A 71617-nucleotide genomic window follows, 5' to 3' on the forward strand; every position below is an offset into this window, starting at 1 on the left:
ATACTTTCTGTAATCCCAAACTGCCGAATTGGTTCTTTCCAGAAAATCTGATTGAATTAAAGATTACTGTAGACATTTCCTGTCCTACTGACAGTTGCACCGTTTCCAGAGATTTCAGTATTGAAAATGAACTGCAGAAGCTAAGATTATTCTGCGTACTGGTAACTAAGTTCTTTAAAAACCATATTGTGGTGGTTCTGTGCTTTTGTACAATGGATGTCTTAAGCTGAGGGCAGTTTAAGGGATCCTTTCTAATGCCAGGAAGGCGTTGCTTTCCTCAACACTGTGATCTGACCTGTGATAAACCTGTACTATAGACAAGTGGCTACCAAGTCAACTGCAAACCAACTGAATGTAAAAATCTTAGTGCTGGTGCTGAAATCTCTTCAGATAGTCATAATGATTTCCAGTTCATTGTTTTAAAAAGTTATCGAGCATCAAGTGTCAATCAAAGACTGAAGATGATCACTAATGAATGTTGACTTTTCGTGCATTTAGGTTTACCTTCTTTTTAGTTTCTCAGTTCATTCTCTGCTATTTTTATCATATTGTGTCATTTTAAATTTCTTACATGCTAACGTTTTGTTTGAGCGAATGAAATAAAATTGCAATATATAAACGTTGCCACCATTTATTTCTGGAACTTCGTAGAAGACTCTCTGAGGTTTACTACTTGAATTCCCAAAATTTTTAATGGCTGCGATCATTCCTTACTCCTTGATTCCACCCTCCTTTCTGTTTCTCCATCATAAGATTCGGTAGAGAAAAGTGAAGAATTACCTTACAAAGAATATAATTGCAGGGGCTGTGTAACATTCATCAACGGTAACTGCTGTACATAAATTAAAATCCATTTTAAATGTATGATTTGATTTACATTCTCACACGGCATACACTTTGGTCTCTGTATCCACGGAGAACTTGGAAGGGAGGGAGAGGGAAAGACTGGGGGAAAAATAATTGCAGTTAGTCCAACTTTTTATTTTGCTGCTTTTATGTTCATGACTTTTTTTCAATACTGGTAATAAAGAAAGCCTACCATGAAAGATTAATATAGCTTTCTGTGCACTAAGGACAGTTTTGCTCAATTTGTCTTACAGCGGAATATTGAGAGTAGCTGTTTAAATGTCTTTGACTTAGCATCCTGAAAGCTGTACTTCTCTGCTGTTGTTTTTTGTTCAGAGAGGTAACAGAACAATCCTGCTTTGGGAAACCGTTGGACCCAGTGCCACTTTTGGCACCAACCTTAATGAGTTATAAAGACATTTTTTTAAATACAATTATCACTAGATTCTAAAATGGTCTGCTATTATTGGGGCAGTCTTTAGGCAACAAGTATAAAAACTTCTGATTTAAATTTCTGAACAGCGTTACATCTGTCTGTCGGTGTCAAGAGATGTATGGCATCTAGTTTTTAAAGTTGTGTATTACAAAAGTAGGAAGGTGGTCTGCGGTTGATCAAACTGGTGGTTATCAGCACTTTACATAGGCTCTTCTGAAAATGTTTAATTGGGCTCAGTTCCAGTGCTAGATATGACTTGCCAGTGTGTCTCTTATGACTAATCGTACAAAGCGTGCAGAATCAAGAGAAGATTCCCTCTGCTTTCAGTAGGTGAACAAGACTGGGCTGATGGGGAGCAAGGAAACAGTTTTCCAAACTGGCTTTGTACCCAAGACTAACAATTCTTTGGGGGACTGCAAATTTTCCTGACTGTGTAGGCTATCACTGGGGGCTGGGTGATAGAGAGCAGGTGAAAAGGGAAGGAGTCAGTGATTTCAGTGGAACTGGGGCCAGTGCAAAGTACGTGAAGAACAGGCTAAAGTTCACTTAAATAATTTGGTTTAGGGGGTGATTTCTGCGTATGAAAGTGCTGAGGATTATTTAATGCTCAGTTACATGCTGTCTAGGAGAGTCTTGATGGAAAGAGAGAAGTCTGTTAAATCAACTGTCACAATACATATTTACACATCCAAAAGGGTATATCATTAAGTCAGCCCATATGAAGGCCTGACAGGAGTTAAATATTTATTTTAATTCCTTGGAGACGGTCACCTAAGACTGTTGAAATTGATATGTCACGTCAGGAAATTGTTCAAGTTGATTTAGGTTTGTATCTTAATAAAAAAATAGAACTTGGTGTAATTGTCCAAGATAGGGAAAAGGAGGCGTAGGTCTAGATGTTGGGAAAGCACAGCAAAACCTTGAAGTCACAGCACTGGTGTCTGCATCTTACCTGGTAATCGGCACCTTCGTTCCTTGCACGGGTGGTGCTTCAGGTAGTTGGTTGTCACAGCGATGCTGAAAGTCAAGGAGCTTTGAAAAAGTACCTCCATTTTATAAATGGATCCCAGTTGAACTCTCAGTCAATAAATGCATTTTTCTAACGTTTAGTTTATGGAGCTTGGTGTCCCGAATCTTACTCAATGAGTATTCTTCACGCAGTGTCCTACTTTGATAGACTGCTAAATGGCAAAGACGTTGAGCAACTACTGCAGATGAACTGTATTGCTGCTCTGGCTGTGCTGCGCTCGGCTGCAGGCTGACAGTTTTCTGTGTTGAGATGCTTAATTTTGCCATCGTTGTTGTTCAGTTATGTGGACCGCCTGCTCCTCCCTACCCAGCCTGTTTTAGAGCGGTTCCGGGTGTGACATTCTCACTTCTCTTTGCGACTGCAGGTCTCTTCTGCAACTGCTTGAGCACGGTAGAGTTGGAAGCGATCTTGCATCATGATCCTATGTTTACTGTCTTAAACCTTAAGTGTATTTTTTTATCACCAGCCAGCTGGAGCCACTTAAGTCCCTACCTACCCTCTGAACAACTTTCAACTCGGCAATAAAGCTATCTATGCTAACTGCGCTGTGAGTGTGCTGAACTGTATCTGGTTTTCTTTGCAGAGCCTCTAGGAGTTGGTCCGCAAGCTGCTGACACAGGCAGAGAAAAACGTAAAGAAGTGGGTGTAAGAAGAGAAAGCATAAGGGAGTTCTGGAAGTGTTCGGTGTGGGCTGATACCTGCGGGGAAGGAAGCAGCTAGAAACGAGGGGGGCTGCAAGAGGCCTGGAAACTCGCAAACAGGTTTTGAACCCAGTCTGGGTGTTGCTGGAACCCACAAATTCAGATAGTCAGCAGAGGTGGCTTTCTGGGCAACCTTAAGGCTGCTTGCCCATTGTTGTAGGCCTAGTACATTTAAAAAAGAAAAAAAAAAAAAAAAGAAAAAAAGGAGAAAGATTACTTCTGTGTTGAAGGTAAATTATCTGCTGCTTCGCGTTTTTTCTCAGTACTGTGTTGTGAAACCAGTTTGACCCTACATAGCTCAGTAAATCCTGTGATGCTGCGGAACCAGCCCAGCAGCTGAAATGTAGCCCTGAGGAAAGGGGGAGTGCAGATGTGCTCATAAATGCCTCCCGAACGTGGATCTAGGGGAGACTGTCGCTGCCACGAAGCCTTGGGGCTGCAGCAGATGAGAAACAGTTTTATTTGGCTCTTAGGCTGAGACCTTTATCTCTGCCACTGAACGATGCTCGTATTTGAAGCAAAATTGGCCAAAAACGTGCCTTATCTCTGCCCAGTAATCTTTGCTCTGCTAATGAGGAAAGCTCTCCGTGGCTCTCAGTCCCACAGGCTGGCAAGCTACAGTGTAAGAAGCGGAGAGGGGCCCGAGAGGAGTGCAGCCCCGATGGAGTTGGTCCATCAAGGGGCTTCACAGGGTAAGTGAAAAATCCTTTCCCTTGTTCAGAGTGAGCAATTACAGAAATGCAGCCCTGCGGAGGGCTAGGTGATACTGCCGGGTGCCCGCGATGCTAGAAAGACATCGGCATTCATGAAGGACTGTTGTCACGTATGCTGGTTTTGTCAGCAGATCTTCTTCAAGAATAACTGGAACAATCTGCATTAACACAATGCTCCTCGTAGCCTGACCTGAAGGGCAAAGCTTTGTATTCTGCATATAACGTGGCCTTAAATGTTATTTTCTTTAACTCAGCTTTTTTCCAGAGCGTTTGGATTGTCAGAGGTAAGAATCTTTTTATATCCTACTGTCATGCTATGTGTTATGAGTTGTATGGGAGTGGATCTCTCAGTTACAGAGCCAGTGTACATGTTTGACCTCCCAAAAGTGACTTTTGAAGTAGGAGTTAGTCACTTAGAAAACTGAAATTAGCACTGTTACGTGTCTTAATGGAGCGTATGTAAAGAGGAGATGACCACTGCACCCAGAAGCGGTGGGGAAGCTGAGGAGCTCCATCCTGTCAGTCACTGGAAATTCAGGTGCATCGGAGGTGAAGGGCCTAATAAATACTGCGTACCCAGAGGCAGAGCGTGGTTAGCTGGGGATGCGCAGGTTCAGGCTTTGTCTGATGATCAGGAAGCCTTAAAAGGTGGAAAGTAAAAGGAAATCAAATGCTTGTTGCCTTTTCTCTCTCCCCCCTCCTGAAGTCTTTGCTATTGAAGAGAATAAGGGAAGTTGGAGATCAGAGTATCTCTCTAACATGGCAGGTCAACGTGCGGTCAGGTCATCTTGGGAGGCAGCATTGCTGCATGAGCCCCCTAAGTCTGCTTTAGTTGTTCTGTTTCTAGTTCATGGGGGGAAAAAAAAAAACTGTCGGAGATTTAAATACTCTTCTCAGATACTCTGGAGTCAAGCAAACATATGTGAAGTTGTGGTGACAAATTCATACCAAGTCTTCACAAGGTCACGTTCCCGCCCAGATCTCAAACCCCACAAAAGGGGAACACACAAGCTGCATGCTAGTGACAGCTTTCAAGTACTCTTGAAATAAATTATTTAAAATAAAAAAAGAAAAGCATTCTTCAAAGAAGACTTACAAAATGATATCTTGCAAGCTGAAAATATGCAGGTTCTGCAACTTATTGGTTGTAACTGAAAACATGAGTTTTCAGTTCTTGACTCAATCTGTTAGTTTGTATTACTTTTCAAATGTGTTTTCGTCTCTTGTTTCACTTGGGTAATACTTGGCGAGCTGCTGCTTGCTATAATAATTTATCACAGGCTCAGCGAGATGCTCTGTGCCCTCATTTGGCAATGAACAGTTTTGTTTGAGTTCTGCTGAACGGCTGGGCTCGGTTACCACCTGCGGTTAGCGGCACAGGGTGACTGGAAAGAAGAAGCCTCGTGTGAGCTATTTGACATGGTGTCATGGAAGCGCATCTGAAAGTCTCCTGGAGGCAGAGATCTCCAGAGCTGAGCTTAGGGATGGGAATGGGGTACCGCACCTTTAGGGAAAGTAGGTAAAGAAATCACAAGTCCACAGCAGTGGTAGGCACCTGAGAGGACTCCAGAAGAGAGGGTTTCCGACACCTGAAAATGAAGATTCCTTCCTTGAAAATGGAGGAAGAGAGTTGCAAAAGGCTTTGAAGATGGTGGCACGTTTAGCATGGTCAAAATAATAAACGTTGGTTGGAGCATCTGGGTTTCATGTGTTCCTAAGCATTGTGTGTGAGAAAATCCAGATATTATATTAATAATATTTAATAATCAAGGGGAGGGGAGTGAGCACTTCATAAAATACTGCATTTTCTTGTCATATTACTTCTTACTTACAAGTTTTTATTTTTCATTTACGGCATAGAAACGTAAGGTGAAATATATAACTGAAGTCATGTCTTTTACGTATTTGACTAACACAAAGGCAGAGGCGTTTGGGTCTGAAACACGGCTCCCGAAGTGCAGAGCCTCGCAGCGCTCCAGCGTGAGGTCTGAACGCTGCGCAGACAGACCCGGCACAGCCCGGCTGTGAGCCTTGAGCACAACCGGGGCCTGCGCCAGCCGTGATGTCTTGGCTTTTTTATTGCGTAATAAATTGTTAATTACATTTTACGCATCTGCTGAAGGACAGCTTCATTGCCATGAAGTCATTGGTCTCCTGGGGAAAAAAAAAACCAATGCCTTTAAGTGTCAGTTGGTCAGCCTGCAACCTTTAGAGCAAATGATTCATTATGTATTTACCCTCTATGTTATTCTAAAGGCAATAGGTTCTGTGCTTTAACTGGACATAAATCGCGAATGTTTCTCTATATGCTCTCAGCTATCATGAATAAAAACATTGCACATCTTCAAGCCCTGAGTATTCTCAGCTTCTCTGAAGTCAATACGCATTGTATTATAGTTTGGTCTTTTTAGTCTGAAATGTTTCCGGCCATCAGATGTAATTGTCTTGTATTTATACAACCTAGTATATACTAGTGTATACTGCCCAGCATTTTTTATGCGTCTATGAAAAATATGTAAGCATTCAAATATAACTTGAATTACAGGAAATGATTTAAATGATTTTTTTTTTTTTTTTTTTTTTTTACTGGAGGTTGGGAATCCGCTTCTAATACCATTGGGGTGCAACAGAAGGGCTCAACCTATTTTTAGTTGTTTACTTCCAACCTATATGCTCTGGAACGGCATGTCTTTTACGTATGGTGTTGCATGTTATCAATGTCCTAGTAACTTCACATACTATAATACAACTACACTATAGCAACTATAAGATGCTGCGAGTAAAGAATAAAAGGCATTTGGCAGTATTTCTAAACTAAAATTGATTTCCTAAATAACTGAGATACAGATACTGAATAAATAAATAGCAATTACTGACAAGTAATGTCTCCTTTTTGAGTAAGGAGCTGGATAGCATCGTCAGCTGGTGCAGTTTGGAGCCAGCATCGCATGCAGCCATTACAAGTAGGGATTTTTTACAAGGGGATGTTTTTAACTCAGTACTACTGAAACTCAGTAGCAAAATTTGCTAGAGGTAAGGAAAACAGCTTCTTATGGAGAAGATAAATAATTCGGAAATGGCTTGATGTCAGCTTTCAAAGGAATAAAAATGAAAATTCTCCAATTACAGAGTCTCTTTTTTTTATGTCATTGCCAAAACTAATGCTCCCAGAGGAAAACTTCAGTGCAGTGCTGCAAAGATGCATCACAGCTGGGTTGAGATTCTGTATTGCAAACAGTGACTTAAAAATGGTCCTTTTATATTTTACAAACTGCATATAGACTTCACGTTCCCATTAATTTCAGTTTTTCCTCTTGAAAATATGTTGGTTTGGAAGGAGGGAAAAGGAAAAAAAGGTTGTATTACAAGTTTCTTGGTGATAACGAATTAACTTTTCTTTTCCTCCTTGTATCTATGCTTTCCTGGTTAGAAGAGGCGCTATTTTGATACAGCGCAATATCAGTTTTCTTTTTGAGATAAATACTGGTTATTTGGCATGAATATAAGATATGTAGGTTTTTTTCTAGCAATGGATTACTGATTTTTCTGGTGTTGTAGAAAGGTAATTGAAGTGCTTGAGAGAGGCCAGAAACCAGAAGAGCCTGCTCTGTGATGGCTTGCTTTTAACACGAGGGTTTAGAGGCTTAACATGTGGAACAATGAGGAAAATCAAAATAAATTTGTTTCATAGTCATCATAGTTCTGTTTAATATCTTTATCGACGATCTGGACAAGGGGATTGAGTGCACCCTCAGTAAGTTTGCAGATGACACCAAGTTGGGTGGAAGTGTCGATCTGCTGAGGGTAGGAAGGCCCTACAGAGGGACCTGGACAGGCTGGATCGTTGGGCTGGGGCCAAGTGCATGAGGTTCAACAAGGGTCAGTGCCGGGTCCTGCACTTGGGTCACAACAACCCCATGCAACCCTACAGGCTGGGGGAGGAGTGGCTGGAGAGCTGCCTGACTGAAAAGGACCTGGGGATGCTGGTCAACAGCCGGCTGAACATGAGCCAGCAGTGTGCCCAGGTGGCCAAGAAGGCCAATAGCATCCTGGCTTGTATCAGGAATAGTGTGGCCAGCAGGACCAGGGAGGTGATAGTGCCCCTGTACTCGGCACTGGTGAGGCCGCACCTCGAGTGCTGTGTTCAGTGTTGGGCCCCTCACTACAAGAAGGACATCGAGGTGCTGGAGCGTGTCCAGAGAAGGGCAATGAAGTTGGTGAAGGGTCTGGAGCACAAGGCTTATGAGGAGCGGCTGAGGGAGCTGGGGTTGTTTAGTCTGGAGAAGAGGAGGCTGAGGGGAGACCTTATTGCTCTCTACAACTGCCTGAAGGAAGGCTGTAGCGAGGTGGGGGTCGGTCTCTTCTCCCAAATAACAAGCAATAGGACAAGAGGAAATGGCCTCAAGCTGCGCCAGGGGAGGTTTAGGTTGGATATTAGGAAAAACTTCTTCACCGAAAGGGCAGTCAGGCACTGGCACAGGCTGCCCGGGGAACTGGTTGAGTCCCCATCCCTGGAGGTATTTAAAAGCCATGTAGATGTGGTGCTTAGGAACATGGTTTAGTGGTGGACTTGGCAGTGCTAGGGTAACAGTTGGACTTGATGATCTTAAGGGTCTTTTCCAACCTAAACAATCCTATGATTCTATAGTTTCAGCCTAAGGGTTATCTTACAGTGCAGTTGAAGAATTGCTGAACTGTTAATCAAACTGTTCCCTTCAAAATCTGAGAACAACTTCCTTCAGGTGTTTTTAGTCTTAAAATAGCTTCAGAAAAGGCAGGAGAAGACTTCAGCCATGGTCTTTTTAGACTTAAATTAATCTTCAAAGGTAGACACATGGATATGGATTCATGTTCTTCCTCCAGGCTTCCCAAAATCTTCTCCCTCAGCAGCCTCTCACTTGCGTGTTGACCAAGGTTGTCCTCTCCTACCGCACACATGGCAGAGCCTAAGCTGGATTTTGAGGCAGGAACGAGGCATTTCAGTTTCTCTAGCCTTTTTTTTTTTTTTTTTTTTTTACCTACTCTGTTTTTGCTAGCTGGTCTGGCAGTTGATCAGCCCTGACTGATAGGAGGTTGGGAATAACCTCTAACCTCTTTGTGATAAGGCCTGGGTTTATACAAATAACCATCCTGTGAAACAAACCTTAACCTTCCTACCAAAACCTCAGGCCTCCAGATGCCCGATTAAATGTTAAATGTGAAAAATGCTTTCCTTCCTTTGTGAACTTTCATGTCCTTTCTCATGTATTTTCATCACATAGAGCTTATTTCAAGAAAATACAACTTATTTGCCCCATACTACTGAGGGAACAACTCCAATTTAACCAAAACAAGAACCTAAAAGCTGAAATACTGCTGCTGAAACTTAATTTCTGCATAGGTTGCAGTAGGAAATAATTGTAATGGTCATTCCAGTGCTGCGATACTGAGCTCATCGGCTCTTTCTCTTGAGCCTGCTGTCGTCCAGCAGTTAGAAACAGCATAGCCAAGTTTAACAAAACCCTGTTTATGTCAGCTGCAGAGAGTAATCCTGTAAGCCTGAAGGCGTTTTTATTTAAGCTGAAAAGGCTTTTTTTTATGGTTAAAAGGCATTTTTTTAGTTAACTTACAAAGTACATGTGAATTCAAAGTTAGCTGTGGCTTTATAAACTTAAATTCTGTGCTGCGGCGGCAGGAGGGGAGGACAGAAGTTGCCTGACCTCGCCTAGAAAACAGTATGGGGTCAAGGGTGTACAATACGGATTCTGGATTGTGCTCCTGGCTTTGGTGGCACAGCATCCTTCCCCTAAGCTACAGCGAGCTGGTTTTTCTTAGTACTTCTGTTGCCTTGATTTTTGTAATTGAACAAAAGCAGATGCATACCTTTCCGCTACAGCATTTAATAGTTTCGCTAGCGATCGTGAGCAGTATTATTAGACTGCTGGTGGGACTCTCCATTTTCACAGTTACTCTAATCGCGTCAGATAACAGAAGATAGGAATTGGATGTGGCTGGTTTATGTGCCAGCTCTTCCTCCAAACGGCTTGTGTGTCACTCACGATCTCGGTGTTTGGTTGCAAAGAAAACTCCTAAAGTGTGAGAAGAGAGCTTGCAGGGAGAGCAGAGCATCGAGCATGATGCTAAGGACGGACTGCCCCTTTCATGTCAGCATTTTGCCCTTGTCGCCTGCTTGATGGTGAGGGTTGCAGGAATCTCATTCGATGCCAAAAGACATGACTTCAAGAGCAGTATTTTTTCAAGTGTAGGAGCCGAAATCTTTGCAGCCATTAGTTATATATTTGAAATGTTTCTGGAGATGCGAACATCAAATCTTCATCTCGTCTGGTTAAGCATGTTGTAAAGATTGTCGATCTTCACTTTTAATAAATGTACAATACGTGGGAATGTACAGGTCTAAATATGCTCAGAGGGGGACTGGGTTACTTCACTCAGTGTTCGTATGGGTTCAAAGAGACTTTTAAATGTACTGTTTCCCATTGCTCAGTTTTCACAGTTGCAGTTTTGTGGTGTCCTTTACTAATTTTATCTAGGTCTTAATCTTCCCAAATAGAATCAATCTTCAGTATGACAAAAGATATGAAGATTTTTGGAGGACAGGGTGAAAGCAAATGTGAAGTGGGTCAAGTAAAATTATTTTCTTGCAAGTCATGCTTAAAATTGATCAATTTTGTCACATGTAAAACATGCAAAGCTTATAGTAGGGAACAGTACGGAATCAGACACTCCCAGGTGCTGTAAAGATAAAGATGATTGTTGTTTGATAAAGTGCAAAAGCTCTACATAGCTAATGTATTTTCAGCATTTTTTCTTCCCAAAGCAAACGGAGCTTGCTGGCACAAGGCAGGTCTTGCGTTGGAGAGTGGGTGGTGTTCGTTTTAGATCTTTGAGCCATCTTGATTTCTTTCCCTTGCAGTGTTAAGGCCTCGTGGATAACATATTATGTAATTTTCAAGTTGGATCACTGTGCAAAACAGTAGAATATTCTCTAGAAATTGCCATGAATTATGTGGCTCCATTGCTCAACTATCAAAATATTCCCAAAAGACTTTTTGTAACTTCTGGTGAACTCAGGATTCGACTGGTTTTGTTGGCCTTTTGAGATACAGAAGAAATACAAAGAAATACAATACCACAACAATTTGCAGAAATGTACTTAATTTAATGAAGTCCAGGCTACTGAACTAAACACTTACTACAGTTTCAATTTTATTGGATCTAGAACCACCCTCTGACCTAGAACGTGACTGGGAACCCAGTCTAGAACACTAAAGTGACCTAGAACCTCATCTAGAACTGCCTTCCCCTGTACTCGGCCTGCCAGTTCATCCAAATGCCAGCTGATGAACAGCCCTCACCTCCAAACCCATCCTGCGGGCTACAGAGAATGCAGTGCTTTTCCCTGTACATCAACCAGGAATTCCCTCTTTACTAATCAGAGGGGTTTTTTTCTTTATTAATATTTTGACTGTGCTGTGTACCACAGCCTTTTAGAAAAGCACAATGTAAACAAGGGAGGGCCCTAAGGCTGCCTTTGAGAACGACACTTGACTGAAGCCACGTTGAAGCTATCTTACGTATAGGTTATTCACGTTCTCAGACCGTTGGACCAGGGTGAGTCTTCTTTAAGGAGTCAGTTCTGTATTCTGGCTTTTCTGCGTTGACTTTGACTATTTGATTTCTTAACTTCTCTCTCGCTTTCTCTCAGTTATGGTACTCTAATACTATTAAGTACCTAAATACTGATTACGGAGTTGCATTCTTTTCTGCTGACAACTCAGTTACCCTTCTTCCATAGCATGGTATTTCCTTTGTGTGCTGTATATTTAAACTGTAGGTTTTGGGGGATAAAGGGATTCATACAGGTTTGTACAAAGAAAAGGTCTTTGAATTAGAGTTTAGAGACACTTCTACACTACTGATTGTATATATGAGCTTCAGAGTCTTTTTTTTTTTTTTTTTTTTTTCCTCTTTCATGTACTCTGGTCCAGAGTTTAGTGTTCCAGAGTTACCGAGCTTTCAGGGCTGCAGCAGATGAGATGTTCTGCTCACTTCAGGGCAGAGGTGAGGATTTTCTGGCAAGCCTCATCAGCCAAAGAGTGGTTCTGAGCCTCTAGATATGGAGCTACTTTGCAAATCTTTGCTAAGGTGATTTGGGTTATAGTAATTAAAAATTAATTAGGTTTAGGTTCCAGAAGACCTGCACTTCTTCACCATAGTTCACTGGGGCTTTATTAGCCATCATATACTAGTATTGGTTGGTTCTCTACAGCCAGGGTCCCACCATATCAGGATCTTCCTCAGTTATATCCAAAAATAGCAATACTGTAATGAAAGGAAAAATAGTTTGTCTGCAGTTATGGAGGAGGGGGGAGGAGGCTGGTGATGTGGACTATGCTGCTTGGCATAATGCTCTTTGCCATTAAGCACGTAGAAAAAATACCTGATAAGCCTCAGGACACAGTAGTACAAATGCCCAAGCATTTACTCCAGTATCAAGAATGCAATTTAAAAATAAAAGGCTATGAAATACCCCCCAAGAATGCTCAAACTGGACTGTTACTCCACATGACTGTATATTACCCAGCAAATAATCATTTAGTGTGAAATCACCCAGCAATGGCAGCAGTTGGAGTAAACCACAGGGCGGTTCCACTCCAGACACAATGCCGAATATTGTGCTGTGTCATGGGAAATGTGTAAAATAGCCGGGGCCAATGAAGAGGAAAAATAAGGTCTGTGGGAACAGAGGTCTTAATTGTAACGGGGGGCGTGTGTGTGTTTACACTCTGCCAGCTTCAGCAAAAATACAATGGGGCAATTAGGAGAACATGTTCCTGCATATGATCCCTATTCCTAAACACACAAGATTCTGTTTAAAATGAAAAAAATGAACAAAGATGTTTCCAAGATCTCAGGCTATGATGGGATTGATGAAATGGCAGCCTGTGGGGGATGTAGAGAGACAAAAGTATCACTGACAAAGCTGGACGAAGATGGGGACAAGGAAAAAAGTCATCAATGGCAGAGACGATCACCTCATGAAACAGTAACTGGGAAGCAATGATGGCAATGTTTGAGAGTTGAAGAAAGGGTTGTACCTGTCTGGGGAGAAGTCAGAGGCAATGAAGGGTGGTTCTGTCCTCCCAGCTGATGGGCAGCTGCTGGGACAGCAAGCACAGCTCCTCTCTGCCAAGCAGCAGGCGTTGTTGGTCAGCACCGTTCTTCATTTTCCGAAGCAGCCCCGGAGTAAGGGCTGGGTATTTTAGTACCTCTTTAATTCCTCTATTTAAAATGGCTAACTTCATACCAGCGGTTCCTTTTGACTGCTTGCGTCTATGTTCATAATTTTAGTTTCTTTCCCTGACTGTAAGAAAAGGTAGAATATTGCACTTCAGTTCAAATGCCTTTATGCTTTCGGGAGGACTTTTTTTAGTGCCTGTTATCCCGCAGAGCCAACGATGTAATGTTGAACCACGCTCTGGTGTCCGCATTGCCCCCAGAATTGTGAAGTGGGATATTTCCAGCTGTGAGATTGCTATTGCTAATAAAGGTTAATTGCTGTTGATAGTGGTGGGGTTCCCAGAAAAGAAACAGCTGACTTCCAGAGGCAGGATTAAAGTTTAGGACTGACAATTGGAAGAGTCATCTCTTAGTTTGTGAAATGAACAAGTCGTAGAAAGATTGACATGAAAAGCTTGATGCTTTACAGTGTTCTTATAAATCTCTTTTGCAGAACAACTGCACTGTAAGCAGCAGTAAAACTGTATGGAAAAAGAGGCTTTTCTAAGGCATGGCAGCATGCTTACAAGAAAAGATTAACATCGTTGTACCTTCACAGCCTCTTTGTCTTACGATGTGCGTTTGATAGGTTCCAGAAATATGTGGTTTGATGTTTGAACATAAATGATTGCTTAAAGCTCTGTCTGTACCAGCTGATTTTTGGTAACACAGTCTACATACTACCAATGAGAAGAGGGTTGAAAAAGGAGGACTGGAGGAACGGCGGACACATCAGTATAGCTTTGATCCTCAAAAGATGCTGAAATTGTTAAAACGTGTGATTGTAAGCATTCAAAAAGTAATTTTGTTTAAAAAGAAAAAACCAAAAGCTACTGTGGATTTGAAGAGAACAAACCTATCCAAACCATTTCCTTGAATGAGGTCGTCTGCTTAGTTGATAAGGAGGAAGACCTCAAGATTGTATCTTAACTTTAATGATGCTCCGAGAGTGTCCCACAAGACCACATAAGGGAGTTGAAAGTGTAGTTTAGAGCTCACTGCTATTACAGTAATGGCTTAGGCTGGTTTGGAGGAAGAAAGGAAGAAGATACTTGCAAGGAGTATTTATTTCCCTGCCCCAATGGAGAGGGAAGATGATGTGCTGTCAAGTGGAATCCAGGGGAACATCTGTCCTAGGCTCACTTCTTTTAGTCATTTTAAATAAATGACTGAGGGTTCAGAATAAGTCTGATAAATTGAAGAGATGGCCTAAAATCTAAATATGACAGTCAGTGCAGATGAACTGCAGAATACTTGAGTGCAAGAGAGACACACAGACGTGGTTGTGTTACGTTCACCTGGTGCTGGGGGGTTGAGTTGCATGGGATGCTGTGGGGAAAACAGGGGGAGTAAGCTGGGTGTCACACCTGAGGAGAGCTCATGATGTAGTATTTGTTGAAAGACAGAACAAAGACCCCTATGAAATAGTTGAGAGGTATTTAAAAGCATAATATATGGGTGGCATGTGTAGTATTCACTCCATCCCACCTGGAACTGGGGAGGAGGGGAATAGATTAATTGAACTTAATCAAGGGATAAGAGAGGTGGGAGAGCTAGAATGACCTTCACGGAAAATCAGAAAGAACTGGATATGCTGATTGTAGAAAAGAGTTGACTAAGAAGGCACACTGGTCTTCCAATATGAAAAGTTTCTTTATAAAGACGTGAAGATCCATGTTGTCCATGGGTGCTTTTCAGTAAGATAATAATTTTCATCAGATACAATGAAGACCTAGGTTATTAAGAAATATCTTAATTTTAAATAATTTTAATAAATAATTTTAATTTTAAAATTACTTATTTAAGCTTTAAAAATATTTCATGGGGTGAAATCCTGAACTGGGTTACAAAAGTCTTGTATTCTTCTTCACTGGAGGATTTTATTGTAAAATCTCAGTGATGTTGACCGAGGTTTCCCTGACCCCGTCTCATTGCAGGAGTTTCACTGGATGATGCCTGGAGTTCCCATCCATACCCACATTTCTGTTACATTTGTCTATAGACATTCTATGCAAGAACACAAAGTAGCCTGTGGCAATAAAGAGATTTTTATTAGAAGGCCTAATCATTTAGTTCGTGTTCAAAACTGAAGTCTTGTTTGCGTGAGGACTGCAAGATTAGACTTTTTAAAAGGAGTTTTTCATACGCATGTTAAATATTCCTAGCAAACTACATAGGGGATATCACGAGAAACTTGTGGTTGTTCCTCTCTTACATCAGCATCTGCTATTTTGTTAGTCTAGCAGAGCAATTTAATTCTTGATGAGCTTTTCATCCATAAATCTTAACTCTTGCTTAACTTAAGCCCACAATTACAATGGCTTCCGCTTTTTTCAAGAGCGGAAAAGATGCAGAAGAGTGGACTTCATGTTTCTGGGCAGCAAGATGTACTCTGTGTGTTTAGTCTGCTTTGCCTGTGGCCCAAAAATTATATTGAGCATGCACAAATGCTAGGATGTGTTACAAAAGGAGCAGTTCCAATGTCAAGTGATGATGGCAGAGTACCATCAAATACCAAAAGCTGGTGGAGGGAAAGGAGAAGAGATCTGCATCTGCTGCTTCAGTTCTGTCAAATGTGCAGTTGGTGCAAATTAGTGATATTTCTACTCAAATGCATTCATTCTTCTAAAAGATTTTATTAGAGGATTCCTCTATTTCTTTCATTTTACTCCAGTGACTGAATAGCTCCTGATCTCAGCCTGTGGTGTTATGTTCAGGTAGAATTTTCTGAAAGGCAAAAGTGATCATCCTTCAAATAATCAACCAGTAAAAAAAAACGCATTTTACCTTCTAACAAAAATCTGACAGTGACACCATTGTATTTCTAAGAGCTGACCCAAAAACCCGCTGCTAAAATTGCAAGAAAAAAAGAGAGAAGGAAATCTTGGTTCTGCGGTTTGAGTTATGTTATTTCCTGACATGAGGCAACATGTTCATGTGCTGTAAACATACAGTTAATCTAAGTTCACAGAAAAGTGCCTTGTGGGGAGCTGCTAACTCCGCCAATGTGTTCAGAATCGAGACGTACAAGTGGTACCATCCCACGGCCAGTGGGAGTTTGAGGCTGGTAAGGCAGAAAGGCTTTGCGGAGTTAGTAAAGCCAGAGTTGTCGCTGATAGGAGCCTGGGAATATTATTTGTTTAGCTGAACGTTGGTGCTAATACACAGTGGTGTGTGTTGGGGAGCTACTGCATCCTCAGTACCTTGCTGCAGAACAGATGCCATCTGCAATAGCCCTAAAGAAAACCTACAGCTTCAGGAGTGATTGGCACCATCTTCATTTTCACACCTGGGTTAGATCTTCAGCTCTAAACTATTCAGCCTAGATAATGGTCAATGGAGAGAAACCGGCATCTCCAGAGGACGAAGGCTTCATCTCCTTTAGGCTGCTCTTTTTCTCCCAAGGAATTTGTTCCAGTTCGCTGACTGCTGTGCAGCGGGTGGTTTGGGTGCTATCGTAAGTAGGTTTCTACCATCCAGCTTGAGATCAGTGAGATTACAAAAGAAGAGAGACTCATTAAACAAGGGGTGGACTCCTGTGGATACACCTCCTTCCCCAAGGGCATTGTGAGTGGAGAAATTCCCTTCTGAGAAACCCAAGAGCCCAGGGGAGACTTCTCTGTCTCCTGCTAGGGGAGTGCTTTTCTCCTGTGTCCTTCTCCATCTCTTTCAGAAGCTCTGGGACTCCCTTAGTTCATAGGATGTCCAGGGACTGTGTGGACACCGTGTTTTTTGTTTAAGTGTCTGGCTTTGTTCCTATCGCCCCTTCTAAGTAAAGCCATTATAAATGTGTTTTCCTGTCTTCCTGTGCCCACCACAACTGCCCTCAGAAGCGGTGATACATTAATTATTGTTCTGTGATTTGAAGGTCCCACTCCACGTCATTCAATCTTTCTTATAGTACGTGACCCATGGTACACGATCCCCCTCCCACCTCCTTTACGGCGCTGTTGTTTCATTTTAAAAAATTAAGTCAAGATCCTCGGGCAGCTGCGGGAGGTGGGGGCGTGGTGTTGCCTGCTTGCTGCTGTGGCAAGCTGCTCCATGGATAAGTCATAGGCCACCGCTGTCAAGCCCCAGCACGGCATTTTGAGCCTTATCAGGCTTCTCAGGCTGCCTAGCTGGCAGCAGGCAGGACTGTTTGTGCAGGTGGGCTTCTCCTATCATGGAGTAACTGCCTCTAGCTAATGTAGGCCGAGAAAAGCAGATGGGTTCTTCCACCGCTTCCCCACAGCCTCTGCAAGGACAGGCATGTATCATCTGGCTAGCTTACTAGCAATAGCGCTGCTCTTTCCTTCTCTGAAAAGTGTAAGGATGTTCAGAGGCTGAGAGCCAGACAGAGACCTGATCAAGAAAATATTCCAGCTGAGGCGGAGCCTGGTCTTCCCTAGACGTGGCTGCTGGTGCCTGCTGATTGCTGGCTTTTGATGCCTGTGCCCAGCCAGGTTCCTTGTATCAAGAAGCAACAGTTTATGGTGAAACTTCAAAAACAGAACAACAAAAACCCAAAACCCAAGCCCTTTTCTAGTCCCTTCCTTATGGAAGGAGCTGAGATGCTCCAGGCATCTGGTCCCTGAGGATTCAGGCAGGATGCTCCAAGTGTGGCGGTTTCTTGAGGCTTCGGTCGTGCCCCTTGTTGTCCGCCTCAGCGTCTGCCAGGGTGGGTTAAATGCAGTGACCAGTATCTGCCATGTCCAGCCTTTCTGCTTGTATCAAGCAATACCTTCATGCTTTGTAACGCTATGGTTTTGTTTCTGCGCTAAACCCAAGAAAACCGAGTCCCCTGGGAGGGATGGTGGTGGGGCAGGATCTGGGGGGTTTTATTCCAATGACCTGCTTCTGGTTTAAGTAATTCTGTGAAGGTGCTGGGTAGGTACCAAGACGTACCACAAAAGACCTTTGTTCCTACAAAAGGTCTTTATCTTGAGCCGTCTATGTATTTTAAAACAACTTTACTGTACTGGCATCTGCTGGTAAGGTTTACAACTGCAGCGTTTTCAGTGATTAAATAGATGGGCTAGCTGGCTATTAGTGCAGGCACTAAAGAATGTTTTATTGGCCTATTTAAAATGCCATACAAGGACATTTAAAGCTCTGAGTGAGCAGGCTTGACCTTACAGCTGACCCTGGTTTGAGCCAGAGGTTGGACGAGGCACTCCTCACATTTGTTCCAGCTGGAATTTCCCTGTAATCCACTTTACAAGTTTAATTCTTTGCTTTAAATATCATGGAATAAACACACAAATTTTGATTTACTTATTTATTTTAAGGATTTTCTTTCCCTGAATCAATGTCAGTCCTAGAACATCTCAGCCCTGCTGAAGCTTTGAGGTCTGGCACAGACGAAAAACGGCTGAACCACGTAAATGCGTTTCCCTCGTCAGGCCGGGTAATTTCAGTCTTTTTCACTGGGACACTGTCCAAGCAAGCAATATGTCCTCAGAAAGCCGTAATGCAAGCAAAAGGAGGTACCTGAAGAATACCGAGCACGTCTCCAGCCGTGTGTGTCAGCGCTTCCCTGGCGCTCGTCCATACGTGGGCAGCCTCTCGGAGGTTAATTTAAGTCATTGATGCGGATGCATAGAAGAGGGAGCGGATGTAATGCAAATCACTCTTGAATTAACATTGCTGTGAAAACCCGTCAAATACCGTGCAAGTTTGGGGAATTGTATTTCACCACTTGAGACTCAGCTTATTTTAAATGCTGAAAGAAGTTACTTTTTAGACAAACATTCAGTGATTTAAACTAAACAAGCAAAACTCTCCTTTATTCTCCCCCAAGGCTCCCAACCAGAAAAGATACAGGGTCATCTGAATTTCACACATCACGCGAAAGAATGCAACATCTGCTTTTTAAACACAGAAGGGATTCATTCTTCTGGAGGTAATGTAAAAAGATGCATTCAGTTAACACATCTCTTTATGTACAATGTCAGTGGTAAATGAGAAGCAGTCGTATTAGGAGCTTAAAAGTCCTTGTAGCTAGTTTTATCATATAATTCAGAGCAGCACTGTCTGGTACTGATGTCTTTTGAAGACCCAAATTGTATGGTTGCTTTCAAGCTGCATATTTTATCTAAAATGGCATTAAATGTGTTGTGTATAATTAAGCATTTGCAAAAAAAAAAAAAAGTGAATAATCTGAAAGATATCTTTTTCCACTGGGAAATTTTAACTTAGCATAGTAGACCTGCACAGATGCTCTTTGAGTTCATTGTTTCAGATTAGTATAGAAAATATATACAAATATTTTATAATTATAGTAGTGAAAGACTAAATTAGATAGATGGGCATACTGCTGTACTGCATAATAATTTAGCAAGTAAACATATTGTTGGAGAATAAATCAAAGGCATCACAAAAATACGGTTTACCTTTTACCTGCGGAGTTGCAAGAGCCATTCGTACATGTAACTTCTTCTCTACAGCAGGAAACAATAGAGAAGTTATACAGCAAAGAGCTGATGAAGCTTTGTGAAACCTATTGCTCGTGGTCTTAGTGCTATATAAATGAAAGTGTTTTCTGTGTTATGTTTCAGAGCTGCAACAGCATAAACCCAGCACAACTCAGGCTGTTTTAATAGAGTGGAATTTGATCCTAAGTAGTCTGAGGTTTTTATTGAGGCAACTCAATCGGGCTGATGCTCTGATACAGTATATTACGCTTTGGGAATATTACAATGGGATCTGTTTTGGAACCGAATAACAAAAGGCATAAAGGAGCTTAACGTTGACCTAAATGATCCAATATATTATTTTAAAATAACCCTTGCCGTACCTTCTGGGCATTCGATTCCTGACGGCTTACTGAAACTTCATCTGTTTTTAACAAAAATCCTCGTTGCATGGCGAGCGCCTCAGCACAACGCGGAGCAACGAAGGGGCTGTGGCAGCGCACAGGAAACGATCTGAAGCAGAGAAACCACGCTGCCGGGACAGCTAGTTGTGTGCGCTGCGAAAAGCTTTCATCTGCCATAGCACCAAAAAAAAACCCTCAAAACAACCCGAACAAAACCCCCGGCTGTTTCCTCCCCACCTTTCAGATGCCACCAGCTTGTCCTGATGGCCAGCGAGAGCTGAATGAAGTTGGAAACGCTGCTGCAAACCTTCGCACCACGTCCCGAGCGTGGGTGTCCGCTTGGCGCAGCCTCACGAACCCGGCAAATTCATTTCCTTCCGAAAAGGGCTTGACTCCGCATCGTGTCTGGCTCCACCTGGAAACTTAAACCGTTGTTGTACGTGAACTCTCACTGAACCTGAGTCGCTGTTTTCATATTCATCATCTCTGCCGCTTTGAGTAGTAAAGTCCTCCTTGTTGAGCTGGGTCCTTTGGAAGAAGGTCTGACTTCATGCAGCCCAGCAGCCAAGGTGCAGAAACGGGTGCAGGAGTCCTGGATGTACCATCGGTGCCCATATGCAGGTTAGCTGTGCCTCCGTTACGTGTCCACTCTCCTGCAATCCACCTACAGCTTCCAGATGTGCTGATAGGGGATGATCTGAATTTTATCTGACTTACTGAACTTCAATCAGAGATTTTTTAAAATTTTATTTTATTTTATTTTATTTTATTTTATTTTATTTTATTTTATTTTATTTTATTTATTAAATTGCTCAATACTTAGGAGGGAAAAAACCCCCATTGCTGGGAAGGTCCTGCCCTGGTTGTTGGAATTGTAGGAATTCAAATACATGACATTGAAGTGCGTGCTGCTTATTTTGGGGGAGCGGAGGGGAGGGAAGAAAGCAGTAAATGTCCACATATCTACAGAGGACTACGGGCATACCTGCACCCAGAAAGTCTACGGGGACACCGCTGTTTTCTGTTCCTTTTTTCTAGGGCAGGTACCGCAAGAGCTGATGCTGGTTTGCTGCATGTTTGTCTAGAAGCAGCCACTGTAAATGGGGTACAATAAAAACTGACGGGCTTCAGGATTTACCAGAAAATGCTGTATCTTACTGCAAAATCAAAACCTGCACAACTTGCTACCAAGTGCAGCTGATGAAGCCACAGGTGTAATGTTAAAGGGATGCTACTGGTTTTTCATATATAAATTCCAATATGTTAAAACTTTTCATTTTCCAAAGACTATCAATAGCTCTTATAAAGTATGCTTTTCAGTGTGCCATAATTCAGACAAGTTCAGTGACTCATGACAACTGGGGGAAAAGAAAGTATCAAGATTTAAATTATCATTCTGCCCCTTGGGTCTAAGGTTCAATCAGAACGATTCCCACATCTTTTACTTAGCAACACAAAAATGCTCTAAAGAAAAATTCGCTTTTGAATGCTTTTGGAATGCTATTTCACGTTTTAAAATACATCTACTGAAGCTGAGGTCTGGAGTGATCTAGCTGACGTGGTGATGAGTAGGGGGGTGTCTGTTGGTAGTCTGAATTAGACCTATCCCTGAATGTATAGATTATAACCGAGGTTGAGCTTGAATCAACAGAAATGCCAGTTTGATTCCCTCCTACCTGAGTTGATCTTTCTACTCCTTGAAGCATATTTCAATAACCCACTTGTTATTTTCCTCTGAGTTACCGTATGCTATTATTGTTCTCATCTATACGTTCACTTGATTATGGGACTGCCTTCTGAGCCCGTCATCGCTGTCGCCGCTTCATAATGCGCGTAATTATTTCTCTGTGGGCTGCCAGACCTGCTAATGATGCTGCGACGGTGTTCGCTTCTGCGGAGCCTAATTGAAGCTGGAGCGCGGCTGGTAAGAGCAATCTAGGTCAGAGCAGTCTCAGGACTGCTTCGTGGGGGCGTTCACGGTGGTTGGGGTTTTTGCATCGAGTTCACAACAACTTACTCCATTAGGGCCCTTGGAGTCTCCCGGGCTTTCGGAAAAAGCGTGTTCTCGTGCGTTTATGCTGTAGCTTTTGATTTGTGCGTCACCTGCAGCTTCTGATGAGATCCGCTCCCTCGGGGTCCCCGAGGTTGGTGGTTTTATGAACTCTCTCCAGATTAAAATTCAGCTGCTTGTTCAAAGTGTGATGCTCAGAACTGGATGCTGTTTCCCGATGAAAGAGTGTATCCAATTAGTTCCTCCAATTTACTGGCCAAAGCAGCCTTCCAGCTTCTGCATTAGCTGGAAGCTGATGGAGAATCCAGTAAGCACAAAAATCAATCATCTCTTCTGTGCTGCTCAGCATCTTTGTATGTGAATTAATCTATGCGCAAATATTAAATCTCATGATGCTGAAATCACAGATAAAAATTGAGACCTTGTATTACCACAGCTTGAAATTACTCTTGTTACACGGTAGAGAAATATTTTTGCATTTCAGTTTATTAAATTCATGTTGCAGAAGTGTAATAAAGTTAATAACACACCAGCAAATGCAGTCTTTGCTCTTGGAGACCTCTATGTAGCATCAGGTACAGGTCACAAAACGGGCGAGGAAGAGACCACGGAAGAAGCAGCAGATCAAGATTTTACGCTGTAAGTTATTTCCTATGAACAAGGGTGAGGAGGGAGAAAGAGCAGGAATGAGAAGTGCCTTACCCTAAAGATTTCTTCTGCACAGCCCATTTAAGGCCAACATCTAGGAAATCACACCTGGATTTACTCGGTAAGCAGGGCACGAGCCCGAGAACTGCATCTAAATAGGCCAGGACAAGGTCACAGCTGCATGTGGGGAATATTGCACAGCCCCTGGCCCCCAAACACGCACACACACACGGACTCTCACACTCTCTCCCTCTGTACTCATCTCACTGTCTCACAACCCTGTTTTCTTTCATGAGACTGCCCAGGAAAGCTGCTTAGCAAAGGTACCCTCACCCAAAGGTATATGGGGTGCCCCGGGTCACCAGGGACCATGTGGGTAGAGCTTTCCTGGGCCTTCACGTGGGCTCTCCACCACGGCGCGGTGGCTGTCACCCCCGGCTGGCATCGAGAGGGGGGTCCTTGCAGACTCCTGGCTTTGGAAGGGAGCTGAGGGGTGCGCCAGGAGCCCGGCGTGGGGAGGGTGTCCTGGGCTATGTCTCGGCGGCCGCCAGGCCAGGCTACTCTGTAAGGCAGTGCTGCCGTTCTCAGCTGATGAACCTTTGGTGAGCTGTCAATGACTTCCAGGAAAACGCAGAGGAGAATGAAGAAACGTAAGCCTTTTGTTCAGAGCCCTGCGTCTGCGGAGCAGTGGCTTGCACTTCCTTTGAAAAACCTGTTAGAAATCTGCAAACAGGAAAAGAAAACCTGAATACGGTGGAATACAGGCAAAGTCTAGTAAGCTGATGGAAAGTACATTTATTTTTTTTCCCCCTAGGAAAAGACAGGGGTGGCCATTTTTCTCACGGATAATTAGCATGCTAATTGCAATGTGTTTAATACACAGCTAGTGAGAGGTCAGAGCCTACGCTGATTGCTTTGCTCTAACTGCAGCACCTCGAAACCAGAAACCACATCTTCCCAGTGCATGCTCCGACGTGCACGAGAGGTACCAGTAAATGGTCCCTTGCATTATCCTCTCCCATTTTGTATGTGAGGTTGCTGTGGAGGCATGCTGCTTAGGATTTTTTCTGAGAAAAGCATGATTTACCTTGAACTCTCTCAGTGCTGTGCGGTAGTCTGTCAGAGAGGGCTGCTAATGGCGCAAAACCCTTTCCACAGCCCTGACGTTTACAGGTTGGCTGTGTGCATACACGTGTAAAATGTTGTTTCAGCTGGTTTTTCTTTCTGAGGGGAGCGAGCCGAAGAAGGAAGGGAGCTCACTCGCACACCCCTCTGCCAGCCTCCTGCTTCGTGTCACCTGCAGGCTATTGCGGAGCATTGGGGTTGGACACAAAAACACTTGGAGCCCGTCCCTCGTCCCCAGATACGTATTTTAAAAGAACAAACAGTGTGGCTGCTTTATCACAGAGAAATGCCCTTTAATTAATAATATAATAGTAATGCTGGCACAGGGCAGCCTTCTCAACTCAAGCCAGTGCTGTAGTCATCAGCTTGTTAGATGTGCATAACATATAAATCCTAATTTTCAGGTAGCATGTGAAAAAATAGGTTTACCAAGTATCATCCCCTGTCTGTGTGTGTGTCTGTCTCAAGTTGCACTTGAAATGGCTTTCAGATGGCTTCCTCAAAGAAGAGAAAAAAGAAATACATGTATTGAGAGGGCGGTAGATGCAGGGTTCAAAAAGCATGCCACGCAGTCATCTAATTCTGGTTCAGATAAATGCTAACTTCTGCAGTCACGGAATTGTGTATTTTATCCACTTCCCTGCAAACATTAGTAATGAAAGCTCTTTGGATGAAGAGCTGGAATGGCCACTGAAGCTGTAACGGGTTGAATTTGCTGCTACAATTTCAACAGACAAAATGTAGAGGAAACTTTGTGTAAGCACTAGATAAAAATAATTCATCAAGCTAGTGAATCAAAGCCTTTTTTTTGTCAGAACAATTCCTGGTGTTGTCAAGCTCCTGGGACAAGTAAACTGTGGCGTAAGAATTGTTCTTCTTTCTTCTGCCTCCCTGAAAGATTTTTAAAGGGGCTTCAGAAAGCACAGCAGCAGAAGAGCTGGCTGCGGCGGCGGGCAGATGCCGCCCAGCTGGATCCTGACATCCTCCCCTGTGCCCAGTGAGTCCCCAGTTCAGAGCCAACAGTCTGGGCTTGCAAACCTCTCCCCGTGGTCTAGCGAAAGCCCCGTAACAATGTGATCGTGCGGAGTCCTCGGGTTTGGTTGGGCTGAAAACTGTGGCGGGGACTCGGTGGTTGTTGCTCGCTACCTGATGTCCTTTTGGGAAGGAGCACAGTGACAAACTCATGCGGACGGGGGAGCTGCACGTGCAAGTGCTCTGCATCATCCACCATCTTCCAGAGGGCTTCAGCAGAGAAGGATGGGACACCTGAGAGGAGTGACGCTGAATGACGGAAAGGGAAGAATCCCTTTTTCTTTTACGCTGTGAACACTCGGTGGGCTGTCCACCCTTACAATAAGCCCCCAGCCTGTAGTAGCTGATGTCCACGGGGAGCCAGTCACCAAGGCAGGGCTTGAGTGTAAGCAGATATAGTAGACAGGCAAGGGGGCTGTTGGTGTCCAGCTCAGTAACACTCATGCATAAACTCCAGCAGTTGAAATATGTACTCCAAAGGAACACAAAATTTTAGTAATACCAGCGAGGTGTGGAGTAGTTCACAGCCTTGGTGTCCTATCGGATACGGTTAATGCTCCCGTGTTTCTTGTCAGCATGATAGGCAGGACTCCAGCTTCCATCAGTTTCGGGGAAGCTCTTGTTCTAGTTCCCACAAAAAGATTGTTCCTTCATGTTCTGTGTATTTGTTAATTTTACCCCTAATATTTTAAAGCTGTATCATATATACCAAAGAGCAAATACATAGACTGTAAGAGTACTACAGCTGTGAATAAACTAGCTGTATTTTGTGCAAAAGATGTATAATTCACTGTAGAATTTCTCCTCTCTACCTTGTCCCATTTTTCCCCCCGTCTGTGTGATCCTGCAGTAAACCAACACCTGAGACAAGAGGCAGCTCGCCATCACCTTGGTGTCAGTGGTTTCTGTGAGAACATCTCTAAAAGCGGTATTTCTGCTGAGAGGTAACGGCTCACATTAAAAAAAAAATCTCTTTTAACTTGTGGAGTTTCCAGGCCCCACATGGATGGTCCCAAACCAAAGCCCCCTAATACTTTAGGTGTAGGAAACAAGCCTGTATGTTTGCGGTATCGCTGCAGTAATGCTGCTCTGGGAACGGCACGGCGCTGCTTCTTCCCTCCTGATGTCCCCTGCGGCGTCGTGCAGCCAAGCACTTACACCCTGGGGATGAAATTTAGTTAGCAGCAATGGCTGAGGGTTTGTTTTCCTCCCCACGTGAAGCTACGCTGATCCAGAGCACAACATCAAAGCTCGGCTCTGCTCCTCTGCCACTAGTGGAGATGTTAGGCAAGTTTGGCTGCTTTGTAATGTGGTAAAGAGAGGTGGGAAGAAATGTGTGAAGTAACATAATAAAGAAAACTACTTAACAATAAAAAGCTTGAAGTGCTTTACTTTTTTTTTCTTTTTTCCTTCTTTTTCTTTTTTTTCTTTCTTTTTCCTCTCTTTTTTTTTTTTTCCTTTCTTCTTGTGTTTTGCTTTACACTTGCACCGTGGCACATTCTCAAATTGGGTAAATCGCAGCAGCTTCGGAGAAATTCCTGTAACAAGCAGGATTCCTGAAGACCGTATCTCAGAATCGCCCTCGCTAGGGCAGCTGCCGAGGATGCCCGGGGAACAATACTCCTCCTGTCTGAGGAGCGAAACAAGAAGGCCCAGGCGTGCTGCTTCTCAAAATGCTTGTTTATAGGCAAAATTTTAACACGTTGAATGTGCTGAAGCACATTCTAGATTTTAACTGCGTTGTGTAGATTTCAAGTGAAAAGTACTTTCCAGAATTGCAGAGAAAGCTCATAGCTGGCTTGACCAAGTAAAATGTTTATTATGAAATTTCTGAAGTGTTTATATTACATAGATATAATAAATGGGGGTTTATATTACAAATACCATAGTTAGAAATTATATAATTATGCATAATTGTATAGTTATTAATCCTGTATTAATTATATATTGTGGGTTATTTGCAATATATAGACTATATAATTATATAAATTTGCACTTACAAATTTCTTACATATTTATAAACACGGTTTCTTACCTGTTGATAAGCCTGTAATCTCTGAGTTGCTCAGCATCATTTATTAACTCTCGAGTTAAAGACGCCTTCTCTCAAGCGTTTGACTCAGTTCCTCCCTGGCCCCTGGGGAGCCGTGGTACCTCGTCTGTTTGCAGGCACACGAAAAGCAGCATTGCGACGCTGAAACAGGACAGCGCGGTGCATGTGCCAGCTCTACCGTGCTAATAAAAATAAAGTAAAAGAAATAGGATGAGTAGGCGTTAAGTCTCTAAAGACTAGCAGGGCTCTCCTTTTGCAAAGGCAAGTCAGTGGCAATCACCGGTGCTGATTTATTCTGAGCTGGGGAGCGAGGAGGGAAGCAAACCAGAAGCTGGGCTCCCTTTTGCAGTTAAGTGCTAATGTTAACTCCTCTGGGGAGGAAAAGGAAGGTTTAGACACGTACAGTTAATGAACAAAGCAACTGAATAAATACAAAGGGACCAAACAAGTCAGCATTTTGCATTTTTTTTGGTCTTCTGAGAGGTTGTACACAGTAACCGGGGGATAGAGCGGGGTGCGGGGAGGGTCTCAGTGCTTTGAAAAGCGGAAATTCCCCTCTCCCAGAGAAGGAAACGTGCCGCGCTTGAGAATGCTCACGAAGCGGTTGGCAGCCCTGTGCAGGAAGAGAAAATCATCTCGTCTTGAACTTGAAAGCAAAACTCGATTTCAAGTGAACGCTAGAGCAGCAGCGTGATTGGCGAAGCTTATGGTTTGGGTGACCGATACAGTTTCTTTACTGACATGTAAATACATAGGTAAAAAAGCATTTAGCGAAAGGCCTTTCCCTGAGGATTTCTTTTGAAGCAATACAAGAAGCCTCCCACATTTTGTGTATTTATGAATTTGGCATTTTCAAAGTGAGGGCTGCAGGGGGAAGGTGGGATTGCGAGCGAGACTGGTTCAACAGCTGTCTGCAAACCACCTTTAGTGGCCTGAACATTGCAAGGTGTTTCCAAATACCTTGAACAGGAATGTTTTTGCCACCCAAGCCTATGTGAGCCACCGGGGCTATTTGAAAAATATATTTTCATGTCAGCTGATGCTGGTTTATCCTCTTCTGTTTGCACAGAAAAAAATAATCTCTCCTTCGTACTTCAAAACGCTTTAAAACCCCAGCTTTGAAGCAAGGCTTGAGGATGCAGTGATGATCTCCTGATTTCTGTTTAGCCTTGCCTAGAGCCTATCTGCTTCGGCCAGCAAAAGCAGCCCCGGCTTTTTTGGCCATCAGTAGCTGCTCTGCGACTCCATCTGGGTTTTATTTTTTTTCTCCCTCTCTCAGGGGAAGGCTCACGCGGTGTCTCAGTGCCGAAGTGGCAGGCGAACACGGGGTGGACGCTGAACCTTGGCGGAGCCCGAACTCAGCTGGCCCAGGAAACCACTTTGCAGCCGGCTGCCCTGCGCCACCACAGCTTCACCAAAAGGCTGGTGCGATGTCGGCAAAGGTCGTAACTGGGGGAAATGTGCTCCGGGTCATATTTTTATATATAGCAGACAGAAAAGGAACAGAGAAGTAAGAGAGCGAATCGGGTGTTTTTTTAGATGGCAGTGTGTTTTTCAGACTCGGTTCCCCAATCGCCTTTGCACCGTGAGGTCCTCCTGCCGTGTGCCGTTTGCTTTCATCAGGAGAGTGTGTGTGTAAGACGAGTAACGCCAAGGCTTTACAGGAATAACCTCTGAGCTACACAACAGCAGCTTCACCTTGGAGAACAAGAGTAAAAAGAAAAATGAGTCCAGCGCAGCCCGGTTTTGCCCACTGCTAAGATCTGTGGGTCTTCCAGCACGCGGGCTTGTGCACCACCGCGGCTCTGACCGCCGTAGTGGGAGGGATCCACCCAGGCCAGGTCAGCCGGAGTCATTTTGAAGGGAAAGAACACTTTAAAAGTAAACAGAGTGAGTCATGGTGCCTGTTGGCATAAACGCACAGCACGTAGGAGCAGGAAGCGTCTTTGTTTTTGTGCACGGGAGGGTGCTTTCAGGTCAGGTTATCACTGAGGTGCATTTCTGGCCAAGCGAAATAACGGCTTGCTCCGGCAGTGAGACCATCCCACCCGGCGGGGGAAGCAGTTTCATGCAGTTCAATAGCAGGTACCTACATCTTTGGTTTTTTGTATTTAACAACGATGAATCTTTAACCAGAATCCTTCTACCTGCTGCCCATGAAAATGCCAGCCACGTTGTGCGCACAGCGGTCTAATCCTGGCCTTAAAAACCTCGTCAAAGCTCTCTGGGACTGGTCAGCCCTGTACAGGCTGGGAAAAATATTTGTGAGCCACCCGAATTGCCCTACCGGGACTCTGAGCCAAGGTACCGATGTCTGTGGCAACGCTAGCTTTGTCTGAGAACAAAATGTAGTTTCCTTTTGTGTGTGCGTGGTTAAGCAGCGCTGAACAAATAAACATTGTGTGGGAATTGGTCATAACAGAAATACTACTACTTTTTTTTTTTTTTTTTTTTTTTTTAAAATATCTGAGTCATTCGTTGCAGAACACGGACCCGTTTATTGCTTGGGAATGCCTGCAACTGCTAGCTGCAACTTGAAAATGACAGATGTAGCCATGGCGGGAACAGATGACTATTGCATTAACAGCCAGGGATGATTCTGCATGTAAAATTTAGCATAAGAAAGAAGGGTCTGAAAACTGGCAGTCTGCCTAGTGCCAGAATTACGAATTTGGTTTTTAGTATAGTTTAGGCTAGAAACCACCCTAATTAGCCTTTCTCCTTTAATTAAATGAGAAGTCTGACAGTATCCTCTGCTTCCCATAACTCATGTTTTGGGCTCAGCTCGTCCTGCCTTGCAAATGGGAGAACTGGAGAGAAATGGGGGAGAGAGACAAAGAGAAGACTCCAAAGTGTGCAACTATTGTTGCCGCTCGTCTCTCTCCAGGTAGGGCTCCCTGAAACGTTTCACATCGATATTGTCTTCCAGCTCTTCTGTTCCGGCTGCTCGCTGCTCACCGCTTAACCAAGAATGTGGAGATCCAGTAGTTGTTGGGTTATAAATGGGCCACGTGCAAAGTGATGGCCAGAGTACAGATATATAGACTTTAAGATGTAAGAAAGATTTATGGAAATGAGGGAGGCGTAGGCTTGTACAGGCAAATGCTGCCCTGAAGGGTTCCAACTAATTTACTGGAAATTGCTTCTAATGAAAGTAACTTCATGCGGATAGGTTTTGTAACAACAATTTTAGAAGTTGAGTGATGAAAAATGCTTAGGAAGGATCACATGTACGCATTGAGGCTCTGTTTATTATTATTATTATCATATTAATAATATATTATTATTAATCTTATTACTAATATTTATTAAAATTCATAACTTGATACATGTATGCCAGTTTGGATTTTAGAAATCTTGTCTTTTGTCCAGGTCTACTGAGCAGTTTCAGTGGCAGATACTAAAAAAATAATGTGAACCCAGTCCGAACGTCACGTGCGGGATATACAGTTTTGGTGGCCACATTTGAATGAACCTGCCATTTTCTGTTTGCTTCTTGCCAGCATCTGTTTAAAGCCTCCATCTTGAGAAAACACAGTGGAAAAATTAAGTACCTGTATATATTTTAGCATGTTAGTAGAAATAGCTGTTGAAGTTCAAAGAGTTAATTAACATTTAAATTACTGTATTTAAAAAAAATAAACAAACTGGACTAGTTGAACAGGTTTAATCAGAGAAGAAATCAATTTAATTGAGAGTAGATATGCAGCAATACCAGCTCCTAAAGCCAAGGTATGTGAGCTCATCTTTTGTGAGATGCATCAAGCTGATTTCTTCATTTATCGCTGCTGGTTTGGGCCTGCATCTTTCAGTAATTTGAGGGTTTTTTCCTAGAATAAGATGGTGAGAGGTGTGAGGATAGCAGCAGCACCGCATACAAGAGGCTGAATACAAGCGCCATGTTAAATAAAATCATTTCTTTGGTGTCTGTACTCTGGTAAGAAATTTATCATCTTTTCTACATATCCCATTGCTAGACATATTTGTTACAAGTATTTGCCCAATTTTACCCAAATTGTTTTCCTCTAATATTTCCTCCCAGATGTACAGTGCTTTCCTTTTTTTTAATTCAATTAAAATCATTACAGTGAAATCTCAATACCATTTTGAAAACTGGCCTTGGGTGCAATATTCGACCTTGATGCAGCCTCGCTGGCCTGGCCCAGCCTGCAGCCTCGCTGCTGAGCCCTGCCTGGCTGAGCACCAGCAGCGCCGCCGCTTTTTCACGCTGGACCAAGAGCGCGTTGCTCTCTTCAGCTTGCATTACAAAGCCCCTGAAATACCCGTGCCAGCTCCCGCAGGGAGTTGTACACACTGCCAGCCACAGGCACAACACTCATGAATCGGCTCAAAAAGTAAGGCTGGAGAGCTAACATTTTTGTTCACGCTTTATGCATATATACGTATGTATAATATATGTACATACACACGCGTGTGTACTTGTTTGGGTTGTCACTTCAAAGCCTTTGGGCTCTGTCTGTTTTGCATTTGCCAAGGTTTGTGTCTGTTTGGTTTTTTTCTCCCCAGGCACCAGGGTGCCTCTGTGGTTTAGGGATGTAACGCTGCCAATGCGCTATAAAAGGGGATCGAGGCCAAGCTTCTCCCCTCCTCCAGGGCAGGTTGTCGCACGGGAACCAGGAGAAGGTTTGCTCTGTCCCTCCCGTCCTGCGGAGATCCCAGATGGCTGCAGCGTCAGCTGAAGTCACGCTCTGCTCTGTAACCTCTTTCTGAAGACTCGAGGATACTGGTTCAAAAGCCAGAAGCCTTGTGTGAAGCTGCTTGTGAGTCAGGGGGTGCCTGGGAGGCGAGAGCGGCTTTTCTTTGTATTTTAAAGTAATAAAAGTTTTCTACCTTCCTCTAGAATTAAAACCACTTTCTGTTTAAACATTTACAGTTCTTTAATGCACATACCTCTGACACATCTTACAAATACGTGGAAATACTGCAGCCTGTGTTTTCCGTAAGCCTTCAGAAGATTGTTTCAAGGGCTTGCTGCTGGAGTAATTTAACAGTCGTGCTGCAAAAATGGGAAGGTAAGCAGCCCAGCAGAAGATACAGTAGCCAAAACTCTTATCTCAAGACCCACGGCATGGAGAATTGCATCAACTTCCCTTAGTCAATAATGAGTCTTATTTATAAATTCACATACAATGCAGAGAGGAAGCTCGCTGCACTATTGTGGAGATCAAAGTTTCAATGTGTTTGTTTTCTCCTTCTCCTGTTTAGAGAACTGCAGTCAGTTTGCATGTCTCTGTATCCCTCTCCTCATTGCTGAGCCCAGCACAGTTGATAGCCTTGGGCATTTTTTTAAAGCTGTTTCTAAAGATAAACATTTTGCAAAAATTCCCAGAATGCAAGCGCTCAACTTAATTTACCCAGAGCCGTACTGTTTGTTAGCAGGCTGTTCCTTTGTAGGGGGTTTGAAGTTCCAATTCGATGTATCATAAATAAATATATAACAAGAAACTACTTCTGTGGTCAAGGGGGGAAGCCCTGCCTTACTGAGGTCCGTACAAAGAAAACCTCTATTGATTGAGTTCAATAAAATTCAGAGGTTAATCCCAAATCTCCTGCTCCTTTTTTAAGAACCATTCTGTCACTGAAAAAATACGAATAAAGTTACGTATACTAATCCAAACAATCCCCAAAGTGCCTGAGCACACTCAGATTCTTTCATCTTCACAACAGCTTTATAAAAGTGGATTGTCCTTAGCTTTCCAACGGCAGTTGGAGAAGCCGAGAGGCGATGTTTTCTGTCAATGCGCAGAATGCCATCTGTCCTTTCTCCCAGGTGATGCTCTGTGATCTAAAACAGGCAACGCGGGTGTTCGTCACCGTCCGCTTGGCCACGGCAGGTAACTGCTCGGCGGCGTGCGTGGCGAAGGCAGCTGCCAGCCGGGAGATTCCCTCTTCTCCTGCAAAGAGCAGAGGCATTTTCACTAGACAGGCTAGGATGCTTTGCTCATGTGTAATACCCGAGAGAAGGAGAAAGCATATAGTATGTGTATACCTGTACTATAGTCTATATAGTATATGTATATAGTACACATATATGTAAATACATGGGTTTTTTTAACAGACTGCAAAACCCCACCTTACTCTGAGTCCTGTGGGTGTGTTCTTCCACAGAAGCAAAGGGCTAATTGGGAGGGGAAGCAGAAGCCGATTACCCCCCCACCTCCGAAGCCATTTCTCCTAAAGTTTCTCAGCCTTCTTGGGTTGGCAGCTTTATAGGAGGACTCGGTTTTGCAACCTTTTTACAGCACCTACAAAGAATTAATGGTAAAATAACCCCAAAGTAACCGTACTACTTGGCTTAAGCACAGAGATGGCTAGGTATGGTATGGGTACAGGGGAGTTCCCCGGACAGCTAGGCTGTTCGATCTAGCTGCGGGACTGAAAAAGATCAATTTTGACCAGAAATGTTGTAAGTATTTCAGAGCTAAACAAATTTAGGAGAGTTCATGGTCAGCTCTTATTGCCGCAGTGTGTTAAGGTTCTATCTATCTCCGGAAAGATTTGTATACTTTTCCCTTCATGCTGCATAAGCGGTTTGGTGAATTTAAAGTGGGTTTACTTCTGTGAAAGATAGCTACTGGTATCAGAATTGTCTTTTTTTAATACTTATATTTAAAAAAATAAAAATTTGCATCTTATTACATTAAAAGAGATAAGTAGATGGACAGAAACAGTGTAAAAATGAATGTAAGAGCTTTATTGGCCTGGTCAATGAAAGCTTAGCTACTCTTTTGGTCTTTAAACTCTATTGGAATGAGAACACTTCTGAGATGGGATTTATTTTCCTTGTCAGCCACAAACATTTTCACGTAAAATGAAAAATAGGAAGGGAAAAAAATGCAAGACAGACACTGCATATGCAAACTTTATTATGTAACAATGAAAAACATAGGTGAAAGGATTTACAGTAAAATTTAATGTTTCAGGAAGTGTTTACAGATCATTAATTAAAAGACAACAGGCTGGATATAACCTGCATTTAGTTCCACAGACTTGACTCATCTGAGGGCTCTGAGTTTTCATACGGCATTGAGAAAGCATACGGTAATGAGTCTCCAGATGTATTAGCTTAAATATCAGCACACACAGTCATACCAGTAATTCATAACATCACAGGCAGCAATAACCTGGCTACTAACAATTCAGGGGACTTGAATGGTCACCAATGCGGAACTGTGAGTCTTTTAAGTATTTTTTAAAATACCTTTTATTAAATTAAGGATAACTTAATATCTTGGGATACTAAATTCGGTGCCTCCAGTCTTAGAGGGGTTCATGGTTTGGAGAGAGGTCCTCTGTAAAGCGAACCTGTTCTCCCAAGGCGTCAGTACACCAGAACTTCCCGGGACTAGTTAAGTGTGTAACACCACACAAGAAAGCACAGCCTGTAGAGGCCTTCCTCGCTGTTAATCAGAGATATCTGAGACTTCAGTCCTGCAGAAAATCTCAAATTCCACTTTGACAACACTCAGATTTTACAGAGTAGAGATAATAATATTCATAATACATTTCTACATAGCCAACTATTTCATATTTTATCTTAAATTCAAGCACTTTTTACTGCCAAGTGTGTGCCCTGAGGAGACCTGAGAATCATAACTTACATCCGCAGCAATTTTTCCTGGGCCTTGCTGGAGGAGAGCAAAATAATCCCGTTTTTTGTTATCAGTATTGTTCTCCACCATTCTCCTGAGCCTTGTCACAGTTAACACCCACTGCCCAGTGCTTTTCGAACAGCTTCTTCCCAAACCCCTGCCCCTCTTTCTACCTCCAGCTGAAGAGTATTTCAGAGACAGGAACCACAGAAGGAAAGGTGGCAGGCAGCCACCTTGGTGGGACCAGCTCCAGCGCTCTTCACTCCTTACTGAAATCGAAAGGAGAACCGAGGGTTGAATTTTGAAGGGTCAGCATCTTACAGGGACACAGCTGTTGTACTATTCTCAGGTAGATGTGATATTGTAGTGCTTAATATTTATCGTTAAAATGAAAGCCTGGAGAATTCTTTTCTGGCTTATGTTGTGGGATTGAGACACTATATGTATAGATTGGCAAATTTCTCTGCTTCCAAGTCCTTTACACAAACACTGAAAACCTAACTTGCAGCAGCGCACAGGTAATATCATCTTGATGGTGATGGTCTGACTGGATTTCACATTTGTCCCATTTAACAGTTGACCTGTGATGGTCCCATAAATATTTCTGAAACAATCTCTCAAATGTATACCAATAATCAATAGGTTCACTGGCAGAATTGCAATAAACAGTTCTTAATGGCCCAACAGCTTTCTAATCCAGGTTCAATAAACAACCAAACCATTCCTCTGAAGGCATGCTTATTCTCTAAATGAGATTACAACTGAAAACCTTCATATTTAAGCATATTAATTGCAGGCCCCTGTTGCCAACAGAATGAAGCAGGCTCACTCCAAGCATTAGTTGCTGTAATTAAGACATCTACCAAAAACAGTTCTTAACATTATAATTGTAAACTATGCAAGAGTAATGAAGCAAAAATCTTTGCCGGAACCAAAAACATTCATTATCTGAAGACAGAAATGAAGCTTCAGTTGCATTCTTTTGCATAGTAAGTTATCAAATGTCTTTCAGATAAAAGCTGATTACCTTAACACAACTAAAGAACAGATTTATTCTGACTGCATTTATTTAAATCTATGATTAAACATGACTCTGGTTTGACCGAGTAACTTTTAATCTCATTTAGATGCCTCTTACTGCATCATGTAGTAAAAAAATATAATGAATGCATAAGAAAACACAACCTGACCTATTTGGTATAAAAAAGGGGGGGATGATACAAAATAAAATAAAAAAATAATTGCTTGGGAAAATTAAAAAGTTCAAGGCCAAACCAGGCAGAATAAATATTAAGATATATGTTTTTTAAAGAATTCACGTATGAAGGCCCATTTCCTGCATTCATTTACTTAGGTAAAAAGCTTGCCATACTCTTACTTCAAACATTATAGCTAGAAGCTTAAAAACAAAAATTAACTCACAAATTTGTGAGCAAAGAAATAACAGTACATCTCAGACGACTTAAGCCCATGGTTACCATAGGCCCTATTTATGTCTGTTTGGTTTTGGTTGTGGTTTTTGGGTGGGTTTTTTTGTTTTGTGGTGATGCTGTTGGTTTTTTTTAATCTGAGATTTTTGCTGTGCCTGTGTGGTATCGCCACTCTTCTGTGTTAGAAAACGGTGGTCTCGTCTTTCGCGAATTTTCCTTGATTTGGTAAGCTTTATTAGGCCAGAATGTGACTTGTGAGCCTGTGTCCGAACTTAGTTTGGAAGGTCCATAAGGATTGTACAAACACAAACACATCCGCATTTCATGCTTAAAGGACTTAATTGTTTTTAAGATCCAAACACTTGAAACAACTTATTTTACATTAAAACTCACTGCACATGGCGACTCGTTAACTTTTTCACAACTTACTTACTTTTCTTCTGCCTGCTGAAGTATTGCTTAGCCTTCCTGATTTCAAAATCTGCCAGTAATGTGCATGGCCTTTCTGGAAAAGTTGCCTCAAAAGGACAGGGTTAACCACACACCGCTGCTCTTTTGCCCTTTTTTGTTTTTCTTTTGGAGAGGGGGTGTTTTTAACACATTTCAGCCTCGTTGGGAGCACGGGCAGTTGTTCAGGGTAGGAGCACCCGTGGGCTCGCCGCCTCAAACGCCGCCTGAGGCGGCGTTTGAGGCGGCGAGCCCACGGGTGCTCCGCATACAAACCGCCCGGTTTTGTTTACCGCCCGGCGGCGGGGCCTGTGTGGCGCAGGGGGCCTCAGGCGGCCCCCGCCGCCGCGATGGCGACCGTGGTCTTTCATCCCCGCTCTCCCTCCCCGAGCTTCTCCTCCCCTCCACACCCACACCCGTTATCGGCACCGCCGTCGCCGTGAGGGGGGGGGCTGAACGGCCCCGCTCGTCCCCTCACCGGGGCGGGCAGACGGCGGGCTTCTGAGCGGGAGGACCGCACCATCGCGCGGCAACCAATAGCGTGCGGCCACCCACGATTCAAACGGCGCGTCGTGGCCAATAGGAGCGGTTGGCGGGCGGGAAGGGGCGGGGCGAGGGGGCGGACCGTCGCGCGGCCGTAACCGTCGCTCAGGGCGGTTGTTCCCCTCAACGGAGAGCGCCGCGCTCGGGCCCGGCTCCCGCCGCTCCGCGGAAGCGCCTCCTGCCCGGCCCGGTGGGGGCGGGCGCCAGGTAAGGGAATGGCGGCACCGGGGCAGGCGTGGGCCGGGACACACCCCCCTCCGCGGCCTTCCCGGGGGGAAGCGCTCCGGCCAATCGCCGCCGCCGCCTCTCTCCGCCCCCATGCGCGGGCGTCGGGCCGCGGCCCGGCTCAGGCCTCGCTCCCGGTGGGCGGGCGAGCGGCGGCCCTTTTCCGCTGCCCGGAGCGTTTGCTTGGGCCCTGGGGGTAGGAGGGTGGGCTCCTCTGCTTTGTTCGGGACGCCGCCGGTCCCCTCTGCAGCGGCACGGCGACGCTGGGCCTGGCGCGGGGAAAGGCCGCGGCCACCCGGCGTGGCGGGGGCCCGCCGTGGGAGAGGCGCAAAGGGGCGGCCTGGCCCGCCGCGGCCCCTCCCTTCCCCCCACGGCCGAGGCCCCGCGCCAGGCCCGGGCCGGGAGTGCGGGCGGGGCGGGGCCGCGGAGCGGGGCCGAGGGGCCGGGCCTCCCCCCGCCCCCGGCACATGGGTCCCTTCCTGTCAACACCGCGCCGCCGCGGCCTTCACCCCGCCGCCTTTCGCGGCCCTGCCTGGGAAGTTCATGTTCCTGACGCTTTCCCTCCGCTTTCAATGCTTTTGGTGAAAAGCCTTTTTAAAGGGAAAAATCTCGTTTCCCTGCCTGAGGGTTGATAGGTTTTTATTTTATCTCGAGATTTACTCGTGCTTGTTTTTAGCGGTGAAGCTTATTTGAATGTTTGGTCAAGCCGAACTTGAACAGTGGTAGATGCTTGCACCGTTATGGAGGTAGAGAGCTAGAAATGTGGAATGAGGAATGGTGATCCTGAAAAGGTCCTGCACAGCTCGGTCGCTTTGGTCAATTCAGTAGTAACTTTCCGTGCAGGAAGCTGTGTCCTGTGTCCTTGACTGTCAATGTTTTCTTTATTTTCCTGCATTTCTTCTTTTCTTGCATTCAACTGGCTTCCTCCTCTGACATACACACCATTATCCGCCAGTGGTGAGATGTCAGAATTAGTAAGTAGAATCACTGTATGTATGAACTTTGCTCTTCCAAGAGGGAAAACTTTGGTTAGGTTTTTTTATTTATTTCTTCTTAAAACTGTGCATCCAGCTTCTGATGATATGGTGTGATCTTCTAGTGACTACAAGCTAGCAGTCTTATTCCTCTTATTTTCTTGACAGGAGTGAAATATCTTTCCACATATTTCGTGAGAGGGGCATTAAGAAAGACCAGAAATGGATGTATGGGGCAATGTTTCTCTGCCATGTTTCTCTTTAATTATTTCGTTCGTGGTTGAGTCAGCAGTAGCTTTTCTTCTTGACCAACTTTTAAGCTCCAGGGAGTTTTGCACGTTAATTGGCTTGGCTTGGTGCGGGATACAAAATGCTTTTGAGCCATTCCCTTAGAGTCTGGGTTCCTAAAGGAAAGTCATAGCGGTGCAGAAAACACAAATTTCATCTTGGGAGTAAGTGAATATATACTTGCAATCAGGTATGTGTACAGTACGAGGTTCATCGTATGAAGTCATTTTCTTTTGAAGTTGCTTGGGTATACATTTTGAAGTCCTGTGAATTAAAAAGTTTGTGTAGGGCTACTGTGAACGTTAGGCTGATGCTGGCTGATACCCTGAAAATTATCAGGGGTGTGTGTAGAGCTTGAAAGAATAGTAAATTCAAAATGTAATTTCTAAACTATATGTTTTTTTGAAGACTTCCTATCTTTATTTCTCTTGATGCCAGTAGTGGTTTTTGTTATCTGAACAAATGAAGGCTGCTTTTAAAAGGTGTAGCTTTTTGAAGTGGGATATATGGAATGAAGATTGCAAACTTCCCTCACAGGAGGCACAGGGGTGCAGAACAAGGTGGTAATTTCTGGTAGACTAAGAAGTAATATTTACTTTTTTTAGTGTTTAAAGTTTGATCTCATTATTAAGCTTTAATATTTAAGGAAAAAATGGAAAAATAAGTAGGTCTTTCTATTAATAAGATTGTTCATTGCTTTTGAATCACAGGGTAATATTTCCATTGGCTTACCTTTATTATTCTGGAATTGCGTATTATTGATATCTACCTCAGGCGAATTACATAACATTGATTTAGCTTCAGGTCCTTCAACCACATTTTCCAGCTTCTTAAAATTAACTTAATCTCCTTTTGAGAACAAGGTTGGAGAAGGGGAAGGTCTTTCTGCCTTTAAAAAGAATTAAATCATCAGCTTCCCTTTTCCTTGGGCTGTCCTTATGTTTGTGTACAAAGATGCTGGGTTTTGAAGCTTGGCAGAGAATTGCCTTTTATTATCCCTATGAAATTATATCTAAATTTTGAAGTGGTTGTTATAAATCGTAAAAATCAGTTTACATGTCCTTAGTAACAACTTTGTGAAAAATTGTTTCCCTTTTTTAAAAAGGACTTAAACTCCAAAGATTCTGTTTTTCACAACTTTGTCCTAGGATCTGGCAGCTTTGTCCTGGTCAGGCTGAGTTTACAGATGATGCCTGAGATGTTCCAGGTTAAGAGAAGAAACAGTTGGCTGGAGTGTAGGAAGTACAACAGCAAAGAGGAAATGAAGTCATAGATCAGGTTATGACATCTGTGAAAGCTATGACTGGACTTGGTGGAGGACCGGTGTTTAGACTATTTATGGAAGAGGAGGAAGAAGCTGGAACTGTGCGAGAGACTGGGGAAAGAGCAGTAGTAGACATGGATCTCCTAAAGAACTGTCTTTTGAGTGAGAAAACTGGACAAGGAGACAGAGAAGGGGACTGAGATCAGATCTTGAGCCCAGAGGTGGCGAAGAGGAACTGGAACTAGTTTGGTGAACAAGGGCAGAAAAGGCAGAAACCCCCCAAGGAATTAAAGGGGGGTAAAGGAGAGAATGGAGAAGAACTTGAAATGAAAATACGGACATTGTATTTCACGGAGTCATAAGAAACAAGGGTGTGAATTTGAGGGGGTTAAACTGACTGGGATAAAACAGAGTCGGAGGAGCGGGAATTCAGAAAGAATAAGAAAGGAACAAGAGATTGGGACAAGAAACGCTAGGTAGAAGACATGAGCTGGAAGAGCATGTGCCTACGAGCATAGACTAGAACTCTGGTAACTTTTCTAACTGGCAAGTATCAGTGAAACCAAATGATAAAACTTGCTCTTTTTGCTCCTTCGAATATTATACAGCAAAGGAGATGGCCAGATGTTTCTGTTCTGAAGCAATTAGGAATATTAGCAGTAACATCCACGTGAGGGAATTTTGCTGAGTTTTTGGTTTCTTCTTTGACTTGGAGAGCTACAGAGGTGTAAAATCTAAGAGCAGCAGCAGCTTCAGGAAATGCCAGGATGAAAGCTGATTGAAAAGCCTCACTTAGCCTCGTCGCCCAATGTGTTATGAAGGTCTGGCATTGCATATTAACAGTATTTTTTGCCAAAGAATATAACCTTTCACTGCAGGTTAGTTAATGTATAATGAATGAATATCCAGTTAAATATTTGTTTTTACCTCATTTTGTGTGGCTTCACATCTTATTTATAGCAAACAAGTTAAAATGCTTGAAACAAAAATATTTCTTGGTTTGTTTGTTTTCCCCCTCCTCCCATTCTAAGTCCCTATGTTCATCAAACAAATGGTGATTGTATGTAAGTTAGTACGTATTTTACCGTAGACTTTTAAGATACCCTCACTTTATATGTTAAGGCCCGAGTCACAGAAGTTCAGGTTAAAAGTATCTTCTGCTGTGGATACCTCTTTTCAGATGGCAATGACGTAACACAAGGTACTTTTCAAAGAGTTATACATTTAAAAACATAACTTCCTTTAAGTTGCAGTTGTGTTTTTTTTTCCCAGCACCCTGGTATGGCGGACCAAGGGTGGTGGTCACTTAAACCCTGTTTTGCTAATATCAAGTAAAAACCTTATGGTGCAGACAGGAGGACAGAATTTAGGTTTTGGGGATATTATGTGATTGCTCCGATGCTGTACTTTGTTTTCCTACTGGCCCCTGCAAAAGGCATTACATGCCTTGCGCTAAATAGGTGGAAAAGAGAAAATATTCAACCCAGACAGGAGCCTAAATTCTGGTGTTTCCTAACTTTTGAGTGTTTGGCATAACAAATTGAAGAAAGTATGCAGTGTGGCTGTATGTACTGAATAGATTTGGGGCGTTTTATTTTAACATTTAGAAATCATCACTTCTGTAATTTTTGTAGAACCACAGGAAAAGAGGGTTAGAGGACACTTAGATACCACCCAATTTACTTTTTTTCCCTCTAGATAAGATCAACAACATTTATGTAATTTTGGTGAAATGTATTTGCCTGGTTTTGGTGGTCTCTGATGATAGAGATTGTGTATCATAGCTGAATACTGGTCTAGATGCACTATTAATATATTTGAACATTTTTTCCATAACATTTAACTGCAATCTTTGCTCTATTTTAAGCCTGTTTCTTCTGTCTACTATAAATTTGGCAAATATGTAGTCTTTTTTTATTACCAGGCAGCTTTTTGCCTATTTAAGGTGAAGAGTTGTTTACTGTAAAGTTTCCCTGTTCCAGCCTAAATGATATAGAAAGAGAATAGGGAAAAATTAAGCCTAATGTTTAGCTGCCATAAGTATTGATCTATTTCTTTTCTAGGGATTCCTTTTGGAAAATGCCAAACCGGAGGTTTGCTGATGGCGAGGTGGTGATGGGCCGTTGGCCAGGAAGCGTCCTGTACTATGAAGTACAAGTGACTAGTTACAATGATGTTTCCCATCTTTATACTGTTAAGTACAAAGATGGGACTGAGCTTGAGTTGAAAGAAAGTGATATAAGGGTGAGTACACGTTTATATAATTATCAGTGTTTCTAATGGAAGATTATATTGATTTTGTGATATAGATAAAAATACAACTTATAATTGGATAGTTGCCTTGCAAGTTTTCATTAACTGTGCCTTCAAGGAATTGGTGCTAAATAATAGCTCTTTCCTATGTGATATCTCAAGCAGCAGTTCAGAATGCTGACCCTGTTTTTAAAGAAGTGTGATTGTTTTCTTTATGTTGAAAAAACAGTGATACATTCAGGGAAGAACAAATCTGATCATTCAGGAACTCGTATTGCATGATTGTTCATGAAAAATTGTTTTCGGGTCGCTTATAAAGCTAGTAATCAGAGGGTTGGTACTAATTTGACTTTTTTCCACTTCTAAATAAGAAAATTTGAAAACAAATGCAAGTATGTAGTTGAAGTTCACTGTAAATATCAATACCACATACCACCTTTAAGCACATACTTAAAATATCCGTGAATAACTTGTACTGTTTTAGGTCCCCAAAGATTTCATAAGGTATTTTGCTCTATTTGTGACAATTAGGGACTTTTGAAAAAGGGTCACATCGTGTGTGTATGAGCACATCCCTTCCTCTTTACATATCTTTATTATTTCATTTTCTGTTACTAATAAAGGCCTTTAAAACTCTGCATACAAGTTTCATTTCAATTTAAAATGTGATAATGCATGAGACAAAGCTATTTGAATGTTTGCTGTAGCTGATTTTTAAGGCCTGTTCTGAAACCTGCATAAGTTCAAAGCTGACTTGTGTGTCTTTATGTGAACTGTAGTTTCACTTTCGGTGGCAGTGTACATGCCCTGTAACTGGCCTTTTCTTTTGGAACAAAATGTTTCTGCCTTGAGTTAGACAAACGTTTTCACTGCATTAAGACTTCCTAACTTGTTTACTTTGCAGGTTAGCAAACTCAAGCTGAGAAAATACCTTCCCTTGTTATAAAGCATTTGTGCCTTATACAAGTTGTGTTGTGAAACTTTTACGTGGGAAAGCTAGCATTGTAGACTTCACAGAAATAAAACAGAGTACTTTTGGGGAAAACTGTTTATGAAATTATTTATCACATCTAATTTAATGGTTTAGCTGACTTGGGGTTTTTTAATGTTGATTTGAGCTGCGTTGCCTTAAACAAATCATTGCATCTTGTGATGTGCCAAATGTATTAATAAAGCTAAGTACTTGAAATGATAGCCGTCTCTTAAACTTTAAGAGACGGCTATCATTTCATTTACTTGTGCAAAGGCTTAAGAAGGTAGTACGCTTAAGAGCTTAGTGCTCACATTGATAGCTTACATCCATATCCTGATTTCTGTAGCTGTGACAGGAATTGTCAGCAGTTGGACTCGGGACAGGATTATTTTGGTATTGCCAGCAAAATGAGTGTGCTGTAGTTGCTCTTTCTTAACAGCTGTTTTGCAGCATAGTAAAGGATATAAGAGACAATTCTGTAGAACTATATGCCAGAGTCCTCATCACAAAAAAACCCCCAACTTTCTAAAATTGTTCTTTGGAACATCTAAGATAAGATTTCACTTTCTTCCCCTCCTTCTTTTAGTCACAATCATCATTCAAGCACAGGAAGAGCCAGTCCTCTTCAAGTTCTCCCTCCAGAAGAAGTACTAGCAGATCTCGATCTAGATCACCTGGCCGGCCAGCAAAAGGCAGACGTCGTTCTTCTTCCCAAAGCAGAGAACATAAAGATGACAAAAAGAAAACCATTCAGGAAACCAACTTAGCTCTACTGGTATTGGGTTTTTTGTTTGTTCTTTCTGTGTGGGTTTGCCGGATTTTCTTTAAAACAAATTTTTGCTATTTGTGAAAGACTTGTTTCATGCTTACTGGGTTTGTTATTGTAAAAGCTAGCTGTAGTTCATGTTCCCTGAACAACATAATTAGCTACAAAAGCGTATCTCACTTTTCTTTGAAAATAGGCTTTCTAGCTTGCTGAGTTGTGAGGAAGTTCTTGAAATGTAAACATATGTTTTTGCATTCCATTTGAATTTGGTGGTATGGTAAAGTTCTCAGAATTCAAACAAACACAAATTCTTTAATATTTTAATATTGAAGTCGTTGTTAGCCACATACTTCCACTTGTGAAATGGGGCAAAGGAAGTTAGCCTACTTTTAAGATGTATTGATCAATACATAGCAGGTAGGTATTAGAATTTGAAATAAAATGAGTTCTGTTTTCATATGCAGTTCATTAAAATAGTAATGGAAAACACGTGAAGCTTCTGTGGGAGAATTGCTGCAGAATTCAAGTGTGGACTATATATATATGGCCTTGCTGATTGATAATATTGCAGAACTCTCTTCATTATAAAAACTATCCTGTAAGGATTTGTAAGTTTGTCAAATACCTGTTTTCTAGCTGAAAAGTATCATGTTTGTTCTTGGCGTTTTTGTGAAGGTTATATTGAGTACTAAAAATGGCTCTGGTGTTCTGTATGAAGCATAGTAGAGGTGATGTTTCTCTATTAAGAGACAAACAGCATTTCTTCTGCCTCTTGTGCTTTTGAGATAGCTTCAAGTGATACTTGTCTGAGACACAGTCTCTTGAATTGGAAATGCTTCCTGCTGATCTGTTGAAAATACATAGGTTTTAGTTAGGTTTTAACTAAACTAAACCAGACCAATCTAAACTAAATAGATTGCTTTTAGTAGTACCAATTTACTAAACTAAACCTTTCTTTGGTGCTGAAATTGCTGTGGTTTTTGTTTTGCAGTGAACTACTTTGAGCTGTGTGACCCAGTGCATAGCCTGTGGACCATATGCTCGTTTTAAGTAGTTTGTAGCCAGCAGTTTCACTTTACTTGTGACAGAAAGGTTAAAATATCATTGGTGTTTTTCTCTTGGCTTCTGATCGAGGAATAGGATTGATCTATTGGTTGTTGTATGACTGGAATGAGCTGGTCCTTTTCAACAATGCTTAAGTTGAAATAAAACAGATGAGTCATGTCTTCCCAGAGCTGTGTAAACTAGACTCATTAAAAGAGTTTTTGTGAGAAGATTTATTTCTTAGAAAGATATTTAAGGGAAAACCAGACTTCCAGTCCTGCAGAGCAGCGTTGTATATAGGACACTGAAATTTCCTCTGCTTTCCTAATAGAATTACTAAATAGACATGTATTTTGTACTTGGCGGTTCCTAATGATGAGTTAAAAATAACTTGGAAGCTATATTCTCTCTTAATTTCACTGCTAATTAAAAAAGAAATAGTAACCTTTTCCTTTTCTTAAATGAGTTTTTTTGCTTGTTTGTGAGCTGAAGCTGTCCATACTTTGGACATTGAACCTACTTGTTTTCCTGTGGAGAAAACTGGAGCAGTTGCAGTTGGGAAAAAAAACCCCAAAACCTAGATAGTTAGTGTTCTTAATTATTCACTATATACTTACACTTAATGCAGCTGTTACTTTTAGAAAGCTAAAACTAGTTTTTTTTATTTTAACCAGAAACCGAGTGAGAATAACACCAGAAGGTACAATGGTGAACCTGACAGTACGGAAAGAAATGACACATCCTGCATAATCTTGGAGGTATGAACATTGTATTTACTTTTAGTTTTGTGTCACGTTCTAACTTAGCTTTCTCAGAAATCCCTAGAAAAGGGCAGTGCAGTAATCAAGGAGAAATAGAATGCAACATAAAGCTTAGAGGTCAAATAAGTTTACTGTTCAGCTAACTAAGCTCAGGGGAGAGGGAGATGAAGTTGTCAGACGGGAGGAGTATTAGAGCCGTGTAACATTAATTTTTCTTGTTTGTTTCTTCCATCAAACCCTCACTGGTTACTTGTGTTCATTCCCATGCTTTTACAGTGTGAATGGTTGGCCATAGAAAGTGGCCAAATAGAATTTTTTTTTTTTTTTTTTTTAATATTAAAGCCAAATCAGTTCTTTAGTCCTGATTGTTGGCTAATGCAGAGAGTTATGGCAGGAGGGGAGGACGGTGGGAATGGATGACCTGTACTGGAACTGCTGCTGATACGTAATCATGGCCTAAGTGATGACAATGAAACTGGTTTCAGCAGTCTTTTTGTATAAATGCATAAACTTAAGTACTGTACAGAAGTAGAAAACATTGTATATTGGTGTTTTATAGTGAATAATGTCCTCCTAAATAAAAAATATTGGAGTAAAATGAGGTAAAATCCCTGACAATTTTTTTTTTAGTAAATTCTTCTTATTGATTAACAGCAAAAGTTGAAACCAGACTTGGAAATAGAGCGTGTGCTTGAACAGTGCAGCTTGCGTCCAAGAAAAGAAGAAAAGAAAAAAGAAGAGATATATTCGGAGAAAAAGATTCTTGAGACAATAAAAACAATTGAGAAAGCATCGCCAAAAACAAAGGAGCTAGAGTTTGGTGGAAGAATTGGTATGTGTGCAAATTGTCGTAATAGTTGAAAATTAGTACTTTTATGTTTTTTAGTTATTGACCATACTGTCATGTCAAGAACTGTTTTTCCAATTTCCGGACCCTGGTTGCAGAATCCAGAGTCATACGACAGTGCTTCACGTAGTCTGTACTGGCATTGGTGGCAAAGAACCGTTACTGCACTTGGTTCTCCTGTGAAATATAGTGAAGATCTTGAGCCTTCCCTTGCACAGTGAGATTGAAATATTTCCAAATTAAATTTAAGAAGTAACTACCAAAGTTTTTACGTTTTCAAAACCGAGGTGCTTCAGACTAGACAGTAAAGTATCCTTTATACAGTTTTGAACAGTTTTAAAGGGATGCAGTGAGTGTGATCCTGTGGTTTGGTTATATGACCCCATACGGGAGCGAGAAGAATGTCTCGGTATCCCGTTATGTGACTGGGGGATTGCTGCTGTCTTGCTGCTCTCTTGCTTCAGGGATAGATAACGACAACCTCTTCTTTGTTAATAAAGTTAATATTAAGCTTTATTAGTGGGATTGAAACTAGTTTTTATATTTTCTATGTTCATCTTCTAATATGGTGTGATGTCTGTTTACAGGGACCTTTGTGCTGATATTTTTCCTGCCTGCTACTGTATTGTACTTGCTGTTGATGTGCAAACAAGATGACCCCAGTCTTATGAACTTCCCTCCTCCTCTCCCAGCACTTGAAAGTCTTTGGGAGGTTAGGGTGTTTGGTGTTTTTCTTCTGTGGTTTTTCCTTCAAGCTCTGTTTTACTTGCTGCCAATTGGAAAGGTAAGCTGTTCAGTGGCAACTGGGTCTTTATGGATAATTAATTTGTGTGTTAGGCTGGAAGGTAGGGTATGTTCTTAGTGCAGTGAACTTGAAAGCGAATGAATTAGTTTTCCATATTAAGCTGGAATATGGCTACTGCAGATTTCTGTAATCTTAAAATAGTGCAGTTCGTTAAGAATTTAATGGCTATGCATTTCGCAGTCTTACAGGAGAAAAGGCAGAAGGCATTATATGAGTTCAAATCAAAGCACGGATAAAATTTGCTTGATAGAATTCTAGAAGAATTTTGGGTATCTGACTTTTAAATCGACAAACTGTTTGATATTCAGTTTCTTATTGATATTCAGTGTTTTGGAATGTAATCTTCACTTACAGGAAGCTGTAAACCACTCTAGCCATATGTATATTAGGCAAATGCTCTGTTTCCCTCTTTTTGTGACTTGAGGGATACTGGCAGATTCTGAAAGAACACTATAATAAATAGATCATTCAATCATGTTGTTTTATTGCTGTACATGTTTACAGTGATTGTAGCTGTTACATTTTCTTGAGGCTGGTTAGGAAGAGAATTTTTTTTTAACGTTTTTATTTGAAACTGTTAGCCTTTTTCTTCTGATAAGCAAAGCATGCTTTTGAAAGCAATGCATGATCTTCAGATTTGAACGTGTCCAGCTGGTTACCTTGATTGAATGTCTTTGTGGTAGAGAAGTGCTTGGTTTCCCTCCCCTCCCAATGCCCCCAGAAAGTACTTTGTTGAAACACTAGTATTTTATTCTTCCTAGGTTGTGGAAGGCCTGCCTCTTTCAAATGGAAGGAAACTGCAGTACCAGATAAATGGTGAGCATGTTGCAGTTGCTTATTCTGAAATTTGATACCACTACCTGATTTGCAGTGCTCAGTACCGTAAGATACAAATGATGAAAGATACACTCTGTGGCCAAACTAGGTATCTGTTGTAAATCTTTTGTTAAAATAGGATGAGCCTTTTCTTAGAAGAAGAAGAAGAAGGTTAGTAATGATCAGGAACCAACTGCCGCAAGAGCAAGACATGACACTATATAGGGCACCTGGTCTGTATCCAGTTGTGACTGGTGACTTCTGTCATGTTCCTTGCATAATTGCTAAACAGGTAGTTGCTTTTTGGAAGTGTTAGTAATGCTCATGCAACAAGAACTGTTGCTCCGGAGGAGATGTTCAGGAGTGATTTGAAGAGATCTTATCCCATGTATCCAGATCATCTTGGATGTCTCTGATTTACAGACAAAATAGAAGTGTGTTGTAATTGATTTAAGGTGTTCTTATTCTTGCCTGGCAAAGAACAGTTCTGAGTCCTTATTCAGATCTGATTTCACTTCCTATGAATATGGCAAGTTTCTCATCTAGGTTTTAGAGTATGGTTTAACGTATTTCAGCAGTCCTGCTTTTTCAGGCTTAAATAGAAAAGTGCGCTTTGATGCCTTGCAAGTATTCCAGACTACCTATTTGATTAATCAGTCAGTTCAAGGACACGGTCTGGCGGTAGTGGAATGCAAATGTTATATTAAAAAGTTGCGTGGGGTTTTGTCACCGTCTGGTAAGGTGCACCATTTTAAAGTTGGAATAGGGCTGTAAATCATAGAAGCAGAGTGAATTACATCCTGCAGAAGTGAGTCGTATTGAGGCTGCCTCATAACTTTTTCAGGTTTGGACTTTGGTCTTTAGTAGGGGCATAGTCCTGCAATTTTTTTCTATATTCTGATAAAGGGAAGAAATAAACTGCATGATTTGGATGGTTTAAAAAAGCAAAAATAAAAAAAAAAGGGAGGGGGAAAAAAAGAAGGCGCCTTGCTACTTCAAAGGCTAGTTCTCAAAGCAACTTTGAAAGCCTTCTTGAGGAAAGGAAGACGACCAGTGACAGGACAAGAGGCAATGGGCACAAACTAATACAGGAGGTTCCATCTGAACATCAGGAAGCGCTTTTCTTTTTACTATGAGAGCGACTGAGCACTGGCACAGGCTGCCCAGGGAGGTTGTGGAGCCCCCATCCTTGGAGATATTCAAAGCCATGTGGACACGGTCCTGGGCAACCAGCTCTAGGTGGCCCTGCTTGAGCAGGGGGGTTGCACAAGGTGAGCTCTGGAGGTCCCTTCTAACCTCAGCCATTGTGACACTGTGAGAGGGTTCACAGAAGGTACTTGGGTGAGAGCTGTATAGAGCTGCCTGCTTACATTTGGACGTCATTCCATTCTACATGATTTAATTCTCTCAAAGTACAAAAGTTTTGTGTTGAGGTTTTGACCTGATAGTTATTTTAATGCTTTAATTACTGCTATCTGTATTGAGGTATTTATGAAGATAACCATATTTTCTTCTTCGAGTTACCTGAGCTGTTCCACAGATAAGATTTTGTGACCTGCTATCATTATCCAGTAGTAGTGTCAGTGTCCATTTTTCCACTAAAATCTGAAATTGGATCCTGTGTTGTTGTAAAGAAATGTGCGAGCGCTCGGAGCGTTCCTGCCGCTTGTCCTTTTGATGAGGAGCACAGGAAATTTCAGGGCATAGATAGAATGTCTTGGGTATGCTGCTGTGCCCCAGAAGTTTGAACCTCAAGAGCATGGGACATGTAAGATGTTATTGGATAGCCAAATCTTGGAAGAAGTAAAAATGCAGGAAGGCTGGACTGGGTAGATTCTACTAGAATGATTTTTTTATTTTGGCTAATATGTTTTTCTTCTACATCCTTTAGGGTTTTATGCTTTTCTTTTGACTGCCGCAGCTATCGGAACTTTATTGTACTTTCAGTTTGAACTTCATTATTTGTATGATCACTTCATGCAGTTTGCAGTGTCAGCTGCAGCTTTTTCTCTGGGGTTGAGCATTTATCTGTATATTCGGTCCCTGAAAGCGCCCGAGGAAGAAATAGCACCAGGTGGAAATTCTGGTGAGTTATAAAGATTTTGGATAATTTCTTGCCAATTGTTTGCTACAGTTTCATTTTTATGAATTAAAGGCTAGTTTTAGGGCTGGTTATTATAATACTGTGACTTTTACTTTCTATCAATGTAAAATTCATGTTGCAAGTTAAATGGCAGTTTTTTGTTCATGCTCAGATACTGTAAAATGCTTAAAATTTTAGTTGGACTATCTTGAATAGCGTACACAAAAATATCTTGGCTGGTCTAGTCCCCAAGCGATGAGAGGACAGTTCCTTCCTTTCCGTTGTCAGCATTTGGCTAAGAGGCTTGTCTAGTTTGCTTCATAGTGCCCCTGCTGGCGGGCCTTCTCTGAAACAGCTGGGAATGGAAATGAAAACTGACAAATCTAGACCTTTTGGCAGTGGGAAGTCAGGTACAGAACTTGAAATTACAGTGTATTTCTACACTTTTATTTTGCTGTGCACTTTTAAATCTGGTTTGCTGAATTGAGTTTTCAAAGGATACCTTATTGAAGTCAAGGTACTGTATTTTCCTTCTTGTCCATCTCTTGATGGACAGGTAATTGTCACAGCTAAAGGAACTCTTGCTCCCCGAGGACAGCAATGAAGTAGTAGGAGGAGTAGAATTAATTAATGCCATAAGATCGTGTTCACGGAAACTGTGATGTGAGCTTCAGGATAAGGCTGAAAATAATGAAGGAACAAGTGTCAAGGAGAAATAAGCCTACAGTAACTTCTAAAGTGCTTAGTCCTCCTAGTAAATAAAATATTTGGGGCCTCTTAAAATATAAATCATGTGGGTTTTGCTTTGTATTTTGCATATACTCACATTTTTCCTGCCAATCTAAAGGCTTTTTCTTTTATAATGAGAGACCTTTAGTAGAAAGTAGGAACTGTTTTATGGGGAGGAGAGTAGTGGCAGATAAAAGGAAGAGTATTGCTAACAAAGACTGTGTCTTATCTGCAGGGTATTTTGTTTATGATTTTTTTACTGGACATGAATTAAACCCTCGTATTGGCAGTTTTGACCTCAAATACTTCTGTGAGTTGCGGCCAGGGTTAATTGGCTGGGTGAGTCAGTAATCTTAGTTATTTTATTTGCTTAAATATTACACAAATGGATATTTTTATATATAATTATTTTTATATATATTTATATATTTTATTATTTTTATATATATTTATTATTTATATCTTTATATATTTTTATATTTTATATATTTTATTTATATATTTATTATTTATATATTTATTATTTATACATTATATATATATGTAAAATAAAATTGGTAGTAAGGATACAATATGCATTTATAAACAGGAAAATAGTACTTACAAACAGTTTCGTGTTGCCAGATTTTTAATGACCATTTTTATTCACTTTAGGAAAATTTCTATGTTCTAGCTTCTTTGCTTTGTGAGAAATGAAAACCCTTCTTAAAGTTTTCATATGTTGAGGTTATACAGTTTCAGAAATGTAGTTGCAAATGCTGGCTTGTGAAATAGGTTATTTTTTAAAACGTAAACATTGGTCAAAACCATTTGTATTAAAATGTCCTATAGATAGAAAAGATCACTTTCTTTTACAGGGAAAATTTGTAATACCATATTTTCTAAACTAGGTTGTTATAAACTTGGCAATGCTCTTGGCTGAGATGAAGATACACAATCAGAGTATGCCATCTCTGTCAATGATACTTGTGAACAGCTTTCAGCTTCTCTACGTGGTGGATGCTCTTTGGAATGAGGTAAATGACAATCGCATTAAACTGTCTGAATCTGATCTGAATTCTCTCAGTGCCAGGAGGCACGCAAGGCGCGAACATCGTTCTTCCACTTCGATCGGACCGCGGCTGCGTGCTCTGGAGCCAAGGGCCACAGCGCAGTCTTCCGTCGGTTTCCCCCTCAGGACACGACCGATCCAGCTCCATCTCCTCCTCCTCACTTCGTTACTGATTTTCTCCATCCCCGCCATTTCTGATGCTCGTCGTTTCTGCAACTCTTTATTTTTTTTTTTTCCCGGGAGGAGGTAGTTGGCCTCCTGCCCAACCCCCATGACTTGGAGGGCCAGTGGTTTTTCTGTCAGGGTGGCCTTCCCTTAGGCTGCGTTGGTTCGCGGCACCTTCTTCCATTTTATCCGGTGCACCCTCCAGAGAGGGATCCCCTATCCACCACCCAGGGGACGCGCCTTCTAGCCGTGCAGCCCCAGCCGAAGGCATTAAACTGTTACCACTTCTAATTACAATGTTAAATGAGCAAAGCTTTGTAATTTCTAAATTCCTTCCTCCTTGTTTCTAGGAAGCGATTTTGACGACAATGGATATTACCCACGATGGATTTGGATTCATGCTAGCGTTTGGAGATTTGGTGTGGGTTCCATTTGTCTACAGTCTGCAGGCCTACTATTTAGTTGGTCATCCTACTGCAATTTCTTGGCCCGTTGCTGCTGCAATCACTGCTCTGAACTGTAAGTTGTAGTAAATATTATTGTTACTGGTACTAACAATGTAGTACTGATTTTGTTTCTTTGAGTTGTGAGGTGAAGCTTTAGCTAAGATGCAGTGATTGTATCTTCTGTATTACCCCAGCTGGTGGAAGCATGTGCCTGGCTACTGTTTAGTACAAAGAATATAATAAATTCTCATTTTATTAAATGAAGGATAAATGAGACTCTGGACATCTAATTGTTCTGTTGAGAGGCATCTTTAGATGGATGCCATCTGGAGTTGCAGAAGTGACTTAAAACATTTTGAATTAAGTTTAGGAGATGCCTTTTAAAGTCAGCCTGAGTAACTGTGAGTGACTCTCATAAAAAAGAAGTCAGTAGCTTGTTGGCTATGCCTTACTGAACCTAGGGAAAAAAAGGTTTGTTGTTTAACAATTTGCATCTCCTTCCCTGATGCCCATAGTTACAAACTCATGTCAATGGAAAACATCACCAGTTTCTAGCCGAGTGCTTTGAGAAAGGGTCTTGCATCTCTAGGGAACCTTAAATTTGCACCAATATGGCCTTGTAGTTTGTCCCTTTTATCTAAGTAGTAAACCTAAAAGAAAAAGCTTTTTGTAGACGTGACAAAGAATTTAAACACTTGGAAAGAATATGAAGGCGTACAATTTAGTATGTGCAATCTTGAGAAACACAACATCTTTTTTTCATTTTCAGTTAGTATTTTTTTCTTGTTTTTTTTATTAAAAACCTTTATTTGAAGTATGTTGTGATCGTGTTTTTTCAATACAGCCTCGGAAAAAGCAAATTTAAGCTGCCTTGTGAAAATGGTGGGGGAAATGAATTTCAAAACCAGCTAATACTTCATTGTCTGGTTCTTTTAATATTGTGAACTTGTAAATAGTTGGTCAGTTTATGGGCTAGGCACTGTAGCAAAATACCGGGCTGCTCATAGAACTATAATCTTATAAACTGCAGCACATCACCTTATATGAATTTCAAACTCAATGTTACATTAATAAACTCTGTCAGATATAAATGTAAAAGTAGATGTGAAAATGAAGCTTCTCCAAAATCTTAAAAGTGAGTCAGTAGCGTGTAAGAGTATATGGAATGCAGGTTTCCAATAGCATTTCTGTCTTGTTAGAGCTCTGGAAAATACCAGTTATATCCCTGAGAAAAAGACTTCGATGTGATGAGTGGCAGAGAGCATGTGAGTGCTTTTGTTGAAGGAAAGAAAACTGAAAAATACTGAAAACGCAAAATAAATAATTATTTATTTTCAGGTATTGGGTATTACATATTCCGTAGTGCAAATTCTCAGAAAAATAATTTCCGAAGGAATCCAGCAGATCCCAAGTTGGCCTGTAAGTGCATTTTTTATTTGTTCAATTGCTATACAATGTCTCTTTGTACTATTTAAATACACATTTCAATTGTTGTATTGACTACAATACTCTATTCACAGATCTGAAATTTATACCCACTGCAACTGGAAAAGGGCTTCTTGTCACGGGTTGGTGGGGTTTTGTTCGTCACCCTAATTATCTCGGTGACATCATCATGGCTCTAGCATGGTCCCTACCCTGCGGTAAGTTCCTGAATTTAAAGTGGATTTTATCAGAAAGGCTTGTATGGTTTGGCATCTGACTGGGTTTGAAATGCAAAGTGCTAATTATTTGAGGTACTAAACCCTGTAATTAATTGAATGGCAAATTTCTGTGTTGTAGGCTTAGTGCAAACACCTATTTTCTCTTGCATCTTATCCTTTATATCTTACTATAGATTTGACGTATCATATTTGACCAATATTTGACTCATCCTCTTCAATGATTTCACTCTTCTTTATGACACTTTATCGTTCAATAAAGATGGGGCTTGCTTGCTAATAAGTTGCTCCTTACATTTTTTTAGGCTAGTGTCTGTGCTGTAGTGTTTTTAAAGGGAGTTCCCAAAAAGTGGGAGTTTGCTTGGAGACAAGGGCTACCACTTATAGGGATGGACTTCAAGAAAATACATTTTAAAAAAAAAATCATCAAACACAAAGGAGTGGAATTCTGTTTCAAAGTTTTTGTAATTACTAATTCCTAGTTTTCATGGAGTTTTCACTTGGAGGAAATTCGGGAGCCTTTTGTCCAGTGGGGTTTTGTAGTCCTGATTCTTTGCGAGAGCTTAGAGCAGTGAGAGTTTCCGAAAATACATCGGATCATGGTAGTCCTGCCCCCTCTCATTCAGGTCTGAAAAATGGGTTTGGGCTCCTCCCTTGCCTGAAGGAGTTTCTCTTCTATAAAAGCGCAGAAATGAGCGTGCCAGATGTTCTGCTGAGGCAGAGCTTCTCCGCGCCCTGTGGCACAGTCTGGCTTTTGCAGACTGTAGGACACAGGGAGTTTTGGTCGAGTGGGACTTTGTCACCAAGTCCTTAATGCCCTGACCAGGAGCATCAGCTGAGAGAGGATGCTGGAGTTCAGGCGTTCCTCCAGGAGTTAATTCTATTTTGGATTTTAATTGAAAGTGGACAATACTAGATTAGCATATACACTTGTAGACAGTATCCTGGAAGAGGCTTCTCCCCATGAAAATGAGGGACTCGAATCCTCTGTCAGCATCGTAATGGGAGAAGTGGAAGTGTTGCCGTAACTGCGTGGGGAGTGAGCATGGGCGGGAGGGGATCATAGAATCATAGAATAGTTTGGGTTGGAAGGGACCTTTAAAGGTCACCTAGTCCAACCCCCCTGCAGCGAGCAGGGACGTCTTCAACTAGATCAGGTTGCTCAGAGCCCCGTCCAGCCTGGCCTGGAATGTTTCCAGGGATGGGGCAGCTACCACCTCTCTGGGCAACCTGTTCCAGTGTTTCGCCACCCTCATCGTAAAAAACTTCTTCCTTATATCCAGTCTGAATCTACCCTCTCTTAGTTTAAAACCATTACCCCTTGTCCTATCGCTACCAGCCCTGCTAAAAAGTCTGCCCCCATCTTTCTTACAAGCCCCCTTTAAGTATTGAAAGGCCACAATAAGGTCACCCCACAGCCTCTGTTCTCCAGGCTGAACAGCCCCAGCTCTCTCAGCCTGTCCTCATAGCAGAGGGGTTCCAGCCCTCGATTTGTGGCCCTCCTCTGGACCCGCTCCAACAGGTTCATGTCCTTCCTGTGCTGAGGGCCCCAGAGCTGGACGCAGCACTGCAGGGGGGGTCTCACCAGGGCAGAGCAGAGGGGCAGAATCCCCTCCCTTGCCCTGCTGGCCCCGCTGCTCTCGATGCAGCCCAGGCTACGGTTGGCCTTCTGGGCTGCGAGCGCACGTTGCTGGCTTGTGTCCAGCTTTTCATCCCAAGTCGTATGCTCTGAGCAAAGCTAGAGTTACCGTCTGCAGCCAAAACAGAGAAAACCTTGTGGGGCTTCTGTGGGGCAGCTCAGGGCTGCAGAGGGTTAACTATTTCTCTGGTTTTGAACTTAACATAGGTGCCAGCTTTGCATGCATTGAGAGTGAAGTTGGTAGATTTTGAGACTCTGAATTTTAAGAATTTGTGGGGGGAGGGGTTTGTGGGTCTTCTTTTCCTATTTGCATGTACCTGTCACACAATTTTTGCGCTATCCTGTTGAGTATTTGATGCTTTGCAATATGAGCATAAGATGCTTCAGGCCATAGCAAGTGTATGTCACCAGCTTAGTACATGTTGTTAATAGCTAACATTTCTGGGTTTTTTTTTTTCTGTATCTAAAGTGACTTTCTCACTCTGTTCTACAGGTTTTAATCACATTTTACCATATTTCTACGTGATATATTTCATCTGCTTGCTTGTTCATAGAGAAGCTCGTGATGAACATCATTGTAAGCAGAAATATGGCTTGGCATGGGAAAGGTATTGTCAGCGTGTACCCTACCGCATATTTCCTTACATCTACTAGAGCACTCCGGATGCCTGATTTGCAAATTACTTCTAAAGTTAGTTTCTTTGCAAATAAAAATATACCTCTTACCTTTGCACTTGGTCTATTTGTTATTTAGGCTTTTTTTTTTTTTTTTTTAAAAAAAAAAAGTGACCAAACAGTAGAGTGCATCAACAGGTATTTACGAGTAATCTGAAATACATGAGTTGTGTGAACTGACTGTCTGTGACTTCAATTTTTAAAAAATTGTGAATTTTAAAAAGTCTTGGAGCCCTAATTTTTCAAGTTAAATTTTATCTAGAATACTGAGTTTACATTTTTTTTTATTGCATTTAATTAAGCACTGTGATGTAAAGTATATTATTTTCTTAAGAAAATAAATACAGAAATTCCCTCCAGTTCATTTTTTGGCGTTACTTGTACCATCTAACTTCAGATGTCTGACCCAGATGCCTGAAATGGGGGAGCAGCAGGGACTTTTTGGTCAGTGGAGCTGGCAGCAGAGGATTGGGCCCGGGCTGCCCCGCAGCCCCGGCCCAGAGCTGGCACAGCTCAGCCGGGCCCTCCTCCTCCTCCCGGCTTCTCATTAGTGGCATTTTTTTGGTCGGGGAGGCTCAGGTGGCCCCTCCTGCCCTGCGCCTGCAGGAGGGAGGAAGGGAGGGGAGCGGGAGGAGAGGCGGAGGGGCACGGCCCTCCCCTCCCGTCCCATCCCCACGTTCCTGAGGCAGTTTCAGCAGGGACCACGGGGGACTCTGAGCTGCCCCCCGGCAGCGCCCCCGACCCCAGAGAGAAGCCAGGCTTTGGCTCAGGCCTCTGAAGGTAGATGATACAAACGCTTGTTTCAGCTGTGGGCTGAGGTGTGGGAGCGAGTAGCGAACCCTAATCCCGCATCTGGCCTTGAGCACGGGGTAGCAGAAGGCTCCGTGTAGGCGTGTTCGACAGAAAAGAATAAAATGACCACAGTTGGCTTATTCTGGTCTCTGTAAATTATGTCTTAATGTACCATAGCGTTTGCCGAGTGTGTATAATAAAGCCTCCACGTTTTTGCTGTACAGCGTTCAGATTTGAAAATGCGATAGCTTTTTTAGAAACAGGAGAAATCGGTAACTAAATCAATTTCTGGTAATTTCTTGTTTTTAAATAAAATGTTCATTGACTAAAGGTTTTTGTAAATTAATGTATTAATTCTTGAAACAATTGAAGTGTTCATTTAAATATTTGTATTGACAGATATGCTATGAAAATACAGGAAATGTTCCTCAATCCAAAGTTGTTGTTTTTTAATTTGGCATTGCTACCTCATATGTAGGTTTTGCCTTTTGTACTGTTGCAGATAGAGAAAATAGCTATTTTTTTGCTACTGCTATTTAAAACAACATTTTTTTACATGAGCCTGTGGTTAAACTCGACCACTTTCTAATATATTTTTGTATATATTTGACTTTTTAACTAATGTATGTGTTCTAGTCACTAGTTGTGTTCTTTGTCTAACTGGCTGTAAATCAGAAGCCCTTGCAGTATTTACTTCGTAAGTAGGATAATTTTATATTTTACTGAAATAATCTTGCATTAATTAACTAGCTTTTATGCTGTCGTCACAACCGAGAGCTTTTCACGTACTTGATACGTGAGGTTTGTAGCACAAATTGTCCGGAAAAGCTTATTAGAATCTTAAATGTAGTGCAGGTACCTCTACACTCGCTTGCAGGAAGGTTCCTAACACATCGGGATGTTGCTATTATTCATCAGTTATTTTCAGTTCATTTAAAATGTTGATGTAATTGAAATCTAGCATGTTTTTTTTTTTTTTTTTTTAAATAAAAGAACGCTCTATTTTGTACACAGGCATTTTTTAAAGATAATTGTACATTTGAAGTGTATATAATGTAGCTTGATTGTGACAGTCTCCTCCGAAAATCCGTATGTTGGTGTTGTAAGGAAAATGTTTCAAGACAAGTACTTCTGATTCCTGGGAGAAAACAGCAGTGCCTGTAGCACCCCTGAAGAGCATTTACTCCTGTGAAGCAGCAGATTAAACCGGGATTTTTTCAATGGTTGCTCAATGGATTAATGGGAAATGGAGCAATCGTTTACCCACACCAGTTTGCAGCTGGTGTGTGTGGGGGGGGTGTGTGTGGTTGAACTCCTCAGCCTGTGAAGGAGGAGAGGCTACCGCCAGCCCAGTTTTATCTGTTGCCGCACAAGGTTGTTAAAATGGAATTCGGAGCCCTTGTCTTCTGGAAACAGATCTTGACCAATGGTAACTTCAGTTTATTGACATGCCGCGTTCTATGTGAATTTGATTTTGAAGTAATTGTTTTTAATACAGACAAGCCTATCAACTAAAATAAAGCTTTTGCTTAAAATTAAGTAGTGAATTTTTGTTTTTCTTCCCCCCCCCCCCCCCCCCCCAATTCATGGTGGTGTCTCAAAAAAATATGACAGTGGTTTATCTTACGAAAAGATGCAAGTTTGCTGAAGTTCCTTTTGTACCTGTGGTGGGGGGCTGAGTGTCACAAGCTCGTGTGTGGTGCCTGCCTCAGCCCGACGGGGAATGTTAAGGAAAGGAGGTCTCCCTGTAAAAGGAGAGCTCCAGTTCTCCCCTTTCTTCTGCTTCGCTTGGTGCAAAAGCTCACTGACCCACCCTCGGCCTGAGGGCGCCTTTGCCCGTTGAATCAGCTCTGTCTGTGTCGGCCGCTTTGCGTCTCTGCCTGGGCTGAAGACAATCGAAGCGCTCAGAAGTAGGTGGCGTGGGCAGGAAGAGCAGGCTCGACAGCCGCAGCGGATTGCAATTTCAGGCGCTCCTAGGTGAGGAAAAAGTGGTTTTCTTTACTGGAAAAGGTGATGGCTTCAGAGAAATGAAATAGTCGTCCTTAAAGGCGCCTGAGGAGTGTCAGCCGGGGAGCTGGCACAGCGGGGCGCCTGCCGCTGTGACGCTGCCTTTCTCCCTGCGGGGCGTAGATGGACGGCTGCGAGGGAGCAAACGGGGGTGACAGGGCCCTGGGTGAAGTGGGCGAGGCTAGTGCATCGCCTCTTTTTGGGCCTCCGTTCTGTTAATCCAAAAATTAAATTAATTTTAACTGTAAAAAGAGAGCATGAACACTTGCTTTGCCTGTATTATGTGGTATTTTTCCCCATGGTTTCTATTAGGAGTCCAAACCAAACGCCAATTTCACGTCGTCGTGGGACAGAGCCGCAGGCGTGCTGCACAGGAAATAAATGTTGGGTAACGTGACCTAACGTGAACAAGACTCTAATGGAAATACGATACGTGACTAAAGGACAGAAATGGTAATTTGCCTGCAGAAAGTTGCTTACCACAGGTAATAAAAACGTTGGCTTAAGTTACACTTACAGTAGCTCATGAAAACCTCAGCAGAAGCATAGTTCTTGCTTCTTGCGGAGTGAAAGCTGCTGCGGGGAGTGGGTGTAAAACCTCTCCGGCGCCTGGATGGAGAACATCTTGCGCTGTCTGTAGAGAACCAGAAACTCCAACGCTCTTTTCTAGTGGGGAAGTTCCCTAAAATAAAAAGAAAACACTTTGATAGTGCTTTTACGTTTTTAATATTTCAGTAAAGCTAAGCACTGGATTTTTTTTTTTTTCCCCAGAAGTTTTTTTAAAACATCAGCTCTACCTTTTTGTATATAAAAATGTGATAACAATGTTATGGAGCACCATCAGAAAAGTATTTTGTGCCCCATCACGGGAGGGGAGAAATGTTTTGAAGAAAAGACCGAAGTTGCCAGACTGGATGGGCACTCCTGCTGCTTTGCGTGTGTGTGGTTGTCATGTTCACAGCATGCCAGCGTGCCACCCGTCTTTCTCCTCAGAAGACCGTCCAGTGCGGCGGGGGCCAAACGTTTCAAGTCATTTTCCTCGTGTACCTTGAAGTAGTTTGTTCTCCTGCCGTCCGAACAGGGACAGGAGGTGACGCCATCCGTCTGCAGTCACAGGCAGGCGGGCTACAGCAAAACCTTTTATGTCTTTTCCAGTGTTGCATGTCAAATCACCTATGTTTGGTGGCGCAGGGTCCTTACTGGTTGCTTGTTACTTCACGCTGTCGGCTCCGCGTGTTGGCGTTAACGAAGAGCATGCCCAGCTGTTGGAAGATGACGTTTTCAGTGCAACCATTTGCTTCTCTGCTTGCCCTCTGCAGAAAGGAGTGTAAGAGGCTCATGGTTCAGCGAGTCACCGATCTTCAGTTCCCTCCTCAGCCCCGGCTGAAGGAAGGAGAGCTGAACGTGCAGCAGTAACGCCTTACAGAACAGCTGTTGGATCATAAGCTCATCCCTGGGGACCTGTGTGAAGTGCAAATGGAGATGACTTGCAGTTGAAAATGGGGAATTTTGAGCCAGTAATATTGCCCTTGTAAAATACTTCTTGTGGAAGATGCAGATGCCAAGAGAATTTCAGTTGGTCCATGCAACAGCCGTGAGAAATGCCTTCGCGGATGTTCAGGAGAGATATTTCACAGCGATCCCAAGGGTGAGAAACACGACTGATCACATATTCATCAGTGGAAACACACTCTGGCGTTTGAACCGACAGATTTACACTGCCTTGTTCACACTACGCAACCAAGCGTGGATGTGACCGGCCTGTCTCGAGATCCCCGAGCAGCTGTGTATGCAGGAGCTTGTCCGTTCTTGCCAGGACTCTTCCCGACGGTGCTTGTATTCCCTGTTGGAGCCGTGTATTGCGAGGTTTAGTCACCCTGACTAAGGACCTTCTTGCTCTTGTATTTCAAACTGCAGACACTTTTAAATGTTTGTAAACTGACCAGAAAGAGAATCCATCCAGAGCTTAAAATCAGGTGAAGTGAAGTCCTGTGAAAAGTACTGTAATACCTGGTAGATCCTTAGGAATATAAGCGGAAATTGATGAGCAGAGAAAGGGAAAAAAAACAGAAAAAAGTTCAGGGAATGGAACTTTGCCAGACTAAAAATTCTCAATTCCCACGAAAATAAATGGGAGCTGAAAGTCTCAGCAGCCAACAAGACCGCATCTGTGGAAGAGCAAACCTGAAACCGGTCACTAAGGCCACTGTACCCGAGCATATGCTGCAACGATCCTCGTTTCTGCAAGGCTGATTCCTTCATCTTATTTAACAAGCGTTCAAATCTTTTTCACAGCTAGCGAGTCTCTCCGCAGCTTCCACAACGTCTTCTGTCTCCTGCCTCAGGAAGAAAATCTTTTGGTAGGAAAACACTTTCTTAACAGAACTTCAAGAAAATATGTAAGAGTTACCGAGTCATGGACCTCTCTGAAATGAGCCAAGAAGGAACGTCACGGGGTGTCACTGTGACAATCATCACTTGTGTGGTACACACACATATCCACACATACACACACACATATCCACACATACACACACACATATCCACACACACACACACCCCCCCACACACATCCACACCCACCCCCCCACCCCCCCCCGGAGTGACAGAGTTCTTCTCTTAGGTCAAACTGATAGGACTGAAAAAATACAGAGGTTTGTTTATGCTCATGGTTCTTTAGCCATGAAGGGACAGGGATAAAAAAGGATTTTAATTTTAATTTTTAAGAGCAAGCCACAGACTTATGTATAGGAATTAGATTTTGACATGAAATAATACAAGACGACACTAAAGATATGGAAAGACACTGAATAAAAGCAACAATGTATTTCGAACTACCATTGATTTTTGTTCTATTTGAAGACAAAGGACAAGTAACTCATCCTGCATTTCTGCAACCGAAAGTGTTGCTCTACATTTGGTTACACCATTATGAAAACAATCCCTAAAAATAAAATTAATCACAATGTGCATGTCACAGTTGTATTCTTTCTAAGTATGCTACTAGAAATAATAGCCCAGGTTCAGCTCACTGTTTTGACCAGCTTTAATACTGAGTAACGTCTTTTGGCGGGTTGACAGCTGAGATTCTGTGACAGTGGAAAATTGGCAAAACTTCCCCTCCATCAGCTCAGAGGACGTCAGGATCAGCTGCACGCACGCAGCACGGCCTGCAGAGGTAACCAAGGGCCTTCATCTGCTCCTGCAGTAAGTCGTAATTATAAATAATCGTGTGTGTCCCTGCCCTCGTTAAATTATAAGGAGCTATAATTTACCATTTGCACAGGCTTAGCTACTTCTACCTAATAAATGCACTTTGGCTGTTTTTAATACCATTTGGGGATAACCCTGAATGGAGAGCTGAAGCAATGATTAAATAAAAGATGGATTATTGGGTGCTTTGAGAAACAAATAGACATTGAACTTGTCACCATGGAGGTATTTATATTCCATAGTTACCTGCAGTAAACTTCAGACCGCTCCTCCCTGCTGCACAGTATCGGTAGGCGTGTGTGGGCAGGTTTCATGGGCAGAGATTAAGTTTCTCTCTGTAAAGACCAGGGCTGCCTGCTGCGGTACCGGGGGGCTCCACGGAAGGTGCGTAACAGGGAAATGGTGCTGGGTTGCCACCTGTTACCCAGAGGTTTCCTTCATTTCCGAGATCTGCAGTCGTCTTGAGACGGTACCTACGAACTTCAGGGAGCGACTGGCAGTGACTCGGGCCCAGCTTCTTCTGTCGGTCAAGTGGTTCTTCGTTATCCCCAACGTGCTTCTGTGTATTTCAACACGCGCGATTAAATTTTGGAATAGAGTACAATTTAAGAGAGAAAAAACCTAAAAGCATGTAGTTAAGGTTTTAATTTAGGCGGACTTTAGCTTTACATTTAATTGACATTGTTGCAGGTACGGAAACATGCTGTATGGGTATTTATGTTAGGCCCTACAACCATTTTATGCTAGAAGGAATACCCTATGATTGCTGACAAGAAAGTTAAGCGATATAGATGGCTGAACTCTGTGATCAGTTACAAAGTGATAAAAATGAAGCCAAATGACAATAGTGTACTTAAAGGAAATAATAATTTGAAGTGTTGAATTTAATAATACAGCTTTGGGTAAAATATGTATTGATGTTGGAAAACAAAAGTCTTCTCATCATTAGTTTTGGAAAACATCATAAAATTTCATTTTACGCCAAATGTATGCAGGTTAAGGTTTCCTTGATAAAGAACAGCTTTGTGCAAGAAGTATATTTTTAAAGTCAAAATTGTTTTTCAATAAGAAGCAATAATATCTCTATCCTGAATTTTTTTTTTTTTACATGATTGATAAACATTTTTTATGACAAGCTTCTATCCTGTGGTTTGATAACTTTTCCTGGTTCTGTTGAGGTTACATGACTACAGCCACATCGATTTCCATGGAATAATTTCTGATTTGTACTCACGTAATGAGGCCGAGAAGAATCAAATTTACCACTTAAACCATTTCTTCGTTCAGTTGTAGATTTTCATAGGCTTCTAGGTCTGAGTTTTGTACTAACTGTAAATGAGAAAAATATAACTGTGAAGAAGGAAAGAAAGAGAAACGATATGCTTTATTTATACCACCTCATTTTCATTAAAAAGCAGTCACGGCTAAGGCAGGTTTTTGCAACATGCAGGAGCTTTTTCAAGCCAGTTCTCACAGCAGTTGCGTACAATAGCATTGGGTTCAAAACAGCTTTTTAGTTACTTCGAAGAATATGCTAAGTTTACCACTTTTTATTAGTGTTTATGAACAATTTACAAAATGAGGTGATCATTTTTAAATCCTGCACTCTGACTATGCAAACCCATGGTTCGAAACATTGTTTACCTTGCCCAAAAGAAAAACTAGACATATTAAACGCTAAGGAAGGTTTCCTCTTACAGCACTATTTAAACATGCAGCCCCTAGGTGGGCATCAGTCTTAATCAACCGGTTTTCCGTATTTGTAAGAATATTAGGAATTCACCTCAGCTATAGTGGAATTTTATCAGCAGACCACCACTTTGTTCTTCTCACGAAGAAAAGAAACCCCAACACATCTATAATATCAAATGCATATATAATATCAAAAAACAAGTGGCCCAAGCTGAGGTGCTTTTTTAGCTACAACAGAATTAAACCTGCACTTTAAAAATCATAAATGAAACAGAGAAAACTGACTTCAGAGACTGATTTTCTTTTGAAAAATTACTAAATGCCTAAATAGAAGTTTCAACACTCTAAATAATTAATGCTTAACATACAACCTACAGAAAAATCAAAAGAACAACTTATCTGCTGTTAGAGTAATTAGTTTTTTCAGCAACAGCTGTAAGCTTCACAGCAGTATCATCCAGCTCCTCCTTCTCACACAAATCAAGCACTTCTCCAAAATTCAGACTGCAGCTTAAATCTCCTAAAAAACATTCCTAGTAAAGGACAGCAATTAATCATCTTCCCACCCCTGAGAGCATCAGGGCTGAGAAACCTCTGAAACAATTTGGCGTGTTTACAGAGAAAACTGTTTTGAAGAGGGAAAGTCTTGACCTGCCACTGTGCAAAAAGGAGAGAAGCCAAAGATATAATCTCTGGCTTTAGTTTTCCTAAAACTTTTTTAGTGCTTAGAAAAGCAAGAGCTTGTCAGGAGGTACCCTGCTTGAAATGTAAGACCTATAGAATGAAAAATTCCTAATTAATTTATAACATTATTTAGCATTAAACTAATTTCCTTTAGAATAGGAATTTCAGCTTATTAGGATGACGAAGCTAGACTTCTACGTTAGCTCAATTTTTTTTAAGATGCACTTACTAGGCAGACTGCAGAGAGGCAGACAGCTTAAAGCAACCTTCATCAGAACAAGTGAGGATTATGAATACAAAACTTCTCCCAGGGGTCACACGTTTTCACTTTTAGGCTAATTCAGAAGAGATCTTGTTTTTCTTACCAACCATGTGGTCATTCGGCTGTCAAAAAACCCTTGCTGCCCCTCTAAGATGTTTGGCGGTGTCCATGGGCACTGTGGGAGTCTGGGATAGAGTAAGAAAACTTCATTCATTCTATGAGAAAGCAACCCCATGACATCTGTGGTACCCAACGAGGAAAAAAGAGCTGAAATTGGTGAATGTATGTAGAAAAGCTGGAAGGGACAGGCAATTCTTGCTGCTAGGAAGTTAACAGAAAGAAAGTTAGGTATTTATTTCTTCTCCCTTTAAACCTCTTGGTTTCTTTTTAAAATAGTTACTTGTAAAGAACAAGTCATGGCCCAAATCCTGCATGTTTTTTCTGTTCCAGGTACTGAAGAGCCTGAGTTTGCCATGCTTTTTCCCGTCACAGCCTCGCTGACGCCGCCAGCGCTATGCAGACCCCCTACACGAATTACAGGAAAATTACAGCTGTGCAGAATAGAGGCAGGTGGACTAACAATAATGCAGATTTAGCAAATTTTTAAACAACCCTTACAACTCAACTCCCTTTAATAGGATTCACGTTGTTAAAGTGGGTTAATTATTAGGATTTGTGCCTAAAATGTGTTAGTTTTTAATTATCCAGATTCTGAGAAGTGACATAGTCAATGCTGGGCTTGACAAGACCTGTGATCACAATTCTCAGAAGTCCAATCACAGATTTTTGGATAGGTTATTTGACCATTTACCATGCAACACTTGCATCTGCTTGAAGCGGCCATAGCAGGATCGACAGCTAGAGTGGCAACAGAAGTGTTTTAACCATGTTTCTGGCTTCTGGATCTGAGGAGCTCAGAGGAGCAGCCTGCAAAGAAAAGCTGCCAGTCCTCAATCAGCTTCACAGAGCCAAGTATCTGTCCAGTTCAAACACCTTTTGCTAAATCAAGAAGTAACCTGAGCCTTAGTCGAGCCTAGTGACGAAGCCACAGTCCCCCTCACAGTCCAAACCAATGAAAGCTTCAACCACCGAAGAGCTTCAGAGATTCATCGCAATCACCCTGACACCGAGGAAAACGATGCCAGGTGCCTTCCTCGAGTTCCTAAAGCACAGTCCATGCCGCACTGCTGGTCATCTCTCCTTTAAGTAAATGGGACACATAATTTACAAAAATCAGGCAATGACTGTTGATTAGCTAAATAAAGAGGGTACCAATTAATTTTCTTGTAGTTAATGTTTTTGATCCTTTAGACTGAACAGATGTAACCGCTCCATAGATCCGAAAGTCTTAAGCTAGAGATTAAAAGTGCCAAAGCTGCAACTTCTTTCCATTCCTTTCAATCATGCAGTGAATCAACAGAAAGTCTTCAGCAGTGCCAGAAAGGACAAGGTTCTGCACAAGCATCATTATTAGTAATATTACTTCTAATTAATTTTGATCACTAATTATGATTAAGCACAAAATTATTATTAAACCTGTAATCAAAACTGCCTATATTCTCATTTCTTTAGATGTGTTTGTCTTGATTTCCATTCGAAAGAAAAACTCCACTGGATCAGGCCAAAGATTCATTTAGGCCCATAACCAGTGAGGGAGAGCAGATGGAATGGCACATCCCCAGGGGTATTTGTCCGTCTCCAAAAATTCATGGTTCTAAAACATCCTAAATGAAAGACATTATCCTTGTATCTAATCGCGGTCAGTAAATTTTGCTCTTACGAGTTTTCCCAGTCAGAGTTTGAATCCATATGAACTCTCAGGCATTGTACACTAGCAAAATTTGAAGACGCTGGAGAGAGAGATATCTGATACAGAACCAACACTCTTGAAGCAAGCATCGGGCCAAGATTTTAAATCATGAAAGAAGATATATTATCCTGTTAAAACATCAAAAAATTCATACAGTACCTTTATTTTACAGAGCGAGACTTCCTGCGCTCCCCGGTCGAAACGAAGGCATTTTGGGAGCGCTGCCCATTTGTTGTACGTGCCCGGCAGAGGGCTCTGATACATCAGACTTCATTCCAAGGCAGCTGGGAAGAGCAAATCTAGAAATCAACGTGTGTGCTGCAGCCCGCTGTCCCTGTCCCCGCCGTATGGCCAGAGACACGCCGCCAACCCAGAGATGTCCTCCTCGACCTAAGCTTCAGCCTGGGGCAGGTCCCAAACCTTTGTGGCAAGGCCACATGCAGATTTCTTTCTGGGGAAGCTTTTACTTGAGTCTTTTTTGGCTGCTTTCTTCTGTAATGTGACAAGTGACACCAGCCTGTGGCTTTTTGAAATCCAAGGTATGATGTCCCTGGAGCTCTGGGACCCATACCTGGGTTCAGCTCCCCCACCTGCTTACTTCAGAAGTGAATCCATGGTCCTGTCTGTGGGTTCGAAAGCGTGGGAGTGGGGGGGCACTTTTCTTCTTAAGCACGGGATTGTGCTCAAGCAATATCCAGTATCTGTGGTGCCGGTTCCACAAGGCTTCCTTGAGGGTGTTCCTGAAACCTGCAAGGCTTTCTGTAGTTGCTTTGTTTGCTTCAAGTTAAGTAGAAAGAAGAACTTAAACTTCTCCTCAGATTTAGCTCTTAGCATGTAAAAGCAAACTATAATCTTTTGTGTGTGCATATATTATTAATATTTTCTAAATAAATACTAAAAAATCTTAAAATCTTTAAAGAAATTTAAAATAAATTTCACAGATGATTATTCTTGTTAAATAAGCCTGGAAAAATTACCTTTAAATAATTATATAGCACCTTTGACAGAAGTACCAACTGATTTCTTTTTGTTCTTGCATATGAAGAAAATGTGAATTATATTCCTCTTTATAATTACCATATCATTGGCGATGCTACAGTTCCACTATATTCCACTTTCCCCAGTATATCCCTTAACTCCATGAAAATAAAGGTTAGATACAAATGACCCTACTAATATAGAACCAAGTAAAACGCACGCTGCTGTAAGGCTTGTGCATTCCGCCCATCATACGAGAACAGGCATAGTAAAGGGTTGTGATTTCTTACGCACAGGCTGGACTTGACCAGGGAGTGAAAGCTCCAGCTCCAGCACCTTCAGGTCGAGGCTGAAATTGGCCCAGGTCCTTTTCTTCTTGCCTACTGACAGGACACCAGGAGCGTTTTCCTCCTAGGACTCCGAGCCGGAACGCTTACGGCAGCAGGAAAGGTTATTCCCACCCACCTCTTGCGCTCACTGGACTCTCCATGGGGCAGGGGCTTAGTTCTGAGGCTCTCCTATCCTCCATTTTCCTTTTGCACTGGGTAACACATTTTGAACATCCTCGACAATTGTGAAACCAAAATTACTGACTTCTGTATTTTCCTGTTTAGTCTCCACACAATCCAAAATATTCTCCCATTGCTCTTGAATGCCTAGAGCGATACAGCATATCGTAAAGAGATCTTATTGATTCAATGTGTGATAGCACTTAGCTGGTGTTGGAGGCATGCTGTGTCACATACTGCTGAATACAGCTATGGACGAAGATGCTGATATATCCTTACATCTCTAAACCTCAGGTAAAATCTATTGTTATAAGGGTATGTTTCCAGATTTCCCTAAATGTAGATACGCTTCTTAAATGTCTGTATTAAAACAAAACAAAATTTTCTCCATTATTTTAATAGCAAACCCATAAATTTCCAATCTTATTCCTCACCTCCATGCTTCACCTGGTATTTCTATGTCCTCAGTTCCTTTAATGCAGTTGCTATTTTATAAAGTAGTAACAAATGCAAGCAACTGCTTAATGTCCTCATAATTTTTGTCAGTGGTCTTTTGAAGTAAGGACTTGGTTATAGCATTTGAGCCACATTAGCTGTACCTTATGAAGTCCTATGCTTTTTGGCTGCAGTGCTCCCCCAGTTGATATTTCACAGTCTGCAAAATTTACAGCAGCTTTTACCCATAACGAGCCATTATCTGAGCTGTAAAAGGTATGCTAAATAAATATACTCTTTCTGAAACTGCTAGCTATATACAATGGTAATGCAAAGGCTCCCCATTTATCTACATGACTCCAATAGCTTATACATGTAAATCCATACTCTAATTACATTCATTAATATTTCTGATAACATATGTCTGTATTCAGAGATGTAACTATAAAAAAGGTAATATAAAAATGCACTCTATTCCATGATAATCATTGTTTCATTAAGTGTACCTGCTATCCTTTACGCCATTTAGAAAATGGAACTAAATGAAACAAAAATAAGTATTTCTTCATGACATTATGATAAGTCACCATTAACATTGAAATAGTAATAGTACTATGGATAATATGACTTACTGAATTACAATAGTGTAACATTTTCAATATTATGTTTAAGACTGCATCAGGTCTCTCCATTATACATTTCTATTTTGAGAAGTTACAGAATATTAGATTAGGGATACATAAGCTCCTCCATAAATACGTTTGCCTAAAATTTCTTCCACCCAATTAGTCATGTGTTGTGCCTGTGTCTGCTGTTACAGAAATACTTAATTTTCACAGCTTCTTCTAAGTGAAATGTTTAGTGAGAAAATAAGAAAATAGGATAAACAATCCCATCAACAAAATCAGCTTCTAAGTAATAACGGATTAAAATAGCAACTGGCAGAGAACATGTGAAATAGATGCTGAAATATTATATCTGTTGGATTCTCCCAATCTGCCTCTCCTCATAAACGTCTTTCTACTCCACACCTAATTTGTTCTACTGGCTTATTCTCAGCTGCTCCGTGAGGACGTGTCCTGCAAGCTTCCTCCCGCTTCAGGCAAGTATCATCACAGGGCAGGAATACGATTTATGTTCATGAAAAATAAATTGAAGTTGGTCTCTTCAGTCTGACTAGATGTATTTATAACTGGGTTTGTATTACTGTAATAGTTAAGGGTCTCATCATGCTGGGAGAATGTACATGTAATAAAAACATTAAAGCCTAGAAGATTTTGTAATCTAAAATAAAAAACAGATGTCAATTTTTCTCGTCCATTTTTACAGAAAATGGACATAAAGACTAGAACAATTGCTGTCAGTATCTGGATGCCCATGAAGAAGGGTTGTTCAGATACACATGCACATCCAAATATCTCTTCTGTGGTTACAATGCAGCAAGGAGGAAAGCCTTTTTACTTCATAAGTAGAATGATTGGGCATGTCTGACACTGAGGAATTTAAAAGATGCTGGAGATCCAGGAAAAATCACCAGAAAATTAATTCCTAACTAAGGTAAAATTTGGAGTCTACTGCAGGGAGAAATTTAGGCTGCATCCTGGGAATAACCTTGTCCCAAAAGAGCAGATCAGCAACAGGAGCCTGGAGTTTTTCTTACTGCTTTGGACGAGGCAGCGTCAAGAAAGGGCAGTAGGAAGTGCAGTAAGAATGAAGGGTTTCCCCATGCAGGCTAAAAGAAGTTAATTTAAATTTCCTGAGAACAGATCCTTTACTAGTCTGAGCTGGTTGAGCAAGTGCTGGAGAACCTCACCGTAGTCAGATAAGAAAGTGCCACTTTTTGTCTTTAGGCGGGTGACGAACAGAAATGACCGTGAAACGTACCTTAGCACAACTAGTGAACAGCCGCCCGATTTTAAGTTGCTACAGTTGCTGGAAGAGGTCTCAAGAAGTGACAGAACCTTCCTGAGCATCCCACAAAGACTCTGCGTGGCCATTTAACTGTACTGCTGGGATTCTTTCCTAGTGTTGTATAGTATTTTAAATCACAAAAGAGAGACGGAGTGGTTTATCATTGAGAATACGACAACATCCAGACAGGCACCAAAGCAGTGGGTAAAACTGTAGTCCCAATTTCTGTGAGTTCAGGTTCGGCTTATTAAAGCTCAGTGGGAGCATACTGCAAATTAAGAATTAAGTGGAGTTTCAAATTGCCGTTTTCCCGTTTCCAACTGCAGGCATACTCCATGAAAAAAAAAAAAAATCCTATTTTTGCCTGAGCTCTTACTGAATGAGCCCAAACTGTTGCAAAGGATTCCATTTTAATGATCTCGTAACACTTTTGCACAAGTCAGTTATGCCAGGGAGAAAGTCTCTTCAATAAAATATGTAAATCTTAGGACTTCTCAGCATCTGACACTAAAAGATAAGGAATGCCTGCAAAGGATTTTGTCCTGCTAGTATAAAAAGATACAGCACAACTAATACTCAGTATATGACAGCAAGCTCCTGCAGTGGATTCATACAGGTTTGGAAGCAATCACAGGAAATTAATTTTGTGACTTACCTGGAATACAGACACATGCGAGGTGCTTGAAAGTGTCCTGAGAATTACTTCATCCTCAAAAAAACAGTATGAAGAAAATCAGCTATCAGAGACTTGATTTTTTTTCCTTCTCTAGCAAATACAGTTGCTATCAGAAAGACAAATGAAGATGTGAAAATTTTGCCATGGGTATAAAGAACTTTCCTATTAAGAAGTAAACAGGATTTCCCATAAGATTGATGTCCCATTGGTGGACTGGATTAGAGAAAACTCTAATCAAACTCCTTAGAAATATACCATGAGAAAAATGGAACAGTCTTCAATCTAATCATAGAATCACAGAATGGTTTGGGTTGGAAGGGACCTTTAAAGATCACCTAGTCCCAACCCCAGACTCCAGATGTGGAGATACAAGGCTGAAAATGCCACAAAATAAACTCTGAGTGATCTAATGGAGACCTGATTTTTTTCAGATCTAGGAGATATTTTCATTTCTAACAGAGTCCAGCATTGAAGACA

At 41.9% G+C, this 71617-nt stretch overlaps 2 protein-coding genes and 1 long non-coding RNA gene across 3 annotated transcripts in view; all 3 read left to right on the forward strand.

The window, feature by feature from the left end:
- ENAH (ENAH actin regulator) overlaps positions 1-580 on the forward strand; it is a 97068-nt gene extending 96488 nt beyond the window's left edge. The window contains 1 exon segment of the mRNA XM_082306253.1: positions 1-580. This exon segment is cut by the window's left edge and continues 2422 nt beyond it. The gene's annotated coding sequence lies outside the window, so the exon portion shown is untranslated.
- Positions 581-30285: 29705 nt separating this feature from the next.
- LOC309587811 lies at positions 30286-31751 on the forward strand. Its single transcript, XR_014227607.1, has 3 exons — positions 30286-30610; positions 31201-31454; positions 31568-31751. It is a non-coding gene; the product is annotated as an uncharacterized lncRNA (long non-coding RNA).
- A 5026-nt stretch (positions 31752-36777) lies between these two features.
- On the forward strand, positions 36778-57319 carry LBR (lamin B receptor). The gene is made up of 14 exons (XM_082306798.1): positions 36778-36913; positions 41521-41701; positions 43270-43458; positions 45168-45251; positions 45909-46086; positions 46689-46885; positions 47668-47722; positions 49614-49808; positions 50770-50873; positions 51425-51550; positions 52101-52269; positions 53535-53615; positions 53717-53839; positions 55990-57319. The coding sequence occupies exons 2-14, from the start codon at positions 41537-41539 to the stop codon at positions 56148-56150; spliced, it is 1827 nt and encodes a 608-aa protein (XP_082162924.1). The 5' UTR covers positions 36778-36913; positions 41521-41536; the 3' UTR covers positions 56151-57319.
- The last annotated feature ends 14298 nt before the right edge of the window (positions 57320-71617 follow it).

The sequence above is a fragment of the Platalea leucorodia genome (assembly GCF_965183815.1).
Source record: "Platalea leucorodia genome assembly, chromosome: 3".
NCBI lineage: Eukaryota > Metazoa > Chordata > Aves > Pelecaniformes > Threskiornithidae > Platalea > Platalea leucorodia.

What these genes read in the sequence shown, in the direction of transcription:
- LBR (XM_082306798.1), top strand. Translation starts at nt 41,537, where the DNA reads ATGCCAAACCGGAGGTTTGCTGATGGCGAGGTGGTGATGGGCCGTTGG. An exon ending in ACTGCAGTACCAGATAAATG is followed by an intron (nt 47,723 to 49,613) that starts GTGAGCATGTTG and finishes TACATCCTTTAG; the next exon opens with GGTTTTATGCTTTTCTTTTG. An exon ending in AGCAGATCCCAAGTTGGCCT is followed by an intron (nt 53,616 to 53,716) that starts GTAAGTGCATTT and finishes CTCTATTCACAG; the next exon opens with ATCTGAAATTTATACCCACT.